This window comes from Pseudopodoces humilis, chromosome 1, assembly GCF_049639895.1.
Source record: "Pseudopodoces humilis isolate 2021_Gansu_Grassland_sample_001 chromosome 1, ASM4963989v1, whole genome shotgun sequence".
Lineage (NCBI taxonomy): Eukaryota > Metazoa > Chordata > Aves > Passeriformes > Paridae > Pseudopodoces > Pseudopodoces humilis.
The window spans coordinates 20,481,870-20,553,958 of NC_142200.1; the positions used below are offsets into that span (position 1 = coordinate 20,481,870).

A 72,089-nucleotide genomic window follows, 5' to 3' on the forward strand; every position below is an offset into this window, starting at 1 on the left:
GTCTGGGCACTACCAAGAAGTGTTATGCCAAACAGGTTATCCAAGATACTTCCTTATCTAGGAATGGTTACTTCTGGACTTTGAGTTACAACTCAGCTGATTTGAGTCCTTGGGGCAGAACCTTGGGTTTCTCTAACTGCACATAGGAAGTGGCATGTTTGAGAGGCAACAACGAAGCTCTGCTTGGAAATGACCAAATTTGCTGTACACAATCTCTTTTTGTATGGCCCTATTGCAAGATCAGCTAGCAAGGCACTGGGAGGAAGCAGCACCCAACAAAATTACATGATTGAGGCTTTTATGAGTTACTGGAAGTCTTCCACAGCCTGAAGAAACAGTCACAGTTTATTGCATCAATAAGAGTACAGTTCACAATAGAAAGTAAAAGTACATTGTTTGTTACAGGAAATTATTGTCATAGCTTGACACCACTGATTACCTTGAAGGCGAAGAGCAATATCACTACCTTATAGTCATTAGCAATAATTCTGAACACCTCATCCACCTTAATACCTCCTGTGGCAGACAGGGAAACTTTGACTGCAACTGCTACCATTTACAAGTATAGGCAGCGAGTAAACTCCTGAATATTGGGAACAGTGGGATGGATGACACTTTTGTGTTGCTACAAATATATGCAGCACTGGAATCAGTTACATTCCACCACCTGGTCTTGATCAAGAATGAGATTTTTACTTACTATAGGAATTTATATGGCTGCCTTTCACCTATACTTGTCAAAGATATAAGAAATGTTGATGTTTCCTGTTTAAATACCCTCTGTTTCCTGGCTTCTTTTATGTTTCTCCAATGCCATGTTAGGCGCAGAGTCTTACTCCAGGTAAACACCAGTTGAACCAGCTTGTCTTGAGTGTGCTTAGTTAGCTCTAGATGGTCCTGCCACTGCATCTGTCTGCTCTTTCCTTCAGATTCAAGAAGGATTCAAGATAAATCCATTGTTCAGATTTACAACCATTTCTGGCCTGGACATGGTCTAGAAACAAGAAGAGATTCTTTGTATTTTTTTCATATGCAATGACGGCTTGAACCCAAACTTCAAATCTACATAATCCAGTCACTGCAGATATTTGCATTTTTGATCCTACACTACAAAAGTTTTGCTAATAACTATAAACACAACTTCCCTGTAGGATGGAGAACCATTTTACATTAGCAATGGAGACCTGTTGCTGCTGACAGAGTTAAACCATCTCCTTGAAAAATTCAAGCTATCTAGCTTTTTTCACCTTTATGTGTTGTGTCTGATTTGGCTTTGAGTTCCAGGAGAGGTGCCAGAAAATCTTTGTTAGTGAGAATATTGTTTTTTTCTACTCCTGAGCCAGTGGGGCTGTGCTGGGAAAACTTGGTATCAAGGACCTGCCTAGCATGACTCCAGTCCACTTTCACCTCTCTCCGAGCAGACTTTACAACAATTGATGTGCAATATCTCACTGCAGGCAACTCACCACGACTCCCTCCCCAGATCACTGCAGCTGCTAGGAAAACTAGGAAAACCAGTATCCCTCAAATTAGACACCTACTTTAAAGAAGAACAGTGTGCTTCACAGCAACAGACATGATAAATGCTGTGAGTAATGACAGATCCATGTGTTAACAGCACTATCAGCCACCTACTGGCTCCTTTCTTCTTTTAATAAAGGCTTTTCTCCCCTGCTTTTGCATGAAGCACCTACTTCTCGTGTCAAGGTGGATCTCTGCAGAAACAGTGGGAGCAGAAGGCAGAAGTTCTGTAGTCCTGACTGCAGCAGTGGAACAGGCTCAGTGATGATCAAACGAATGGGGCTCTTTGCCTCAGTTTCCTCACTTTTAATAGGAATAATGTCTGCATTGCAATCACGCTGCAAGGTGCAGTTAATATTTGCACAGTGGTGCTTGGGAGATACCAAACATCAGATATTCCCAGGATCCACCAGTAATTCAATTGTATCTACACAGTGAACAAAAGCAGCACAGATGCTAGCATAATGTTATGTATTTTGGTACAAAGCAAAATAAAAATCTTGCCTTCTGTCCTCAGATTTCTTGTCAAACATCCATTGTTTCACATGCTGAAGCAGTTAGTAATACAAAGCATATTTCTATCCTACTTTATTTTACACTAAAAAGTGAAGAACCATGATTGAATCTTAATACAAAAAAAGGGCTTAAGTTGCATTCTCCTGGGATCATCTGTAGCAAAGCATAATAAGTTTCTCAATATCTGACCTAATTATATCTGTCCTTCTAAGTTTTGTTTCCCATAAGAGCTAAATGTCTGGTTAAAAATAACATTTGAAATTCCTCCAAGTTCCAACAGAACTTTTTTAGCCTCTCTCAAATTTAATACCTATTTTTGCTTTAATTTTCACCCAACTTTAAAAGTTATGGTTTGAAGGCCAGCATTCTGTTCTGTTATCCAGTTCCTAAATATGTTTGCATCAGATAAACTTGAGAAATATGGGGGAAAATCGTATTATGTGTGTTTATTTCATGTTAGAAAAATACGGCAGCTGTTGAAACAAGTGACAGATACACATGGGGAAGGAAGGATGTCGTTGTGGTTGGAAAGGAATTGGCTGTGTTAGAAGTGTACCTTCTGATTCTCATCAAGGTCTCTTGACAGAAAACACCAGGCGATTCTGCAGTGGTTGTTTGTGTCATCTGTCCTACCTGAGCGCCCAGTGTGAGTCACTGCCCCAGAGCAGTGGTGATGGAAGGTGAAACAGGCCCCAGACCCTGTGACCCATCAGTCCTGTTTAGAGCTCCCCATATCCAGGCAAGAGCTGGCAAGTTGTTCTACTGTTGGGATGGTGGAATTCTTCATACTCATCTTTTCCTGCTGGCTCTGTTATGAGAGGGCTGGCACAGACCTGATGCTGGAATGCTTTGCATCTAAATCCACTTTGTACAGCAGACGGGGATGCCGGTGGCCATTGAAGACCTTTGTGCCTCAGTTTCCCACTTGTAATCCATGGATAACAGCAGTGACCTTCCTGAAGAGACATCACAAGGCTGAATTGTCAACATTGGCCAAGAGCTAGGAAGCCAGGTCCCAAGTGTTAAAGAAATACAAAGGATTATTTTAAATTATTTTTACTTAAAAACTCCATTCCCAGGAAGATTGATAATAAATAATCTTTATTCAGCACTTTCCATTGTGAATAGGCCAAGAAACAAGAGAGACTGCAAACAGAGAAACAAATGGGATTTTTGGATGCGAAATTCAGAGTAGCCCTTTTCTATTGAGAAGCTTTTTAGGCCTTGTGTAAGGAAGAATCTGGAGATCAGACTGACTGAACATCAAGCTTTGTGCACCTGCAGGAGTTCTGCATCCATCACTGTGGACGGGACATAAAGGCCCATCCTGGAGGTTTATAAATGGTGCTGCCTGCTCACAGGAGCAGAGCTGGAATGAGCTCTGTTTTCACGGTTCAGCTCACGGGAGGGGGGCGCAAGCTGAACAACAAATGCAGGTTATAATTGCCCAGTCGTTCTGCTTCAAGGGTCTGGGACACTTAAATGTCACAGTATATAAATGGGAATTGTTGGAAGAAATAGAGCAAAGTGATTTCAAAGGCATCTGAGTCCAGTGCTTTTGCTAGTTCATAGTACAGGTTCAAGGATAGAGCAGATTGCCTAAATTCCCTCAGAAAGAGGCAGTGAAGGGCTGGAGGATGAGGCAGCAGCTCCTTAGTGAGTCCTGTGGTGAAAAGGTCTGGTTTTGCTAGATGGGCAGCAGCACAGTTTGGTGGTTATGGTATTCCCAATGGATGTGTGCATTCAAATCCCTGTAGGCTGAGATGGGCCGAGCTCTCCAGTTTCACTGACCTTGCCTTAGCCATGAGGTTATTCTGCTGGTGCAAAACCTGATTGCAAGCTCTGAATCCTAATATAACTGGAGCATTTGGCTTTTCCTTAAGAACTCCTGTGAGGGACACATTCATACCTTTCCTGTGGGCTGCCTTAGGAGCAGGGGCTGCTGTGAGTCCCCAGCTTTAGCTGCAGCACTCTGCTATGGGGAATTCAAGGCAGAATCAACCAAAGGCTCCTCAGAAAAGCTGGTGGCACTGAGAATTGCTATCCTGAGAACAAGGGCCCAGGGCTGAGTTGCTCCTGCCACAGGAAAGGGGAAAGGAAGGGCAGCACTGTGACAGAAAACCAGGCTTGCTACTGCCACCCCTACTGCAGAGATAGGAAGGGTGAAGGCAGAAATGCTGTTGCAGGATGGGGCCCTGCCTTTACCCTCAGCAGCAAACACTGCCCTGTCCCTGTGCTCCTGTGCTGGCTGCTGCAGCCATGAGCACCAAGCACCAAGCCTGGCAGAATTCAGAAACTGTTTGGACAATGCTCTCAAGAACGTGGTGAGACTCTTGGGGATGTGCTGTGCAGGGCCAGGAGATGGACTCGATGATCCCTGTAGGTTCCTTTCAACTCAGCTTATTCTGTGATTCTGTGATTCTCTGAGCCTTATTTCCTGGGGCTGATGCCTTGTGTTGCTGTCTGAAGTCCTGTGCCTGTGCTATTTGTGCCCAGCATCCCCCCGTGTGGGGGGCATGTGGCAGTGTACATTTCCCTGGGGAGCTGGAGGTCTGCATCTGCAGCATGTCTGCACTTGGTGACAAAACGCTGTCTAGCCCCTGCAGAAGGCTTTGCTAATATCTAATATCTGCTTGGACTAGATGATCTCTGTAAGTCACTTCCAACAGAACTGTTTCATTCTGTTCTGTTCTATTCTATTCTATTCTATTCTATTCTATTCTATTCTATTCTATTCTATTCTATTCTATTCTATTCTATTCTATTCTATTCTATTCTATTCTATTCTATTCTATTTTGTTCTATTTTGTTCTATTCTATTCTCAGAGCCATCTTACTCTTCCCAGTGATAGGGTCCCATACAGCAGGCACTTTGCAAAATATCTGGAATCAAGGCCTCCCTTCCCAAGACACAAACCATCATGGGGTGGCTGGGGCTGGCAAGGAGCAGAGCATGCTATGTTCATCCCCAGAACAATAAAACCACCAGGCAAAGGAGGAAAGGAGACAAGACAGCAGAGCTGGGCTTTACATGGCATTCCAGCTAGCTGAGGAATGCAATGCAACAGTGGTACCCTGGCTCACTTTTAATGCAAAGGGGATGTTACCTGTGAATCAAATACAGTGTGTTTCTGTTCTCCATTTCCTAGCTATTCTCCCCTGTATAAGGTGTTGATCTGAGTTTATTTCTTTTATCCATCTTCTTTTTTTTTCTTTTTTTTTTTTTTTGGAGTAAAGTATAGTAGAAATTAAAGATTCCTGACACTTTTGAAGGTTTAAGTAGCCCAAATTTTGGAAATTGGGTTGGGGGGAGTTTGACTATTAGTTCAGTAATAGTGAATATAATGGAGTAATCACCATTAGATGTTTTCTAATTAAAAATGGTTTGGAAGCACTGAGCCCATTATGTTCTTTGATGATCTGTCACAGCTCTACCACTACTGCTTTGGGAAGCAGTACATGGGGAAACGGCTGTTGTAGAAAAGCCAGTGAGATAAATTTTGAAATAATTTTACCAACATTAGGCATCCTATTTTGGGAAGAAACTGAAGAGAAACTGAAGAGAGGAGTTTTTTGGTTTTTTTCACAGAAAATATTGACATTTCCAAAAGCAAGATATTCATAGGTGATAAGACTGATTTACAGCAATAGTGCACACAAACATTCACTTGCTCCTAGATTGTGAGCAGAAATGTCAGACTCATTTCTAAATTGGGCACTTGCACCTGTATGTGTAATATTCCAAACATAGTAGGTGCTTCTTACTGTTTCCCTACGTTTGACTTTGAAAAATCTGTTCCTTGCTAGATTGAAATCATTGCTTCTCAAGTATCTTCTCTAAATACAAGTTTGCATGTGACATTCATCCAGGAGTCCTCAGCAGATTCAGTTCTGATGCTGTACTTTCAGATGTTATTTGTTTTCATTCTTCCATAACATTTTTCATTCCTCCCTTTCATTTCTATATAGCTCCCAATAAACCTTTATAATCCTGATACAGTGTTTTCATAGTTTCTCCAATAATCTCTTTGAAGAGGCTGGACAAGCTAGACCATCTCTCAAATGATATAAAACATTTTCCTAATGTGGCTATTATGTGTGCCAAGAAATTCCTGTGTTAGTTTGAGTACTCTCATACTGCATTCATGAATGTCAGCAGCAGTCACAGGAGCTGTCTGTCCTTGCTGGAGACTCCTTATTCCCAGGAAGGATATTTTGCACTTCTAGGTTAACACATCTGCCACTGCCAGTTCTAATAAAGTTTCCCATCCCTGAACAGGAAATATTCGATCACCCACCCAAAGCCCATCAGGACTAATTCTATTCAGTATCTAAGCAACAATTCAGATAGCAAGTGTTGTTGGGGGGAAGGAGGGGGAGAAATTTATGGCCAAATACTGTCCCAGTGTCACTTTTTAAACATGACCTTTTTTTTCTGCTTCTTGTCTAGACCAAGTTCTGATCGTCCAGGAAAGGCCAAAGCAAAGACACTTTAAGCAAAGAGACGTAAAACCAGGATCACGTCCCATGGTGATTTTGGATTTCCAGCAGAGCTGCTCTTCAGCTGTTTGGAGAGCCTTTACACAATCACTGTTCCCCTGCTCCTTTCTCTGCCCTGTAGGGAGGTGTCAGCACCGTGCCTCCCTCAGCACCCAGGCTGTCACAGCCTGGCTGGGGCCATATGTGGCCGAGGTGCAGAGCAGTGCTGGGCCTGGGAGCTCAGCTGTGCCCTGGCTGGGGGGCAGAGCCCTGCCCGCTGCACCCCTCTGCAGCTGCTGGACCTGTGCAGGGCAACCAGCTCCTGCTGTTCTGGCTGCTGCAGGCCTGCTAAAGAAACCAGGGCTTGTTCTGCTATTTCTATTTGTCAGAACGTTCAAATACCAAAGTTAAATCCAGGCTTATCCTCTCTTTTCTTTACATAAAAGCTTTCACTCAAAGCAGATGTTCTCAAATCTATTATCCTCTATATTGTTCATATTGGTTCTAATTTTTCCCACGTTGCTCAAAGCTCTATCCTCAGGTGACTGTTCTCTGAGCTTTCCCAGCTCAGCTTTACCTTTCAAATAAGATTTATCCATTAAAAAACAATTCTACTGCTTTTTGCAGCTATCATTTTGTCACATATAGATTTATTCAATAAATGCTTTTAATAGCAACATTTCTAGGCTTTGTTTGTCAAGAGCTGCCAGGCTTTTACAAGCCAGGGTTGGCACAGACGCTGAATTGCCTCTCTGTACCCAGGGGAGAATTTCCTGCTGGTCATGACAGAGGTCCTGCACACACAAATAAATGAAAGGAAATTAAAAATATGGGTAGCTACATAATTCACAGCCAGTAAATGGTGAAGAATATCAGTCTTCCAGCAACTTCTGGACCTCAGCAAAGCTTCTAGTAAAAGCAGAGATATGTGATTTTAATTTGCAGTTCCAAGATCTAGTGAAAAACCTAAAAGCCCAGTTTCAACACAAGCACCAGGACAGTGAACTATATAAAGGCCACCAGGAGGAGCAAATTCAGCCAGCCCAAGGGCACTGGGAGCTAACAGCTGACAGGACAGAAGAGAGGTCAAGATCAGTATGACAAAAATCTTTCGTTCACGGGTTAGCCTGAGATTAAACAGCATTGCTGTTGCCTGCCTGCTGCGTGTTGCAGGGCAATGGGTGCCCAGTATTTGTGTCTTGGTGCACCTGGCATCCACCCATGCAGGACTTCATGGGTGTCTCTTGAACAACTGTGGAAGGTGGTGGTTAAGAAAAAAAGAGGGAGTTTTTCCCTCTTTCCTGTTTCCCCAGTCCCTTCTGAGGTCTTCAGACGTCTACTGCTAAAGTCTCCTCCTTGAAAGCGCCACTGTACAAAGTTTGTCTAAAGCAAAATCAAAAGAGAAAAGAAAATACATCGCCTAATATTATTTTTTAGGTTTTTCAAGAACTAAAAACTTGTTTTGGTGCATCTTTTTCTTTATTTCAATGAAATATTTAATACAGTCACACATTTATAGGATTTCTTTTTGCTCATCTTCCTCCATTCTTTCCATACTTCCCCATTCAGTCCCACAAGGACTTATTAATTAAATTCTCTCAGTACAGCGTTATCTCTCTTTAACTATCTCTATTTTCTGTACTGCAACTTGTGTACTTTGTAGAGAGGAACCAGAAAGAGCAAAGAACGAAATAAAAAGATCCCTCCAGGAATACAGTATTCGATTATACAAAGAAAACCAGCAGTTCCGATTGCTCATCCTTATTTCCCAGAGGAGGCCTCAAATGTCTTTGTTCTTTGGGTCTTTAAAAAGAATTTCTTTTTCTGGTAAAATCATTTTACCTGTGAACTGCAGGCCAGGCTTTTGGTCACATTCACCTGCTTGTGCATTAGCAGCTGTTAAAATTGTTCTTCCCCATGCTCAGCCTCCAGCAAACAGCTTTGGGGTATTTTGCAGATCCGCATGGCCCAGGCTCCAGGACCTTCCACCAGACCTGGGTTTCCAGGGGGGAACATGGGCTCACGTGAACCACACAGTGGGCTCTTCCCACAAACATCAGAGTGTCAGAATGTGTTATTGCTGACAACAGTGATGATGAGATCCTGGAGAGGCCAGGAAAGGAATGAGCATGGGGCCCCACGCCCCCTCTCATCTCCTGAAGGGCTGTACTTATTTTATGGACAAAGAACAACACCTGCCCCCAGAGCTGTCAGTCAAACTCAGCTTCCCCAGTGCTAAGTGGCCACAAATAACAATAAGTCTTACAAACTTAAATGGGAAGTACAGTAGTATATTTAATTAACAGAGCATTTCAAGCTGTGAACTCTGTCTCCTTGAAGTCCACAAATTGTATGACTCACAGCCATCACACCTAGGGTATATGGGCACACATATACATGCCTTGATATGTTCAGTATTTTGTTCTTGTCTAAAAATAAGGTTGCAAAATGGAATGGGAAAATACACTTGTTCCCTTACACTAGGAACCTGGTACTGCCACCAGTTTACCATTCCCCAGCTGGCTAGATATTGTATCATTTATGTTGGAACTCCCCCAAGATTAATGGTATCATCTGTACAGTGTTAACAGCCTAATCTTGCTAAATCTCTTTGTTTTGAAATTTGATTGTGCCTGATCTTCTTTATTTTAATTATTTAATATATTGTAATTAATTAGATCTAACAGATTACAATTCAACCCAACATATTCACATCTGTCTGTGAGCTGTGGGAATCACAGGACAAATCAGGCTGATTCCAGGATTTTCATTCCAGAGAACAGGTACTATTTTTGCCACTGTCTTGTTTATCTGCAGGCAGGTCATCTATCTTTCGGTTTCTCCAAGGGATTCCAGCTTGCTGTGTTTTTAGCCTAACTGGATCTCAGCACAGGTTGACATCTTTACACACAAGTGTTCTGGAAGTATGAATAACATCCCACAGCCCATCCCGTACCCAGCTGCCTTCTAAGTGGGACTGGCTCCTGCTTAAACTGGGCACAGCAATAAAGACCACGGACATGGACACTTGTGAATATGTATGTTGTTTCAGCATAAAACATGGAAACCTCCCTTTCCTCCCCACCCACCTCACGTCAGGTTCTGGCAAGATTTTGGTACTTCCTAAAGGACAGACTTTCTGCCTACACCTTTTACTTGCTGTGCATGACAGAGCCCCATCAGAGTCATGTCAATTTTTTCCTGAAAATGCTGCTGCTGCTGCTGCTGCTGCTGCTGCTGCTGCTGCTGCTGCTACTGCTGCTGCTGCATGCACAGGCCTGGCATCCACATCCTTTGCACCATCTCTCCAATGGTGCACCTTCATTCTGCCCACATCCAGGTTGAACGGAAGAATTTTTTTTTTTGCCAGGGATTAAGAGTTGTTTCTTCTGAAGGTAGAGCTGTGAGAAGAGCAAGCTTTCCTTTCCAACAGTGAATGAAATTGCCTACCTTCTCTTCCCCATCACCTTAACACAGCACTTCAGTGGGAAGAGCACCCACCCAGGACATGGAAGACCCAAATTCAATCCATTCCCCCACCTAAGAGAAGGCAAATCCATTTCTTCAGGGTGCACTCTTGCTATCAGTCTCCACAAGAGGATCCTTAGCTCCTGCTAAATGCTTGTCATATTTGTCCAAAACTTAATAACAAAGCATTGATCCTAAGGGCAACAGCAACTGGTCTGCTGTCCAGAGCTCACAAACAATGGTGAAAAGATTTGGTTCTGCTCTGTGCCCTAAGGACTACTTTTGCATCTTATCTGGTGATTACTGTGTAAAATAAACTCAGGATATCTTTCTGAGGAGTGTCAGGGTTCCCTAGCAGCGGTAGCAGCATGATGAAAGACAACCCCACCCCATATATATAACAAATCAGACCTTGATTAAATTCATCATGAAAAGGATGGGAAGAAACAAACATATGCAGAAACCCGCTGCTGTTATCTCCACAAGAAAACCACATGTTAACGCCCCCCAACCTGATAAAAGACATTCCCTTTGGCGGTGTGGACAGCCAGCTGCCCAGGGTCCCTTGACAGTAACGAACAGATGCTCCAAGGAAGACACAGCAGGTGTGACATGAAAAGAGCAGCATGTACTTGGTCCAGCAAAGATCCCGCCACAACATTACCAAATAAGCCCCCACTGGTACCACACCTCAGAAATACTGCCTTTGCAGTTACCCATGGTATTGTGGCAGCCAGCCATCTCTAAAAATGTCTAATCAAGATTAATTAAGACCCTCCCCAAAAAACCCAGGAAAAACATTATCTTACTTGGGGACCTTGGTACAAAAGAGCAGAGAAAAGGATCTCTAACAAACATGGAGACTGATTTCAAAACACTAGGGGAAAAACAGTTTTTGAATCCCTTTAATAATTGTCAGATCTGTAAAAATATTCAGTTAGAACAACTGTAATCTAAATAATGTACTGTCCATTTTTGTCATCGTGTTTGGGGATTCTTTTCCACTCCCAAAACAGCACAGGCTTAGCTTTACGTAGATACACTTTCTTTCTGCAATTTATTTTTCCTCTGAAGAAAATGTGCTTTTGAATTATATGCAGGATGGATTCATGAATTTGAAGCAGTTTGCAGGCTGTTAAGGGTGAAAAGGGAGAGTTTATGGCACTGGGGCCAGGTAGGCTCACATCCACCCCAGTAGCCATGACCACAGACTGGGAGGAACCCGGCAGGAGCTATTGTAGCCAAGGGAGAATTTGTCAGAGCAAGGAGCTTGCTGGGGAAGGGAGGAGAAAGACAAAATCACCAGCAAGGCTGGTCTGTGGGAGGAAGATCACGGCAGGAGGGAGAGCGGGAATTTTTGGTTGGTGGCAAAGCACCAAGGCACAGGAAGAGAGCACTTTAGTGCTCCATATATCTGAATGAATGTATTGAGCAGTCCTCGACCACCCTCTGAGCTGCTATGCCATATTTACTTGGAGAAATGATCAGCTGGGGATATAAATTGTTGTATGAATGTCAGAGTGGTGCCAGGAAATGTGTAAGCCAGGGGCAGGACATGCCGAGCAAAATCCCAGATCTTCCTGGGAGTGGCACACTGTACAAGTGCCAGGAGAGGCTTCATTTACAGCAGAGGTGAAGGTATGTCAGTATAGCTTGTTACCAAACACTTGTAGGAAAAATCTTCCCTGAGTTTGTGTCCAGATGCTGAGGATTAGGTTTGGTGTCGCAGACCGAGTGCCTATGCACCAAGAACTTAAAAGTGTCATCAGAAAGAAAACTCCTAACTCATCACCAGTTTCCAGTAGGAGATGGAGAAAACAAAAAGGTCAGATAGTCAGAGAGTTTCTTCATCAGTGCTGAGCAGCTGTAGACTGCATTGACAGACAGATATAAGTCTGGAATTCAGGACATTTTGAGAACTTCCTGCCTGAACATCAACCATAGCTCTAGCTGGACAACTCCAAATCTCTACTTTGTCTTATAAACTGCTTCTTAAAAAAACCCTACCCCACGTGATTTCTGACAGTTGCAGGATACAGTACAGACCTTTCTACATCCCATGAGACTATCTGTGGATCTCAACTGTAATAGTGATTTTTACAGCTTCTTTTTCTTCAGCCAAATTTTGAAACTAGATAGACTTAATTCTTCTTTTATTACCCTCCTTTTCTGTGTTCACAGTAAGTGGAACATTTTCTTCAGCAGGTTTTTTTCCCACAAATCTTGTCCCTCCACCTATTCTTCTTAGAAAGGCACCTAATCTCTGCTTTTGAGTTCTGAACTTTCCTTGTGCACACCATCTTCTCTGAATAATTGGCTTAATCCATAGCCTAGCAAGTCTTCCTGTACACTGTTGTCTTCATAAAACTTTTTGCATTTGCAGGCGTGAGCTGTAACCAGCTCTGGTGACAGTTCTTCTGTAAAAGAAGAAAAATGACATTGTAAAATCTGGAGCTGATCAACAAATCTGTTGGTGAAGCTCAGAGCAACTCACAGCATTCTGAAGTTAGTCTACTGCTATTATTGCTGCTCACATGTTGCTTATCATATCATAGAGATCATCTGGTTACAGCCTAGTTGCACTCTTAATTAGCCAACCCAGAAGTCTGCCAAGTTTGAAAAAAAACCAAAATAGTTTAACTGAGAAGTGAGACATTAACTATTTGAGAGATAATATCATGTATAAACTTGGTAGTCTTGTTCAGGAGTTTAACCTTTTTCTCATCAAAACATCCTTTTTAAGTTAAGTAATACAAAAAATATAACCCAAAAGTTGGGTGAAAAAATTACTCCCTACTCTGTGAGACCTTAGACCTGGATTTTTTTCCTTCAAAAATATTTCTTTTGGGCTTAGGTTCAAAGTTTACTCTAGATAAATGACAAGAAAGATTGGCTTGGTAACTCTGGAACTAGCTTGCAAATATGATCTGAGCCCCTTTTTCAGCCTGAGGTTTTTCCATATGGACACAGGGAAATCATATGGACATTTGTCTGAGAGCTCTGTCCCTACAGAGCCTTTCCCTGCAGGACTGTGTGTAGATGTCAATTTGCTGCTGACCTTCAAACTACTATAAAACTGTAACTTGGCCACACTGCAACTACTCCCACTAATTTTATACTTCCTGGGGCTTATCTATTATGCAAAACCAGTCAGGTTTCACAAGCTGGAAGTTGTGTAGAAGAGCGGCTTTTATCACAGCCCGGTACTATACGTGTGTGTAGTCTTTGTTTTGACATCAGCTTAATTGCATCCCGTTTAGATAATTGACCAGAGAAGAACTACAAAAATTTCCAGGCCAGATAAGTTACCCATCTTGTGGAAGAATCTGATAGGGCATTTTTTTTTGTTTCTCTTTTCTCCAGTTGATTTATAAAATAGACAATTCTCACATGTTTTTTAGAGTAATACAGACCCTGTGGGACAGTTGTAAAACTCCATATAAGAATATTATAAAACCATTGCAATGTACTATTTGAAATGTGCATATAGATTAAAAAGGTAATAATTTGCTTCATTCTAGTTAGCCTCTCTTAAAGTAGACTCATTAGCTCCCACACACAACAGCTGGGTCTTCAAAATGTCAGGTTGCTGACTAGGGGGCATGATAAGAATCCACAAGTGTTTGAGGAGTATAAATATCAAAGCAGGAGATTCTCCAGTCAGGATGGAAAGGAGTAAGTACCAATTAGTTTTGTTACAACCATTGACAGGAGCACATCCTAACAGCCTGGTGGAACTTCTTGGATGAAGAAAAAGCCAGCCATTAACTGGCTCACACCAGGGTATATCTGAGACCTCTTTTCTAAATCAGACAGGATTCTTAGACTGGTTAAGTTACAGGAATTGATGCTGAGCCAGGAGAGCAAAGGGAATACAAAGATAGTAACAGACTCCAGAGATCCTGTGAGGAAAAAAGGTGTTCAGGGCCTCTAAAAGGAGGAAGAAGAAGCAGGACAAGAGAATCAAGTTGTTCTGTAAGAAATTAAACAAACAAGGTGGGGTTTGATTGATTGTTTTTATAGTCTTAAGTTCCTTGTCTCCTAAAATCTCCTCTGCCATTACAACCTCAGGTTCTCTTCCAAGGCCCACTGTCTCTAGGGCATGTGCTATGCTCAATCAAAATACTTTGAGCCCACTCCATCAGGCTGGCAGCTCTCAGCCACTGTGTAAGGGCTGCATCCACCTGCCTCTTCCTCAGCACAGGCATTTCATTACGCGCTTTGTCCTCTGTACAGCTGCAGTTTTTCACAGACCTTGTTTATCTTGAGATTTCAGCTCATCTTTCAAATTTGCTGGAAACTCAGTCCTAAAGTTTTTCAGGGGAATTGCTGAATGTACAGAGAGATAAACAACACAATCTCACAAACCTAACTTCAAAGTCAACCAGGCTAAAAAAACCACCAGGTTTTAATTTCTGATCCTGTTCATACTAAATGCTGTCTAACGCTTCGGCAGCAGTTTGTGACCCTGAGATCTCCCTTCAATATCGTATCAAGAATATAAAATAAATTCTGATAAATGTAGTCAGTATAAAATAAAGTGAGTTGAAATTGGTTGCTGGGATGCAAAACTGAAGCTGACAGGCAGTTGTGAGGAAACTTGCAAGAAAATGCTTATTTTATGTATTTCTTTGGGACTTATCAGCCTGGAGCTGTCAAGATGGTTTTGCACATGCTCGGCAGCGAAAACAAGGGAACTGAGCAATTTTACCAGTAGAAAATGTAAATTCCTCCTGCATTAAGAAAAGCTTCAAGATTAGAAGTGCTATTAATGCCTATAACTTGAATAAAGTTACTTTAGTATGTATTTAGAGGCCTAAGTTTTCCTTGAAAAACTACATTTTGAATTTCTTTAGTAGCCTGTTGTGATAATTTTGTCACGGCCTTGTGGAAATCTAAGTAAAATACATTAGTAAATTTACCTCCATCCACAATTCTATCAGACTGTTCAGATACCAGTAAGTGATTAATGAGGTTTTTTTACTCTAGAAACAAAAAAGCACCACCTTATAAAATGACCTTTGAAGTGCTGTCTCATTTTATTTTTAACTTCAAATTATTATCTGATAAACAATTCACTGTATTAAAAATTCCTTGGATTACCTTATACACACATAGGTTCAATATGTTATCCATTGATCCTTTTAATGGCAAATGTTTAGAGTGAGAGTTTAGAAGTTGGTGTGTATCCTATAGGAGCTATGCTGCTTCATTTTTTAGGTCCTCCAGAAATCCTCAGAACATACCTTATGAGACGTGCACCTTAGGATTTTCTTTCTGATCCCTTCAACTCTAACAACTATGTTCTGTTTCTAAAGAATACAAAGAAAATAAATAATTTATCTTTAAAAAATAGGAGACAAACTCAAGATAAATGCATGCAAGGTAAGAAACTCTGAAATTAAGTGGCACAACTGATTTGAACCAAGACATTATGGAGCCTTTCTCCTGACAATCAACATTAAAATAACATTAGCTAGTAAGAACAAATAAATAAAAAATAAGTCCAAAAATAAATCAAAGTAGGTATAATAGGATGATGTTAGACTCAAGTTTGCTTCAAGACATCCTGTCTCTTCTGGCAACACTTTTTAAGTGTTATCCTGTTCACTCAAGAGCAGTTACACATAGTAGAAATGAATACAAGGTAAAGAGTCCTGAGTTCCCAAATCCCAATGGCTATTGTTTGCAAAGAGTAAAGAACTGTATTCATCTACAAATGAACAGGATTACTCTGGATTCAGTAATGCAGTAACTCAGCCCTGTGTGAAGGATTGGGATAAGGCTGATGCCCAGTTAATTTATCAATGCCATGCTAAACTCGTACGTGCAGCCCCAGAGGACTCAGGTTCAGTCAGCACTCCCAGAGGAGCAGGTGCCCAACCACCTTCATGCATCCCAGGGCACAGCGTGCCCATCTTGGCACCATCCCTCTTGCTTCCTGTAGGGAGAAATGGTGAAGAAAATAGATGTGATGGGCTCTTTGGAATATATGCAAATACCTCAGCATTAGGCAAGCAGATAGGAATGAAAATATAATAAAGTCATAATCTATAAACCATGTATATTCTACTTGCAGGCTTCTGTCTAGCCAAGTGAAAGTTTTCAAGTTTTCAAACTTTCATGTTAAATCTCCTTCTTGTTGCTGATGGTGGGGATATTTCATTTTGCTTCTTCAAAGTTCTGATGACTGCAGCAACATCCCTAAAACACTTGCTCCCTTGCTGCATCTCAAAATAGTCTGATTAATCAACCTTACTCATGAGTGATGAACTTTGTTCTTACATGCAGCTTTTGAGTTCATATCTAATATTGTAAGATCAGTGCAGGTACAGATACAAAGTGGATTTTCCCTGAGAAAACAGATACACCCAAAGCAATGGTACAATGCCTTTCTCAAAGTGAGCTCTCTCAGCAACTCAAGAATTTGCACACCTTTACAATGTCACTAACATGCTTGAACACTACAATAAAAGTAAATAAATGAGATTCAGGACCTATACAAAAGTACAAACATGCATATATGTATGTGACAGCCTCACCACCCAGACCTCTCAAACCCTCCTTTCTGAGTTATTGCAGCACTGTAAGTGCAGCCAATTCTTGATATTTTCCCCCATCTCATACACTGAGGGTCAGAAATAAAGCTCTTTAGAGTAAATTCAGCTCTTAGTGACCTCTCTGCAAACTTACAGTCTTTCATAAGTTTCAGGAGCTTTCTCTAAACAAGGAAGACCAGCATCAAGCTTTCTTTCTCAGAAAGGTCAGTAGGAAGCAAAGAGCAGTGCTGATTTATCTTCATCACCTGGTGACAGGTTCTGTGAAGGCAGTTTGCTATTTTACATTACTTTTTTTCAGAATCAGGGGATGTGGTAACATACAATTCATCATTTCTATGGCATTTATTTGTTGGGTATCCTGACATCCTTCTTGGATACTTGTCACTGCTGACAAGATGTTTGCAAACATTTTAAAATTATTTTGGTGGAAAGTATCTTTGGATTGTACTGACAGGTGAATTGGAGGAATGACCCTCAGGGACACTTCCCACCATGCACTAACTCTCTGATATATATACCTAAATCCATCCATATACAAGACCATTTGAGGATTTGAATCCAAGGTAAAGGATTATTTATGCAGGATTCACTGGTTTGTTGATTCTTTGGCTAAATTTGTAATTTTTATTAAAGAAAACTAGACTACAAACAGACAGATGAGGAGATTACAGAATGTTTGATGAAGCAGAGAGAAAGGCCTTGTGAGATTGAGCAGCTCCAACTACTTTCCACTCAGTGATGGAAAATAGTAGCGTTATCCACAATTCATGTTTTATCACTGGCACCAGACAGAGAGTCAGAATCTGACTCATTTTAGAACACTGGGGATGGGGGAGGGAACAAGAAAGAAAAGAATACTCTAAATGCATGCATCCTTCACTAAAGTCTTTCAGGTGGGTCAACCTTCAAGAGTGTCCTGAGGACGAAGGGTATCTGTTGTTCCAAAAGTACCATCGGACTACAAAGAAGGTGAACAAAAGACCTCATTCCCTTGTGCAAAGCTTGAAATTTGGCTTGCAAATCACAGGCAGTGGCCAAGGAAAAAGATAAAGATCGGAACGATATAATCCTAAAAATGTCAAGAAATGTTTTTATTCTAGAAAGGTTGTAATAATTGAAGGATCTTACTTTTGCTAAGTGGGGGGAAGGAAATTCAAAACCCTACAGAAGCACACAAAGGCTGCATAAAAATACACCCATATGCATATGATTATGTAGCCTGAGAATCAGCACATAAAGGTATGTAACAAAATCACAACAGTCAGGATTTTTAGCAAGCAGCTTTTAACAGTAGGAGAGCACACGACAGAGCTGCCAGCTCTTCTTTTCTTCCCTCTGCAGGCCGTAAATTTGCAGAATCATCTCCTGGTCTCTGGGGAAATGCCCTTTGCTAGGCTGCCTTTCCTCATTTTCCTGTTCCCAGGAAAAAAAACAAAAAAAAACCCAAAAAAAACCCAACCAAACAAAAAAAACACAACCAAACAAAAAAAAAAGTCTCACAAAGACTAACCATCAGTAACTCAGAACATCTCCATATTCTAGCAGCAGCCTGGTTAGCACCAAGAGTCACCACCACTGAGCCTTCCAGTCCTGACAGCACTCATCCACTTCTAAGAGCTATTCCTATGGATTTCCTGGGTTGTCTTTCCTGGTTTCTGTGAGGGTGACCCCTCAAAATCCTGTCATCCTCTTCCAGTATGGAGATAATCCTACCTTGTACTCATCTACTTTTAATTAATTACATTTAAGCACAGGAAAGAATAACTAAGCACTTGTGGAGAAAGGATGGGAGGGAAGAAGAACTAAAAGCTGTTTTAGAGGGGAAACAAAAGATATCTGGAGTAATTTTCTTCCCTCCCCATCCCTCCATTTCTTCTTCTCATTTAAGAAAGTAAAGTAAGAATGAGTGTAAATAAACATGAATATAAGTACTTTCATATGCAAACGTTTCTAACTCTACAAATGAGTTTTTGCTACTGGCTGTCGCCTGACAGTCTGAGATAGTGAAAGTGCAAGTCATTGAACAAAAAGCTGTGAGGAGAGCAACACAGAAAATGCATCTGAAAAACAGGAAAGCTGCTTAAAGCCTAGGTTTTTGAGAGATCGAGTTCCCTGGTCAAAACTGCAATAAGCAAGACAAAATAGAACATTCCACAATGGGGGAAAAGTGCAGGAAATATATGAATAGAAGACAGCAGGCGAGTGTCTGTTTAAGAGACAGCATATGCAAAGGTGAGTAATGTCTAATTCCTTGGATCCGATTCAAATGGCAGCATTCATGAAATCCAGAGGAGTGGAAATAGTGTTTGGCAAAAATAGCCCATTTAAAGGGGAAAGAGGGCAGCATCTGTTGACACACGGGGCTGTTAGCAAACAAAGCTATGGTTAGTGGCAATTAGGGTTGTTGCAGTAGATGCTCCGTTCACTCCAAAACCAAAAATAATGGAAAGGACAGAATGGAAAGGCTGATGTTTTCCTTCCACAAAACTATTAACACTGCCTACAGTATTGCAGCCTACTTCACACAGGGTTCCCCTATATTTCCTGGAAATATCAAAAAGCAATACACACTTGTGCTTCATCTAATGCATGCTACAGTCTGGGTTCTTTATGCACTTTTAAGGATTACAATTTTTCCTGTATCAGTTAATTTTTCATCGTGGTACCAGAAAATATTCAAGTACCTCTGAAAATGTATGCTCTATATTTGGGTGGTTGCCATTTCAATGAGACTCTTCTACAAAATAAGGGTTTTTAGCTTATGTTAAAAATGAACTCTGTAACATAACTTGAAACAAGTTGCAGCAAATGCTGTGCCATCATACCATCTGTGTTCAAGTACAGCTCTAAAGCTCTTCTCCTATTGCTTCCTAAAGTGGAAAATAATGGTAAAAAATAAAAACAGATAAGATGAAGTATTGTGTATTAGAATACATTATGAACCTGAGCCTTACAATGTTTGTTTCAAAATCCCACTCTGTACCTGTATACTCCAATGAAGCATTGTTTGGAAACCAAAGAGGAGGGTTATAGTCTTCACATTTAAATTAAGCAACAGCGATGTTCTCACCTGACACAGCTAGTAAATTCTGGTGAGCTTCACTCTACACAATATTGCCTATTTTGCTTTTTTTAGCTTTTTTCACAGGCTTTCCAACAATATTACATAGGAACATGAGTGAAATTCATTAAACCTTGGAGTTAATTGAAGGAACTAGAACTGATGAGAAATATTTTTTTTAATATCCCACTGTTAAATTAACGTCTAAGATAACAGAGGTTGACGGACAAAACTTACGTGGAGTACAATATATATTATGACAAACCCCAACATACATCTTAGGCCACAAGGAAGGGTAGTAAGAAATCCAGAAGCAAACTCTGCAGGTAAAATGCCACCACGGAAGAACTAACTGCTCTTTATATGATACAATGAAAAAAAAGCCTAGTTCTTGAAAAGTCAACTTTGTCATGAGGATCTTAAAAGTAGCACCTTTTTGATATTCAGTCAAAATACAGGATCAATGTTTCGAAGATGGAAGTGACCCTGTTCTGATCACTTTATCTCACTCTCAGGTCTACAGTCACTTTATCACTGCAGGGCGCAAGGAAAACAAGAACCACGCTGGGAAGCTGTACTGGAACTGCCTCGAAAAGACAGAGAGAGGCGTGCAGGCAAGAGCAGGAGGCAGCGCATCTGCGGGAGAACCTGTAGGTGCTGTTTTCTCTGGTACCAAACCAACCTGCTCCCGGCCACTCTAAAACACAACTACATCCATAACTTCCTCTTGCTTTCCCGGAAGCAAGTACCTCACTCTTCCTACGCTATTCCCTCACTCTGCCCCACCGGCAGATTTTTATGACTGTACACATAAATACAGGCCACTCCTGCGCCGGGGCTCTTCCTGCGGGAGTTGTTCCGAACAATCAGTGAACGAGTCCGGGTGCTCCGGCGGGAGTCGCTCGGGGAGCTGCGGCCGCACAGCCGGGGTACAGCCCCACAGCCGGGATACGGCCCCACAGCCGGAGACATCCCCACAGACGGGGTACGGCCCCACAGCCGGGATAGCCCCACAGCCGGGATATAGCCCCACAGCCGGGGTACGGCCCCACAGCCGGGATACAGCCCCACAGCCGGGATACGGCCCCACAGCTGGGATACGGCCCCACAGCCGGTACAGCCCCACAGCCGGGGTACGGCCCCACAGCCGGGGTACGGCCCCACAGCCGGGATACGGCCCCATAGCTGGGATACAGCCCCACAGCCGGTACAGCCCCACAGCCGGGGTACGGCCCCACAGCCGGGATACAGCTCCGGGCACGTGACCTCAGCCCGAGGTTTTCTGTGAGGTTTGCACCGACCAGGAACCGGGTGGAGAGCTCGCCGGGGTCTCCCGCAGGCACGGCAGCCTGCAGCAAGTCCCCGGGAGGGAATCCCCCTCCCACTCTGGAGATCTCCTGGCCCATGGCACTGCCAGATACAACGTGAATCTAGAAGAGAACCTTTAGCCTACCTGGCCCTTTTCACAATATATACCGGCGTGCTTTCTCCGTCTTACTACTCTCCATTTTATTTCTAATCCTGTGAGACAGTGCTGATCCCAGAGCCCAGGAGAAAGCAGGAGAGGTCAGGACACTGCATACTTGAGACAGGGATTCAAGCTGGGGCATGCTGTTCAGAGGGGACAAGTGAATGCCGACTTCCAAGACCTTTAGAAAACAGGGTGGGTTTTGTTTTGGGGGTTTTTTTTCAGAAAATGAAAAAGCATTTCCAACAACAGCAGTGTTTATTAATTTTCTTCCTACTCCTGTCAGCACGTTCTCATCAACGTTTGGGTGGTGCTGTCCGAAATGCCCGCTTGCCTGTCCCAGGGAGAGGCTTCCAGAGGGACCGTCCTGCGCCTGCAGAGCCGCTGAGCGCCCATCCGCCAGCCCCGGGAGGGTCCCCCAGGGCCCTGCCGGCATCCCGGGTCTCCCATCTTCTTCTGGACATCCCGTTTTTAACCCTCAGCATGTGTCGCGCTCACAGTGCAGGATGAGGCTCCGTGGCGCGGTTCGATGCGGAGCCGTCCCGCAGCCGCGCCTGTACCGGGACAGTCCCGGCCCCCCCGTACCCTGGGGGCTCAGCCACCCAGCCACGCACGGGGCTCGGCAGAGCTTACTGGGGACACTGAGCGCTCCGGGCGGCACAAAGCCTGGAGAGCCCGCCGGGGGTGCGCGGGGGCGGCGGTGACATCCGCGCACACCCCGCGGTCGCACGAGGAGGCGGTGCTGCCTCCCCCGCTCTGTGCCGCAGGCGCGGGCAGCGCTCCACCGCCCACGGGCGGGTGCGGGGGTCTCCCCGCCGGGCCGGGGCCGGTGCTGCGGGAGGGGCGGGACGCGGGCCCGAAGCTGCGGCGCCGCCGGGACCCCCCGCTCTGCTCGGGGGTGGGGGCGGGGGGTGCAGGCGCGCGCTCTCGGGCGGGGCCGCCGCCGGCTCTGGGCGTGACCGCGGGGTGGGGGAAGTGAGGGGGGGAGGGTCGCGCGCGCCCTCGCGCGCCGTTGCCATGGCGCCGCTTGACGTCACGGGCGGCGCGCGGCCCGCGCGGGGCGGCGCGGTGATTGGCGGAGACGCCCCGTGCGCGGCGCCGGGAGAGGGAGGGAGGGAGCGAGGCTGCAGCGCCGCGAGCGCCAGAGCCGCACAGTCCGCGCCGGCCGCCCGCCCGCACCGACGCACCCGCGCCCGCCCGCCCGCCCGCCGCGCACAGGTAACGGGGCCGCCGCCCGGGACCTGCCCTCCCCGGCACGCGGCAGGTCGGGAGCACTGAGCGGCGCGGCTGGGGGACAGCGCCCAGCCCGCACTGCTCCCCCCGGGGCGGCTCCGTGGGGAGGGAGCGGGGCGCGGGGGCCGCTGCGCGGGGCGGCGGGGACCCTTCTCCGCCGGGGATAGGAGGGAAAAAGGGGGAAGCACCGGCGGAGGGGGCGGCAGGTGAGGCGACCCCGCGCCCGCAGGGAAGGGAGCGCCGCCCCCGCCGGGCGGGGGCCAGGGCGCGGGCGGCGGGCGCTGCCGGGTGTGGTCTCCCGCCGGGAGCCCTGCCCGGGCGCGGAAGAGTGGCGGCGGCGGCGGCCGCGCTCGCTTCCCTCCCTCCACCCAGGCCTCCCCCCAGCCCCCCCCCTCCGCCCCCCAGGCCCCCCCCGCCTCCGCCCATCCTCCCCAGGGGTCCGGGCGAGAGCGGCGGCTCCCCCGGGACTGGAGGGGGCTCCTCCTCCGCCGCTCCCCCCTCCCCCACGCCGAATCCCCCGGGGATGGGCCCGCGGGCTTTCCCTATTCCGGGGCGGGGACGCGGCATCCTCCCCCGGGGGCGCTGGGCGGAGGGGAGCGGGATCGGGGCGGGCCGGGCTCCGGCACCCACCCGCCGTGACAAAGGCGGCGGGCGCGGCGCTCGGTGTCCCCGCGGCGGGCGCGGCGCGGGGAGGGAGGGAGGGAGGGGCGGCCGCAGCGCCCCGGGGCCGCCCGCTCGCCCCGCCCTCCGCTCCGCCCGCCCCCGGGCCGCTCCATTTTCTGCTGTCACCGCGCTCGCCGTGCCGGAGCCGCGGCAGCGCCCAGCCCGCGGGGGCGGAGGGAGGCCTGCCCGGGGATGCTGCCGCCCGGAGATGCTGCCGCGGCAGCCTGCGGTGCCCCGGGGACTGGCGGTGGGGCCGGCGTTGTGGCCACGTTTGCCCCGGTCACGGCGAGTGGTGAATAACCACCGCCAAACGGCTGCTTTAAAATGGCTTCTTAACCTCGCCGCGCGCGGGATGGGCAAGTTCTTTAAGGCGCGTTTGCAAACAAACGGGGGTTCGTGCCCCCATGTTGGGGACAGGAGCTGTTAAAACTTGCAGTTACCTGGAATGTTAAAATGTGCTTAATTTATTCCCAGAGACAGAACATAGCCCTGCCATTGCTTCTCCACATAAAATGGCAAAAGTCTTCGTGGTTAAAAATGAAGGTGCTTGGTTGGGGTGTGTGGAACATACAGAAACATATGTAATGACCAAAACTGGTTCGTGCTTTAATAATCTTGTTAAACTTTAAAGGATAATGTATCCCCAAACCACATTACCGGTTCCTCCAAATGATCAGATTAGGATACATGGAAGGCTGGGGGGTGAGGAACAAGTATTTTTTCTTCCTGTGCCAAAAGAAATTTCTCAATACCCCTGCTTAGCAGAGTTTCATTTTTAACTTTTTTTTTTTAAGTGCTGATAAGATGGATTATGAACCATTTCAGCAATGTTGTGCTATCTGAAATACTGATTTGTAAGTAGTAAAATTTTCTTTTGTCTCTGAAAACAGAGCCTCCTGGACAGATCAGCAATACCTGACACAGAACATCCCATAGTGGGGATTTCCATTTTGGGAAAGGAAGTTAGCATTGTGGGAAGTGAGCAACTTGCAATTTAGATATTAGTTGCATTCTGACTTTTTTAACATCCGGTGCAGGATTTGATTTGCAGATATTTATGTGAAGTATCTCTGCATGTAACTGTATGATTCTATGAAGAATGCTGCTTGGTATTGTTTGTCCAGCCTTTATTTGGTTGTCTCCTGTGGAAAACTTACTATTGGATATTTTCCTTGTCGGTTTTGTCACACTGATAATGTAGTCTTATGAAAGAGTGGTGGCAGAGAATTAGGATAATTTTTATGCATAAGAGAAATTATTTGGTTTTAGTCCACCTTTGCTTTTGTTGGTGTTTATTAAAATAACATACTTTTAAAAGTTTACCATTTTTCAGGAGGAAGCAGTGACTTTAACTCTCTACTCCATGTGTTTGAGCATCCAGTGCTGCTAGTATGCCTTGTGTTCTGGATTTCAGTTGTACCTCTTACAGTTCCAAACTTCTTAGAGAATACAGGTTGTTCTGCCTATGAAGTTAAAACACCTTTGTCCTTGACCAATGTCTGAATAATGCCTCACTATTTTTCCTCTTTAGAAATATCAGCATGGATAAAAATGAGCTGGTGCAGAAGGCCAAACTGGCTGAGCAGGCTGAAAGATATGATGACATGGCAAGTTGCATGAAATCTGTGACTGAGCAAGGAGCTGAGTTGTCCAACGAAGAGAGGAATCTTCTCTCTGTTGCCTATAAAAATGTTGTAGGAGCCCGTAGGTCATCTTGGAGAGTCGTCTCAAGTATTGAACAAAAGACGGAAGGCGCTGAGAAAAAACAGCAGATGGCTCGAGAATACAGAGAGAAAATTGAGACTGAGCTAAGAGACATCTGCAATGATGTGCTGGTGAGAAATAATGATACTGTTGATCCATTTTTACTTAGAATTGCAGAGTAAATGGTGCTGGGCCCTCTGGGACTATTTCTAGTCTGTCAGTTAAGCTGTGGTCTCCTATGCCATTTCTGACAATAAGGTTTAAAAAATCACTGAATTTTTCTTTACGTCTAATGTGCTGATTATTTATATACAAATTATAGTTATGAATGCTAATAAATTTGGAGACATGTAGAAACATTATTGTACATAAAGTAGTAGTTTTGAAAGGTCAACTTATTTCCCTGAGACTGAACTGTATATGGATTTAATTTGGGGGTTTCTCCTCCCCAGTGCTCTTCCCCCTTCATGCAGTATTTGTATCCTATATCTCTTTGATTTCTGCAATTTTAATATGCTGCTGTAGTTGCAAGAGGTAGTTCTTACTCTATGGAAATTGTGCCCCTCCCTGGGTAAGATGATGTAATGTTAGTTATGACTCAGCCGTGCAGAAAATTGCCTGCAGGAAGAGGCAGTAGAAATGCTGTAATACCTGCTTAAGCTTTTTTTTGTAGCAAACTATAAGGGTGGTCAAGTTAGGCATTTTTTGAGACTTGTAGTTACATTTAAGTGTGCATGTGCACAGCAAACAATGCTGTATTTTCACTGGGAGGCCAGTTTATGAAATCCAAACCTCTTTCCAAATGCTTTCTCCAGATTGTCAGGTTTTTTCATGTACACATGCTTGTGGTGCTTCAGTGAGCACACAAGGAGCAGCTGTTTCAGTCCTGCAACCAATTGTGAGGTAGAGGTTACTGTTAGCAATAGAGTTGTCCACTGCACTGTGAGCACTGCTGGCTGTCATCCCATATGTGACAAGGGATCACCTGCAGGTGACAGAATGACATGAGACATGAAGGAAGTGCTAAATAGCTAAATGCCTGAAGATCTGATCTAACCACATGAAAGTTAAGATCAATGAATAGCATAAATTTTGCTTGTTGTGTGAGACAACTAAATTATATGGGTGGTCATAGCTTCTAGAAGATTGGTTCTCCAAGGGTCTGTTAAGAGTCAGAATGGATAACTGAGTCTTGGCTTCCAGTTCAGGCTCGCTGCTACGGTTATTGTAACACACCCAATTTTGTATGTTATGTTATCTTGTGTACTGATAACTCTTCAACTTCGAAAATGAAACGCAGAACTTATAGGAAAGAACTGATTTACTAGTACTTGTGTTGTAAACTGGTGGCTCATCTATTCAAGCCAAGGAAATGAGGATCCAGATCTGGCATTCTAATTGTTTGTTATTTTTTTCTTTAATTATTTTACTAATGGGAAAGTCAGGGTGGATGCTTTCAGTTCAGGGTGATCTGAAAGTCTTTTGTCAGCTACATTTTGGTTTAAGAAATGATTTTAATTAAATCTGGGCTTAACAACCTTAGAAGCATTTAGTGATTGCTATTAGTTTTTTGTCTGGTAAGTTGAAAGGTGAAACTAGCTTTTATTGTGCATGCTAAATACAAAGAATAAAACAAAACCCAGCTTTTGAGTTTGCTGCAGCAGCTAGAGTGCCGGGGGTGGGGGAGGGGGCGAGGAATTTGGGTGGAGAGTCTTGTTAAATCTGAATCCCAGAATGGACTTGAATTTCTCTTTGTGTTAATGAGACATATATTATTCAAAGAAGTTGCTGGTTTTTGACATGTTACTATTTTTAAGAAACTAATGACTGACTAGTTTTTAACATTTCCAGTCCCATTTTTCTTAATATGTTAAAGACAAATTACTGCCCAGAAGAAACAATGCCTTGTGAAGCGATTAGCAGTAATGAAACTACTTTTTTAGACTTGCATTTAAAAAGAAAAATGTAAAACTTTTGTATTCAAAGGATAGGATTTAAAAATACTTTCAAATGATACATGCTACCTTTGATACTGCCAATTACATTGAAGATTTAGACTTATATTTTAAAACATACTCTTGTTTTCTTTCTTGAAGTATCCTATGCATGTACATTCCTACCTAGAAATATGGCTGACTGTATTGCTTTATCCACTTTGCTTTAACAGAGCAAAAAAGAACTGTGGTAACATTCAGTTGTTTATTACGAACAGGAGTCTGTCTGCACAATGCTACATGCAAATGTAGAATGAGGGTTTAGGGTTTTTTTTCAGAAGATCTGTTATTTTAATGCAGCGTAATCTAGTCTATACTGTTTACAGAAGTGAAAAGCAAGGCTTAGCCAATCTTAATTGGTGTGAAGTATGACATTAACTAATAAGACCTGAAACATTAAACTTTCAAAGCTTGTAATCATGAGCCTTACCTACTAGTGTACAAAAGCAGTTCTGCAACTTCTGTATCTTTTATTGAGGCTGTGGCTCTGTTGGAGCTGTTGTTGTGTCTTCAATTGTCTGCTAGTGTCTTAAGTGATACTTAATGCCCAGGCGTGTTACATCACAGCTGAGTATGACTGCTGTCCTAACTTCAGTGTTGAAGGGAGGAAAGCAATTTAGAGAATGTGTTTGTGACTAGAAGAGTGTGGCCAAAGCTGGCTCCTCTGCAGCTTCCTGCTCTCTTCTCTCACTTACTGGAATGAAATCTAGTGTTCTGGAAGAAATAGCTCCTCTAATCCTGTAGATACTGACTATACTAAACTCTGCCTGGGCTTCGTTTCCATCTCTTCTACTGATTTACAGAGAGAATAGAAGCAATTACTGATGAACTTCTTTCTTGCTTCATCCCTATTGTGCCCAGTGATAAGTTTTAATAGTTAAGTGGCCAGGTCTGAATGTTTATTTTTCTCCTTTACACCAACCTTGCAACAGGAAAAGATAGCATCTGCATCCTTGCTGCTTCCTGAATATTTTTTTCCTTCAGCTTGCCATGGAGTACTTCTACAACTCTACAAAGAGTTGAACTCATCCTCTTGTTTTGTGCAGCCTCAGAGTGCTGCTGTACAAAGAAGAGATAACACCTTGTTCCCGCACCAATTCTGTCAGATATGCATATAAGTATATCAAAGTGTAATATAACCAGCTCTAGTTTGGAGTTGGTCTGGTAGTGGTGGTAAACATCAAATAATTGTGACACATTGAGTGTAGTACAAGTTCTCTGCACCATGGCAATGAAGATGGTATTTCCAAATTCTTCAATAGTGATGCAATGTGTGTGATGCTGTGTGTAAGGAAGTACATTGCCATACTTGAGTATCTGAAAAGTGCTTTGAGTATTATAGAAAATTTCCAATTGATATAGAAAATTAAGCTTTTAGTTAATTACTTTTCCTCATGTTAGCTAAGTGTGTGCTTCATGTTGTTTCAGTTTTTATAGCAGAAAGGAAGGTCTGTCTAAAGTACTGGTATAATGATCAATAATAATCTTTTATTTGTCATTTCCATAATAAAAATCGTTATTAATATAACAGGTGTGGATTTTCTTTAAACTGCTTTTTGCTGTTAGTAGAACAGTGAGTTGTAACTGAAGTTGTAACTGATTCAAATTTAAATTGCAGTAAGCTGAATTTTTCAGCTAACAAGGGTTCTGAAGTACAGAGAAGAATGGAGGGGCCTTTGAATAGGTAACACCCTGCACTGCTTGTATGTTAGAAGTTTCAGGAGCTCGGCTGGCTTTCAGGAAGTCTCTTACATGAGCTAAATGTAAACTAATAATTGAAAACATGACTGGCTATCTTCACATTAGGAGGAATGTGGTTCCAGACAGTTAAGCTCTTCCCTAGGCTGGCACATACTGCAGCAGTCCCTGCGTGCCCTCCAAGTGCGCAATATGTGACAGTTCCCATGTTCTTGCCCGATGCCCAGTTTTCTAGGTGATGTTGCTCCCCCCTCCAAGTTCCACCACAGAAGTGCCCTAAATAAATCTCCTCTGGCACTGCCCAAGCACCCTCTCACGATTTCTTTGCCCTTTTAGTTGTTAAGGTCTGGAGAACTTCTACAAACCTTGGCTGCCCTTCAGCTTTCTGGAGTTACTGTTACATATAGATGCTAGTCAGCACTTTCCCTCACTCCTTTCCTGCCAGAAAAGCAGCAGGTTAATGGTATTATTTAGGACCTTCCAGTAAGATGAATTTTTTGCTTTTTTCACTACATTATTTCTTCTGAATGTCACCCTCAGGAGAGTAAAAAGGTACTCCTTGTGTGCTCATATTTGAGATTACTTTGCACTTGTTATGGATGCTTCACTTTTTACAAGTGGTAATTGTGAGAGCAGAAGGTTCAGTTATATCTCAGATTAGTGACTTTAGGTTTACATTTCTTTTTTATGTATATTTTTGAGAGGGGGAGTAGAATGTTTAGTAACCTGTCATGGGGCTGCAGTTCACTGTGGGAAGGGAGTGTAATTCCATTCTGAATGCATCTAAATGGCTTTTTAAAGAACATACCACAGAATTAATGCTTTTTGCCATCAGTCTCAAATTACCGTGGCACTATTTTCTAGTTGCCTGCAAACGTCTAATAAGTTACTATGTTAACTTCGATAAAATGTTTAGTAATTCTTAATGACAGGGTTAGGAAATTTGGTCTTCTACAGGAAGCCATATGGCTTTTGACATGTGTAAAATGTCTTTTTAAAACCCAGCCACTGTATGCTTAATGTGTCCTCCTCATGGTTAAAGTGCACAGCTAACTAGTAGACTGTCAATACCATATAACCTTCTTGCTGTGATGATATCTAATACTAACAAAAAATTCAGTATTCTGGCTGAAAATCACTACCTTCAGTTCTGTGACTCCTTCAGGCTCGCTTAATTATTTTTTTATGGCACTGTGTCTTTCAGATTTGTGTCATTTTTTTTAGAAAAAAAAAGAGGAGGCATTTGTAGAACCTTCTATTTGCAAAAATGTCAGTCACAGAATGGGGTGATTGACGTGTTGAAATCTAGGAGTTAGGTGCCCAGAAGAATATAGGTTAGAAGGGAGGTCATTGTGTTCAACTCTGCTCAGAAGAGATCTGGTTTGATCACTTTGCTCAAGGCCTTGTCAGTCAAATTTTTAGTATCTTTAAGCATGGAGATTCCACAGCCTCTCTGGGCAGCCTGTCTTAATATTTGTTCATGCTTACTGTTAAGGAAAGAATACTTGTGTGTGTTCTCATGTTCCAACTTGTCTGCTGCCTCTCATGATGTCAATGTAGACCTCAAGGAAGAGTTCGGTTCAATCTTCTTTCAGCAGCTGTACACAGCAGTAAAATCAGCTGGTCTTCTTGGGGCTGAAGAAACCCATCTCTCTCAGCCTTGCCTTGTTACCTCATTGTGCTCCAGCCCCATACTCCCTTCAGTATATGTGTTTCTCTTATGCTGTGGAACTCAAACCTGAACATAAAACCCAAGATGTCATCTCAAATTATTAAAATTTGCATTGAAAGATGGTAATTGGTAATGTGTTAGTGGCATATGTAAAAATATGTGAGTACTCTGGTTCACAAATGCTTCTCTGAATGAACTTTATATATTGCAGAGCAAAATGTAGCAAGGACTTTCTAACTTACAAGGGTGATTATAATTCAAGCTTTTGATTAACTCTCCAAGTCTGGCTTTTTCAGTAAGGGTTTGGTTGGTATCATTGCTCATATATATTGAAGGTAGGAAGCAGAGGCAGTTTGTATCAACCTCATTATTTCAGTCATTTCCCTGATTGTAGCTGCACCCTTTGAGGTTTGGGGTTCTTGTTGGTTTTTTATTTTTGTTTGGGTTGTTGGTTTCTTTTTTGTTCTGGTTGTTTTGTTTGCCTGCAGTGAAAGCAGTGACTACGCTAGAGTGATTTCCTTTACCTTTTTAAGCAATTAGACTGTTGGAAAACCGTTGAGTCTTTGATAATTAAAACATCATTCATGGATCACTTTAAATATGAGATTACTTGTGTTGTTTTTAATTTAATCTTAGCAAGAAGGGCATCCATAATGCTGACATGTGTGTTTAATGCTCCCATTTATCATAAAATCAGCTAAAGTGCTCTGCATAAATGCAGCTACTTCTTACATTAACTCTGCTTTCACATATGTATACACATATGTACATGTATCTTACATCCTCTTGCATTTATTGAAAGTAGAAAAAACCTTTATTATAACCACTAGCCTGCTGTACTAACTTCATTTGGCATTAATGTTTAATAATTTGCTTTGATTTACAATTAAAAGGTACAAAGCGCTTATACTGTTGAAAAGCATTGAAGTGACAACTTACTTTATTTGACAGCAGCCTTCATTGTTCAAGTACTTCATGTACCTACTGCTGATACTCAGTTCTAAACAGCAAAATAAAGTTGGTAGTTTAGTCACCTGTGACAGGTAACTCTTCATCTTCTTTATGCTGCCGAAGGAAGAACTTCATTGGTTGCTTAGAAGTCTAAGAAGCAGAAACACTGCGTTGCTAATGTAGCAGTTTCTTCTTGTGCCTGTGGAAGCTGTAAGTGGTAGAAACATAAAATTTAGAATATGAGCAGAGTTAGTGCATTAGCTCTGCACATCTGTATGGACAAATACTCTTGATCTCTGGTTTTATCTGGAAACTTTTGTCTCATTACTGTGCGTGTGACAAAAGTGTGTTTCTGAAACAGGTTCTCAAATGCTTTACTTGTACTTTGCTGTGGACAGACATCAGATCCTGATGCCTCGGAAGCTGGTTGTTCATTCAGGCAGTAGTTGCCTGCCATTGTTAAATAGTTTGAGAAAGCTTGTGCTGTTAAAGTTGTTTGAAGAGAATTAAGATTGTGATTATTTCTTAAACGTGTTTGTTTTTTTTTTAACTGAATGTTAACTCTTGTGCAGTGGATTATTTTTCTTGAAATCTGACAGAAGGTTGGCAATGCCTCTTCAAAGGAGAGGTAATAATAAATCATGTTCTGCTGAGACCAACAGTAAATTCTTAAATTTTTTTATTAGATAAAACATGTTGGACTCAATGATCTCAGAGGTCATTTCCAACCTACTTGATTCTGTGATTCTATAAGGCAGCTCAAATGAGGCAGAGAAAAGTTGTCAGTTGGTTTTTGGTGGTGGTGGTTTTTTTTCTGGATATTACCCTTTGTGATTATGTTACAAAAGATTTAACAGAGATAATCTGGTCTTTTAACTGGTTATTTTCTCCTAGTCCAGATTAGGTTTACATTGCTAAAATGACATTTTTCCTAATAAAATGTTTTTATTAACATTGTGTGCTATAGCAAACCCCTAGTCAATCCATATTCTGCTTCAGGAGGTTTGAAATCTGCCCAGAGTGCAAGCTGATAAAATATAAATGGCTCCTGCTTCTATTTCTGAGCAAGGATAAAAAGTGTTACATCATGTTTATAGGGAGTTTTAGAGACCAAAACTGTAGTCTTAAGGCAGCTTAAGATGTGTTCTGGTTTGGAGTACAGCTGCAATAGCTGTAGCTGAGACCTACATCCTGGGCAGAAATTCTCACCCAACTCAGCTGGCTGCAGTTTTTTATTACGTCAAGTCTCTCAGAGGGTGTTGTGAAAAGAATAATGATTGATGCATCTGATACCATTTTATTTTGATGCAAGTCCCCAGTATTCAAGAAGCAGTTTAATGAGGTGATGCTGAGAAAAAAAGGCCTAGGTAAAAATTGCATGTTGACTTTGATCCTCAGTGTGGAGACTGTTTGTTAAGATCTATAGTGATGCCTCAAAAAAATTAAGACTTTAATCCTAATGTTTTTCTACAAAGTATCTTTACAGCTGCTGCCTTTCATATGAGTTTCTTCAGAGTGGGTTACTAAATTGGGGAGGTATTTTTGCATGTGCTTCAGAATTTGGTTCCTTCATTAGCATGTTTGTTACACATGCTTTGGTAAAAAACAGTAACAATTTGCATGAAACACCTGAGGAGTCTCTTGAATTATCTCAAGACTGTATCCTGATATGGAGCACACTTGTCTCCCTTCCCATAAATACTAATTGGAAAGCAAAACAGTAGAAGAAACTAGCTAGTAAAGGACATGGTAGTCTAAGTTGAGGAAGGCAGATCTACAAAGGTAGCTACATGTATGGTTGTAAAAGAGTGAACTGAGATGATGTTCCTCATTGCCTCAGGTGCTGTCCGTTTCTTGTTTTGCTGGCCAGTGGTGTGTCCATGCCAAGCATCCTGTATGCATTTTTGTGCATACACCTACTTCTTACTGACTTGTATCTTTCCCCTGGCATATATCTCAGCACAAAGATGATTTTTCAGGGTGTCCTACTACTTTCATGTTTCCTTTGCCGTGTGATGTTCCTTTGCAGCATGTGAAGCTGCTTTTGTTCTCTTTTCTAAGGAAACACATTTACACTGGTTTAGTAATACTTTTATGTAAAAACTAAGATTTCTTGACATTGTTTCTGTCATATGGGATTTTCTTCTGTCCATTAGTCCTTTTAAATATTTTGTTTTCAGTTACTGTCTTATTACTTAGACTTTATTTCCTCTACTCATTTCCTTTCTAGATCTTCATTAGATTGACTACAGCAAAACTGCTAATCAGGTGTACCCTTCTCCTGATCTTAGCAATTCCTCATGTCCCTGTGCACATCACATCTCCCACTGTTGCATAAACACTGCAGATTACTCCACAGTCAAATTCTTCCCTCCCCCTTGAAGGTTCTTTGTCCCAGATTCTGAATTCCGCTCCTGCTGAGGGCCATGCTTCTTGCTTCATCTCTTCCAGCCAGCCTCATCACCTTTCTCAAACTGCTGTTTCTGTGGGCAGCCAATTGGATGGGAAGAAAGAATAATTGGTACTGACACAGGCAGCAGGCTGGTTTCCTTCTTCAGCAGATGTTTCAGCAGAGATCTCTAGTGCCTCAGCAGCTACTAATATTGACAGCTTTTCTGGTATTGCTATTCTAGTGAACAAACTAGTAGAAAGAATTCTGTGGCTGACTTTAAAGTGTGGCTTCACTTTTGGCTGGAATAGAAGGCTGAGAACAGTCCTTTTGGTTTTCACAAGAGGGTTGGAGGTTACCCATGAGGCAGCAGTTGCAGAGCCCTTAATACCAAACTCTGGGCAGAACTGTAATCAGGAGCAGCATAGTAAGCCTGGGTCAAAACAGGCTTTGGGAAGGGATTGTCTAAAAATACACCTTTTAAAAATGCAAATATGTATCTCCTTTCTCCAGCAATTCAGATGGATGTATGTAAATAAAATGACTGGCCACAAATTATTTGATTAAAGCCTTTATAGTGTGTGTGCCAATCTGTGCAGTGCGGCTAATTGCATGTGTTGTTTTATAGTTTCTAACTTTCCTAATCCTCCTGTGGAAAACAGTCATGGAAAATGACTTGCTAGATTATAATGGGAATTGATCAGTGTCCTTTTTTTTCTTTTTTTTTTTAATGAAACTGAGAAGTAGTTTAAAGAAAAAAGTAACACTCACGTACAGGTAGACTGGTATCTGCAGCTTCATCTCTGGTGCTTTGTGGGTATTAAGGTTATTTTGATGTAATGAGAGTTTGAACAATGTATGTAAAATGGACAAGAAGCCTGTTTAAGGTTACTTCCTCCAGAGAAACCACATCTGGCTCAGGAAGTCCCTGGGCATTGATGGAGGCTAAGAGAAGCCTGACGCTTTCTTGCTTTGTTAATGTGTTTTCCTAGTGGCATCCTCTTTTGGGTAGTGTTGCAGTGAGATTAGCAGACAGAGGAGTCCTGTCAGCCAGTGTGATCCCTCTTGTGTTCTTATAATGTCTTGGAGAAAGATAGTGGAATGCTGCTTACATCATGAAAATACCAGGCGGTTGTCATTAAATTAGTTTCAGGCTGAGCTTAAAAAACCAAAAGTTTCTTTCATGAATTAAAAAGAAAAAGAAGTTCTTCCATGTGATCTTCATCCCTATGTCATATACCATGGATAGGTGACAAGTGAGTTGTCACAACTCACTTGATGACAAGAAGTTCAGGTAGTATTCTTGTGTAGTTTATTCTCAAAATTAGAAAAAACAAAGCTATTGTTAGGTGTCTTTCAATACTACATGAAAACAAAAAGCCTGCTTATTTATTAAACAAAAAGCGAGATTATTTCAGAGAACTGATACTATTTAAAGTACCTAAAGTTTATCAGTGTATTCTTTTCAAGTTTTGCCATTCTGCACCTTGGTTCTTTTGTGCAAGAATAATATCTTTTTATTTCTCCTATAGTTTTCGTGTTTTTATTCAGTTAGATATCTTAATAATTAATTTTTGCATATTTAAAAATAAGGCTTCTAGTTCTCAGTACTTTTAACTATGTATTATATGTATTATGCTACTTGCTACTACATTTTCCTAGAACGTGGTGACTATTCTTTTTTTCCTGCTTGTCAGGAGGGAAATATATAAATAGAAAATCAAGTTGTTGGCACAATCATCTCTAAAATTTATAGGCAATAACATGTACTGAGACCAAGCCTTTAATAAAGGGAAATAAGTACTGAACTAGAAGCACCAAGGCAAAACTGAGCATTAAAATAAAATTATTTAATGCTCTAATGGTGGATTTGGGAATAGATTTCTGGCCTACACAAGTCATTTGCCAAAGATGCAAATGCTTTTAAAACAAGAGTAGTTTTAGGCTTCAAGTGTCAGGAAAGGACTCTCCAAGTCTTTGTGTTGGCTTCCCATCTTCAGCTGTAGGCCTCACCTTAGTTTGACAACTGATGCATGTCCACTTGCAGTAAGAAGCAGGCAGACTTTTAGGAGAGGGTTGGCTGTTGGGTTTCTTTTGTTACTACTTTTTAGGCTTATTTCATGTTCCTAGGTAAGTCTGATAACTCTTAACATTTCAAACTTTATCTTGCAAAACCACAGGAAAAAGTACATAGAGCCTTTCATCAAAGTGGCTCAAAGTGTGATGTGCTTCATGTTGCCACCTGTTGACTGTATCCTGTTCAGGCAGTAGAATATGTGTAAGAATGAAGGAAGTCATTATGTTTCCAGTTCAGCGTTTAGAGCAAGCCAGGATTGAAATTCACCATTAGGATAATTCAAGTTGTGTGCAGATAGTTTCTGGTATGTCTTTGGAGACAAAGACTTTTCTCTAGTACTTGCTGAGGGTGAGGGAGCATACCAAATCTTACCAATGGTATGTGTGAGCAGAGCTGGCATCTTGCGAGTTCGAACATGTTTGTTGGCCAGTCCAGAGAACCAGAAACCTGCTTAGTCATAACCAGAATTGCAGGTGTGAAGTGTTGAAGCCTGATCTTTGAACAGCCAGCATATTAGTAAGAGTTGATACTCAGATTTAAACACATCCTTTTAAAAAAAAAAAATTAAAAAAAAAAATTCTTATTAAATCTTTCTGAAAAGATTTGCAAAAAGTACAAGGTGTTACAGGTTTGGGCTGAAAAGTGCTTTAAAATGCTGCTGCGTCTGCCTAGTTGACGATAGTGGTATGGTTTGTTTCACAACAGTTAGATCCTTGCTGTCAAATTAAAAGCTCTGCCAATTATTGCTGTGTCCTTGGGGGGTGTTTCAAGGTCAGGGAATGGTCGTTTAGTTTTCTTCCAAAAAATGTTCCTACCAGATGCTGATCACGATGCTATAAATAACTGCCCATGTATTCATGTATATCAAACCTGGATGGGAGTTTCATGTCATAGCAGGAAGATCATGAACAAGCATGAAACCTTAACTACATATAATGTAATCACAGACATATATGGACTGCAGTTGTCAGGGCACTGTACACATTGCAGTGATGCAGATCACATCAATGTAGTAAATCCAGTCTTGGACTAGCTGCTACCACTTTAGTGGCCTGTATGGTGATCAGCTCTATACTGATAAACACTGCCCTGTCCACTGGTAAAGGAGAGAGAAGGTGGGCAAGTTAAAGCAAAAGCTATTAAAAGAATCCACAAGATAAACAGTATTCTCCATAAGCTGATGTGTTGGCAGATAACAAATTGTTAAATTTGCTGTGCTTTTGATTCTTCTATCTTCTGTAATTGAACAATGAAGCTTAGTAGCTTCATTGGTCTTACCTGTCTGGCTTTCTGTAGCCATACCACCTCCATGCAGGTTATGCTTTCACAGCCACTCTCTAGGATAAATCTGTGTACCCTGAACCTTCAGGCTAACAGGTCTGTGTCTACTTACACCACTAAAATAAAATAGATTCTGAAATAAATGGACTAATACAAACAGAAGAAACTGAATTTATAAGACTAAATAAATAATAGGGAGGAGGTCTCTTTGCAATCATTTCACATGCTAGCTTTTAAATATTCATCTGCTTGCAGGTTTTATTGTTGCTGTTTGTGAAGTATTTGGCATAAATCAAATTCTTCCAAAGATATGTGGCACACCAGTCCTACGTGTTGTTTGTATAGAATAGACTCTTTCATCCAAATCTGAGTAAGCTCCCAGTTCAGTTTGAGTTGGAGTCTCTTTGCATGGGCTATATTCTGTGAATAGCTGTTCAAAGGGACTTTTTCTCAGTTCATCAGTCTTTGAAATTCAACATGGCTTTAGAACTTTTTGCAGTACGAGATTTACAGCGTTCAAACTCCTTTTGCCCTGCTAGTGTTTGTCTGTTTAAGATGACAATTAGTAGTCTTTCTTCCTATCTGTCTCCTGGTGCAATTCACCCATTCAGTTTGCAAACTACTTTACCTCATTTGTGATCTAAGTGGAGTTTAAATCTTGGAGCTTGCTGCTGTGTCAGTGAGTAGAGCTGTACATTTTAATCAAATGACCTTCTATACAGATGAGGAATAATTTCTGTTTGTGGAATCTGGAAATATTTTGATCTGGCCAGTTAATGGAGGATGGAGAAGGAGAGCAACTCCCCACAATGCCAGAAGCATAAGTGCAGACTGACATACCTGGATTAATTGAAATCTCACAGATAAAAGCTAATAAGGAGCCTTGTTCACAGCAGCTGGTAACCTTCAGTTGTCATTGGAGTTTCTTGGCACTCAAGAAGATGTAGCTGCAAGCCTTGAAACTCTCTACTGAGGACAGAGTGTGTAAGGAGTTACAGAGAGCTAAGGTGTGTGACCCATAAACCTGCTGGCCTCCTGCTATATTCCAGCCTCACTGGGACAGAGCTGGCTCTGAACCCTTCTCCTGGCGTGGTGGGATGCCCTCAGAAGGGTGCCTTTGGCATGAGGCAGCTTGGCAGCCCTTTTGACTGTCTCCAGAAAAATACTTGTGTTGCTGACTGGCTTGTGTTGAGTTCCTTCTGTTGCCAAAGAATTGTCTCTGCTGTCATTTGGATGGGAAGTGAGGACATGCAGTATTTTTCAGTGTCTCTCTGTGTTGTTATAAAATAAAGTTATATACCAAGTCCCACAGTACTGGAAAGGCCTAATTTTAAAGATGAACAAATAAATCCACTCTGTTGAAGCCACTAAAGAAAGTCCACTTACAGGTTTTTGCCTCATTGTGGCATAGGTGTGGCTGAATATTGTCTGACTTTCGTGCCTGTCAGCCTGATTTCTTTATTATCTTTCTGCTGCAGTAGAAATGATGAGAGATATTCTGTGATGGGTCACTTCATTTTGAGGAGTTTTATGCAAATTTAAATCTACCAGTAGATACTCATTATTCATATAAATGGATTAGCAGTACTTTGATTAAAGAAGAAAGCAACCAAAACAAAAACCAAGACTAGATTTGCTCTTCATGCTCTTCCTGTGAATTTTGAGACAGTTTTCTGTGGCTTAATAGCTGGCCTGTTAAGCAGAGCAGGTACTGCAGGTGCCTATGTCACAGTGCAGTAGTTGCAGCCTACCATGTCCAGGGTATGCCTATCCCAGGAATATGTCCTGTAAGAGGTTCATTTAACCTGCTGAATGTCCTTGAGAGAAAGTGCTCTAAAGCAGCCATCATTCTGTAAGTTGGAACTAAATTAGTTTGTCCTTTTCTGTGGTATCCTTGGAAATAAAAGCTAAAAAACTGAAGGAAAACTGTAATGTCAGTCATCTAATTTACAGGGAAAAAAAAAAAAAAAGAGATGGCCAAAAAATTTGTACTAAAACCTCTTTTAAAAATTATTCTTTGCATAGCCTTCACCAAGTATATGTAACAGCTTCTGATTCAATTCTGACTATTTAGGTATGCTGTGCCTTTTTTGACTTTAAATAACTGGCTTTTCTTTTACAGTCTGACTTCAAGCACTCAATATCACAAAGTTTGACAAGCCTGTACCTAATTTGACTGAATGTGTTGGAGCTAGAAATTTTTTCCCTTTTTTTCTTTTTATCATAATAGAATTCTTGCTAAATTACATGACTGCCTCAGCTATGTTAACTTGCTATGTTAACAAGCAGTTAGAATAATCTAGAAAAACCTGGTCTTAACTGTCAGCCCATGGGGAGGATTTGGTGGAGTGACTCTAGAGAGCTACCTTTGCTTTGGAAGATAAAGGAAATACCTGTTAGGGTAGCACATAAAGTGAAATAGAGGTACTACAGAGCTGAATGCCAGATTGTTAGCTGACTGGAAACGCAAGAATACAGGTTCACCTTGTGGTTTCTTGCTGGTGATGCCAATAGAGCATTCAAGTTAATGGGAACTGGGCTGAGGAGACTTATTTATTGGCTGTGTATGGAAAATAATTTGGTCTCTGATTTGGCAACTGATATATCAAATCCTTTTATTGTATTTTGTGGATGCAGACTTTCTTTCATGGTATACCCTCTGCCCAGAGTCTTTGGACTACCTTATTTTTTCCAGGGTTCTCTATAATGGTTTATAGAAAGCCATACTTTGGTCGTATAAAACTCATCTGCTAAATTGACACAGCCTCCTTCTCCCCATTAAAGCACACAATGCAGCATTCCTTTTATATCTGGAATTGGAATCCAGAACACGTTCTCTAGCTGACTATGTTATGTAGGATGTGAAGAAAATAAGCAAGAAGTGAAGCTGTCTTGACTTTGAAATAAATTGAAATATAATTGAATTGTTGGTTCAGCATATGTTCAAAACACTGTGTTCTTTGTTTCCCTTTTAGTCTCTGTTGGAAAAGTTCTTGATCCCTAATGCTTCGCAAGCAGAAAGTAAAGTTTTCTATTTGAAAATGAAAGGAGACTACTACCGTTACTTGGCTGAGGTTGCTGCTGGAGATGACAAGAAAGGTATTGTATGTCGGCTCATGGATAAACATTGTCCAGCTCGATTGCTTTTGGTGACAACTCTAATTTTAGAGTAATTCTGATTTGTATGTAAATTTCTTTAGTAATAGGCTTCCTGTTGTCTGAAGGAAAATCCTAGATTGTTGGCTTTCAAAGGAGTTACAAAAATTTCCACGTACATGCTGATGGAAACATGAAACAGACACTGAGTCACAAAATCTTGATATTGTCTCCAACTTCCACATGCATTTATCTGTTTTATCAATGAAATAACAGCTTATGCATTTCTGTCTGGCTGAATGTCAGGGGTTTTAGCTCTTTGTCGTCTTGTAGCTTTCTGAAGACTTATTCTTGCAATTTCTCCTGCATTTCTACAGACTATAAGAAGTCTGCATAGGTTCAGTGAGCAAAGAGACAAGAAACAACCTGGAGGAGAAAAGGTTTAATACAATTAATCCTACTGTTAGGAAAACTTCTGTAAATTTTCTGTAATTTCTTCTGGTAGTTTAATGTCCAAATGAATTGTTTTCATGTAAGCAGCTTATCATAATCACAGGTAAGTTGCCTTTGCCTAAATTTAGGTTAAAAAGTTAATATTAGGTACTCAACTTTTTGAGTTCCTTACGTGCTGTGGTTGGAAACACCCCAACAGCATTGCTGCCTCCGTGCAGAGTCCCCTTCAGTTCAGAGCAATGCATTAGTTGAGATCCAGCTCACTGCAATCAGTGCCAGGCTGTTTCCTGGAGCCACTTCAGGGCTGTTGGCAGTGTGCCCTGAGGAGCAGCACACTTGAGCACAGAGCCAGCCTGGTGTGTCACACTCCTCACTTGGGCTGCCCTGAGGCCCACAGGAGTTGGGGATGCGTGATGAGCTGTGCGGTGCCAGGCTGCTGTCGGCAGCATCTGCTTGGCTCCTTGTGGGGCTCCTGAGCACCTGCAGCCCCTGGCTTGCGCTGCTCTTAAGCTAATAACCCCCCCAGTACGGCACAGAACGATGTCTGTGGGACTTCAGGGACTAGATTGAGTTTGGCATAGAAGGGAAGCAAACATGGAATAATTTCGGGGGATAGGTGTATCTGCCTTACTGGCATGTGTTGTATCCACATTACACAGTGAAGCCCAGTTTTCCCAGCACGCTGGACAATGGAGTTACACAAAGATCCTCAGACTTAGTATGTAAGGCTCAATTTGATTTCTGGTGTTTACTGCATGCACACTGACCCAGTGTTGGTGACTGCAGAATTGTATGTTACCAGTGCTTTAGATCTGTTGTAGAGAGTTACTGTGTTTTCCTTCGGTAATTTTGGTGATCTCTGTTCATATGCATAAGAGGTACAATATTTCAAGTCCCAAAGTTTCTTTTTCTGTTGAGGATTAAGTTACAGGCTCTAAAATTAGACTGTGAAAATCTTTGTTTAAAGTGCTTTTAAAGTTTATTTACCCAGTCTCCTGGCTGAGCAGTTTCCAGTGGGTTTCCATTTTTTCAATTCATGCCCCACCTCCAGAGTTTCATGTCACATGTTTTTCCTGTATGTTGTCTGTGACCTTGAAGAAGAGCAGTTGATAATTATTGTTAAGGAAAGAATAGCTGTTGAGTTGGACAGTATTCTTCCAGCCATTTGCAGTAAATACAGAAACAATATAAAGCTTCCAACTCTAGGAATTGGATTTTTATTTTCATAAACTACATTGTTTATTTTTATGGAATGGGGCTTCCTTATGGCAGTCTAGCAGACAGGAATGTCAGGCAGGTACCTCACTCTATTTTATCCTTGAACTTTGGAGCTGCACTTTCTAAAGAATTCAAGGTTAGAAACTTCTTTATACTGTGTGACTGATTTAAAAATTAACAGAATACATCGAATTATACACTGAGTGCTCTGAATTATTGCTCAAAAGGTAACTGTTTTCTCAAATAAGGAGAAAAAATACACTTTCTGTTTTGAAGATATGTTAAAGAAAAATTACTAAAACATAAAACTCTCAGCTTCATTCCCTGAAGTTACTTATTTTTCATTCTGCTTGTTTTGCCTTTTATAAACAGCACCATTTTCTAAGGATTTTCCATTATGACAAGAATTAAACATTTCTCACAATTTTTAAATTTAACTTACAGTAAACCTAGTTCTTCTCAACTGTAATGTACTAACTTCTGGTCATTTTCAAAGTATTAGGGCAGCTGTCTGATCTGAAGCATTCCATTATTAGTGATGAGTGCAGAGAGACCAGTGTTGATGACTGTGCAGTGCATGTCCTCACTCTTCCATTTGGAGGAGAACAATATGATGCTTTAATTTTTGTGAATATCTAAAGGTGAACAAATAGTGATTGTATAGACATCCTGAGTATTGGTTTTGTTTTCAGACTTGGAGTCTGAAAACTTCATACTTAAATCCTGATGTACTTTTAAGTCCTTACCTTAAAATTCCTTTCTTTGTTTTGAAATACGTGTGACTACACTCTGGCAGACATCATGCTGGATGTATTTCTGGTTTGATCTAGAAATGTTAGGGTTGGAGTGATTTTTGCATCTGAATTGAATGACTTTCTGCCCACCTTTTTCTCAGCTGCTGGTGGAGAGCTGAGGAACAAGTGCCCCTTTGTGCTCAGCATCTCCCTGGCCCCAGCAGCTTGTGGGCTGTATTGGGCCATGAGCTCTGACTCGTGCAGGCAGAACCAGCTCTAAGTTCAGGTGCCTTCAGTGAGAAAGGAAACTGTTGAGCTCTTCAGTCTTCATATAAACATTGTAGCTCCTGGTTTTTGCCAGGTGTTAATAACTTGTACAACTAAACCAATTAAGAGGGACATGAGATTCACCTTTAACATAAAAAAGCCAAATTATTAATTTTTCTCCCTTCAAAGTTTGTAGGTAGTAGAACTTCTAAGTTAGGTAAAAATGCTTTCCATATCTGTATAGGAAATAGAACTATGTTGGAAGCTTTTAAAAATACATATTTTATTTGAGCTGGGGTATGCCACGCTATTTTTGCAGAGCAGTTTGAATGGAGACTCATAGATGGCTGTTACTGAAAGGGTTCAACATGACAGGCAAAGATCATCAGTGTTTCCTGTGACTAAAATGTGGCTCTCTAATGCACTGCAGTGTTTAAACACATTGAAATTGTGGTACTCCATCAAGTAGATGGTGGGTTTTAACTTCAGTGTGACAAAACTGCTGCAAACATTTGTAAATGCAAGTAGTCACAGGGTGTTGGGAAGATGCTCAAACTTGTGATTTGGTCAGTAACAACTTCCCTCCTTTTTAATTATTTGAAAATGTAATTTAATAAAATCTTTGCTAAATTGCAACTTACTCGGTAAAGTGCTCATTCACAGGCACTCCTGACATGGTTTCTTCATGCAAGTGTGTGCACAGTCCTGATTGTATGTCTGGATACAGTGTGTGAATTACTTACTTGTTGTGGGTTTTGTTTGTGTTTGTTTTTTACCCAAAGGGATAGTGGAGCAATCACAACAGGCATATCAAGAAGCTTTTGAAATCAGTAAAAAGGAGATGCAACCAACACATCCCATCAGATTAGGTCTGGCTCTGAACTTCTCCGTGTTCTATTATGAGATCCTCAACTCCCCGGAGAAAGCCTGTTCCCTTGCAAAAACGGTAAATCAAAGAGGGGGAAATTCCATTTAGATTATTTGCATAACCTTTTGTCACATGGCTAATGGAGTTGTTTGTTTTTATAACACTAGGCTTTTGATGAAGCAATTGCTGAACTTGATACATTAAGTGAAGAGTCATACAAAGACAGCACGCTAATAATGCAGTTACTGAGAGACAACTTGACAGTGAGTATCATCAAACTTTGCATATAGATTACAGGATTGGTCTTCCTGGCACTCCAAGTTATCCTTTTTGTTCCTGGCCATGGAGTTGTGTCTGTCACTCAGAAACAAGTCTATAGTGCATCACCCTGAGCTGAATCTTTTTCCTGCCTAGTTAGTTTTTAATTTTTTTGTTGGCATGCTAATTAACATGATTTTCTGACAAATGACAAGTTAACCACATTTCAGGTTATTTTATTCAAGGAATCTAGCATGTTTAAATGATGAGTCTGGACTTTGACTAGCAAACCTACTACCCAATGTTAAAACAGCATTTGAGAATACAGTAGCGTTTGCCTCTTTAAAGCTTATATCAGTTTTCATATAGCTTGTTCTGCATGAATGTATCTGCAAAGAAGAGATTCTACATGAAAACTGGAAACAAAGCTAGCATCTACCAAGTCCATTTAAGGACCTGTTGTTAAGAGGATTTTTGTTTGGCTTCAATTTTGGTAAAGCTGAAATGGAAATCAGTGCTATTTCCATGGCAGTTGTAACATAACTGTCTTAATTCCTTTTATTTTTTTCCTCCTCCTTGGACTCACAGCTGTCTGTGGTATAAGTTGTCAGAATAATCAAAATCTTCATCTTGTGTGTGGGCTTTTTTTACCCTACTTTGAACTTTAAAACTGGCAAAGATAAACATCTAAAGCAAATGAAACTTAAATATAAGCAAACATGCAATATTGTAATTAAATGGCTTAGTCCACTCCTTGGTCTGTGGGGAGAAGAGCTGCAAGCAAGAAAATAAAAAGTATGAAACACTTCTTGTTGCCACTTGTAGCTCCTTGTTAATACTTTGTGCTTCTGATATTAGGGACCTTCGCAAAAAAAACAAAACTACGAGTAAAATTGTACAATTGTATAAAATCGGAGTTGCCTTACTTTCTGCTTCTGTGTCTAACATTTAATTTCTCTTGTCTTTTGGAGCCTTTTCCACTGAAATGGCAAATTAACACTGCAGCAAAAACTACTTGTAATTGTTCCATTTGTTGCTTACAAAACAAATGGAAGTGATTTCTCAACCTCTGTATTGGAGACAAATACAGGGTTGGCATTGCTCTCAATGTCTGTGTACTGTCCCCTTGAGTGGGATTGCTCAAGAGCTGCCTTCTGAATGAGTGGTTTTGAAACAGAGAGTAGAAGCTGACTTTAATTGCCGGCTTCCCAGTAAAAATAATGTAAAGCTTGTCATAGCAGTTAGAAAGCAAATTGTTTCACTCAAGAACAAAAGTTGGACTGAGCTACCATAGTCTGTGAGTTAGGGAAGTAGGCCTGGTAATTGATGTGAGCTTTCCATTACAAGGGATAAAGCTGTAAACAAATGCAAGATTCCATATTCTTGAATGAATGATGTGTCTTTCCTTAAATGCTTAGCATGATCTGTACAATTGTATTGATTACATGTTTATCCACAGCTTCTTGAGGTAGAAAATAACTTTTGATATATATGTGTGACTGATAAAGACTATAGTGAATTTCATAAACATAAAGAAGGTCTGTTTTGCTAATTATGCAAGTGGTGGAAGTCTGAGGTATGTGGGCTTTAGACAGTGGTTCAGCATGTTGATCAGTTCTGTGCAGTAGCACTCCTCACTTGTTGGTTCTGTTTTACCTCAAATCTTGTACGGCTGAAGAAGTCTGTGTTCAGTCTCAGTGGGGACTGAAGACAAAGAAGTGTTCAGAGGGCTGTTGAACATACTGTCAACATCTGTTTTACTGGAACTGCTAGATAATTTTTTTGCTCTCTTATGAATTTTTTTTTCCTAAATAAAAGGCATCCCTTCTTCCTATGCCTTTTCCCTCTCAGCAGATTTGTTAAATTGTTCTTAATATCTCAGTTGGTAAAATTGGTAATGCCCCTTTCAAAGCACTCAGGCCCTTTTACCCTAATTGATGTGTATTTTAGATTGGACATGAGGAAAATTTTCATCACTAAAATTATCAAGCATTGGAACAGGGAGCCCAGGGACGTGATTGAGTCACCACCCCTGGAGGTATTCAGTTTGTGTAGATGTGATATTTGGGGATATGGTGGACTTGGTGGTGTTAATGGTTGGACTTCATAATCGTGAAAGTCTTTTTCATCCTAAAAGACACTGTGACTGTATTCTAGGGGTGATGATTTAGGATGGAAACCTCTGATGGAATTCTCATAAAACTGTTCTTACTAACTCTTCTTTACAAGAATAGCGCTGAAATTGAGACTAATGTAATATTACAATGTAGTAAAGATTGCAGTGCAGGTCTAGAAACAGACTACTGGTGTGCTGTTGTCTCCAGTGAAATAATTTGTTGTTTTTAATGCCTTCAGCAAGGAAGATTAAGTGCAGATACCATGCATTATGTTCACAGCAAGGACAAGGCTACTGGTCTTATGCAGGTTCACTGTTGCCTTCTGCTCCTGAAAGCATTAAGTGTTTCTTAGGATGGATTTTAAAAATAAAGGCGTTCTGTAAGACTTCAGTGCTATAGCACTGTAGGTGGAGAGAATTAGTTGGTTTTGTGTTCCACCATCTTACACTATAGAGCATGAATGATTGTGTTAATGCTTCTCTGACTCCATAAAGTGAGGGATGACAAATCGTACTGGGCTGTGAATAGTTTGGAAGCAGCCAGCATGGAGATACTTGGTTCACAAAATAATTTTTTTGGCCATGACTATTGCTGTGGAGCTGATGGTTAGTTTCCTTAGCTAGTATTTAATCTTGATATATGGCTCCTTAGTATGATTTTATGGAGCTGAAAATAAAATTTTGTGCATGCTTAGCCTGACTTTCTTCCCTCCTTGCCCTGCCCAAGTTTAGCAACTTTCAGTATTCTGAAAGTTGCTAAAGGGGAGCACAACTAACTGAACAGAGCCAAGGGATAGAGATTTTTATGAAATATTTTGGGGTTTAAAAAACAGAAAAAACCTTCAGAAAGGGATATAAAACTTGCTTGAGGAGAAAGAAAACATTTAGCTGATCAGTAGGTCTGATTCTTGCCTGCTTGTTAGTCATATTTTAGTGAGCCTTGTGAGTAAGAGGATTGCATTTTGACTGTTCATAAACTTGCTCATTAAATGCAGTGTAGAGTTGGGTCATCTAGAACTGAGTTTCCGTCTTGCCATAGCCAAGAAAGAGATTCATGTTACTGTGTGCCTTTTCTTTCTCCACAGTACTCAGTAGGATCTCTTAGAAGTTGTTGTTATTATTAACATATAAGCCTTCTTTCTAAAAATTACTTACTATTTATTAGTAATAAGTGTATACTAATGTACCTGTTACTCTGTTTTCTTTCCTAAACAGTTGTGGACATCGGATACCCAAGGAGATGAAGCCGAAGCAGGAGAAGGAGGGGAGAATTAACCAGCCTTCCAAGTTCTGTCTGCCTCATTCTGAAATTTAAACAGTAGACCATTTGTCATCCATGCTGTCCCACAAATAGTTTTTGTTTACGATTTGACAGGTTTATGTTACTTCTATTTGGATTTCTATATTTCCCATGTGGTTTTGTTTAATATTAGGGGAATAGAGCCAGTTAACATTTGGGGAATTTATCTGTTTTCATCTGAGGTGGCCAATATAGGGTTGTGAAATTTTTATACAAGTTTTACATGTTTGGCATAGTACTTTTGGTACATTGTGGCTTCCCACAAGGCCAGTGTTAAAACAGCTTTCTATGTCAGGCAAAGATGACTGCTTGCATATTGGTCTGTCACGATGGAAAAAAGGGATAATCAATGTTGCAGCCACAGGTGTAGTTAGACTGAATATCCAAGCTGGAGCACACATGGCTGTGGATAACTGATGTCCCATAGATATTGCATGTCAGGTGTACATGTGACATCTGTGGAATATTCCAATCAAGTGTACATCTTTGATTGCAGCTGAAGTGTTCCTTAAGACAGTTTGATAACCCAGTCAGCTTTCTCTAGAGAAGGACAGAGAAACGGTTCACATTCCATTATTTGTAAAGTTACCTGCTGTTGCTTTCATTATTTTTGCTACACATTTTATTTGTATTTAAATGGTTTAAGCAACCTAAGAACAAATGTACAAGTAAAGATGCAGTAAAAAATGAATTGCTTGATATTCATAATGACACTGTATATCGAGCACAGCAGTAAAACAAAAACCCATGTATTTAACTTTTTTAGGTTTTTTGCTTTTGTGATTTTTTTTTTTTGATACTTGCCTAACATGCATGTGCTGTAAAAATAGTTAACAGGGAAATAACTTGAGATGATGGCTAGCTTTGTTTAATGTCTTATGAAATTTTCATGAACAATCCAAGCATAACTGTTCAGAACATGTGTATTAAGTTGATGTAAGTGGAATAAAAGTTTTATGAATGGACTTTTCAACTACCTTTGGTGTAGATTTCATGTCATCTGTTTCCCAGACTTTTTAGAGGAATGGCAGTACTATACAGAAATTCAATATGAAAGTGTATTCCTGTTATGGAAAAATTTAATACACATTAGGTAGGCATTTAGTTCATTTTAGGGAAGTTGAGATTGAATACCCCATACCCGATTTTAAGATTGCTCTAATTGATTAGTTTACAACTTTTAGGTGCCTGAGCTTTCTGACTGTTCCTGACTGGAACTCTGTAGATTAACAAACATAGGCAGTCCCCGGACTTACAGCAAAAGGCGTAAAAAATTCTTTAAGAGCTGACCTTTTGGAATAATTCTATTTATGTGGAAAACCCTGAAAGGCTACTGTTGGGCCTTTAAAGGAGAACTGAGTGGGAGCCTCCATGGAGGATTCAGACACTACAGCTCAGTTTGTGGAAAAGCCCAGAGTGATGGAGCAATGATGCTCATGCATTCCCCATCCCCAGCGAGGTGTGCACCCATGGTATTCAGAGTAACTACGGCATTTGTGGATACTTGGTGTGAAACTGAATTAGTTATAGGGAAATTGAGACTGATTTTCAAGTAGTGTCATATCCCTGTCAAGTACCAAGGATCTTGGAAAGTAATAGAATTGTATTAAATTATTCATGTTATACTTATATAGTCACCATGAGGGAAGCTTGAGTGGCTTTCTGTTGACTGAGCTGCACCTGTAAGCACAGTGAGAAAGTATTGTCTAGTTTTACATACTCTTTACTGGGGTGAAAAGTTACCAGGTTAATCTTGGTACCTGGAGAAAACAGTTGAACCACCTCACTGAACATGAGCTCAGTGGCCTTACCCGTCTGCATATGGAATTGACTTCAGCAAGTTACAAATCTTACTTTTACAAGTTATTCTTGTATTTAAAAAAAAGTTTTCATCTTTGCATTTGTATCATGATGTTCCGTTTCCAGAAGCATCTGAGCTCTTTATTTTGGTATTTAAGGATTGAGATTGGTAGTAAAGGTGGTTAGGGTAATTTTACACCTTTATAAAAGTAGTTACGGACATAGTCACCATTAATAGAATTGGAAGGTGATAATCTGTTAGAGTACGTAATAAAAATTAGAATCTGATTAAGAACAGGAAAAAGGGAAGTGTATGGAGGGCAGAGGTTAACGAGGCTTTCTGAGGAGAGCTTGGTACATCTCTGTCACCAGTGAAAAAGTAACAATGACTTCTTTAATACATGAAAGCACTTGTCAAAAGGAAAAAGCAGTAATCAAATACATTTACAAAACAAAGAGCTACATTCCAGTCTGGAAGCAAGGCGAGTTGACAGACCATGACTAAAAAAATTCCAGTGGCGATATTTGATCCACTTTTAGAAAGGACCACAGCTCTGTAGCATATGTGAGTTCTGTCTTGGAGACGCTTTAATGAAGATGTTGCCTGCTTCCCCGACTAAGAAAATTTTGAGTAATAGGGTTCTGTGAAGTAATTCCATGTGCCTGGAGAAATCAAGGTATTCCTGAAAACTATGAAGCACATATAATCAACCAAGTGGAACACAGCAGAAGAAATATTTTACTACTGTGCCTTTAAATACAAAATACAAAGGTACCTTTACATAGGTTACTGAATGGTACGGTAGGTTTTGTTTTTAAGAAAGCCTTCTCTGAACTCAGCAGTTATGCTGATCTTTTAAATACCACAGAAGGTTCACATGGAGTCTTCATTTCCCCCATTCTTACACTCAAGTGATCTACAATCTATGATGATGAAAAATGTTCTGTACTGAGCGATCAGCCTTCTCTTACTACAAATATGTTTCCATGTATTTTGAGTCTTTGTTCTGACTCGAAGCCCCTGAGGTGTCGCCGCGCCGCCTCCTGCTTTGCTGAGCAGAAAATGCTGCTGTGGGCCTCGCATGCTGTGAGTGTTGAGTGCAGGACTGACACCACACGCTGCACACCCTCCTGGGGTCTGCACAGGGCTACAAATGAGGGATGGGCAGCACAGCTTGAGCAGACAAAACCAGGAGGGATTGGGGGTGTCTGCATGAATCCCCACCACTGCACCTAGGGCAGCCAAGCCTCTGGCAGCCTTGTTCCCCTCTGATGGGGATACCTCCCAGGGTGGTGCCATGGCCACACAGAAGCTTTAAAGGCACAAGTTTGGGGTGCTGCAGATGCAGCCCTGACAGCCCAGAGAGTGCCTGTTGCACTTGTGGTCACTCAGCTGGCTGCACTTTCTGCTGAGGTGTGCAGCAGGCAGCGTGTGGTGGGGTAAAATCCCCTACTGCCAGTAAATCACAGCTCAGCCAGGTCCTGGGAGGCTGGCATTTCCTGATTCTGGACAGAGGACAGAAAAAAGAACAGACAGCCCTTTGGACAAGAAAATTTATTGAAAGTCAAGATGTAGCCACTTTTCACAACTCTCTTGGATTTTTTTTTAATGGTAAGTAGTTTTATTTTTTTCCAAAGTACAGTTAAAACTTGTTGAAGGGGAATTTCAGCCTTTTGGAAAATGATCACTCAAATCACCTTATAAACAGGGGAGTTTGTTTGCTACTGGTATGGTTTTAAGGTGCCTCAAAACTCATGTGGGGAAAGCTATTCTAAATAATCACTATTATCTTTGAGCAGTATTCAGAGACCTTACATTAATCCTACGTATTTCACTGAAAATAATTTTTTTGCCTACTCAACCCTTTGAAAAGCTGTCATTGCCTGTTAGCTGTAGTAGTAGGAGCTGCTAGTTGTGATGAGACCCAAGCAGACTTTTCAAGTCTTGAGGTTACTTTCTACAGTAGAGGTTGCTTTATTTGTTTATTCTTCCGTTGCAAAATCATTTGTCCTAAGGATTTTTCTCCTTTTTTTCTATCCTCTTGTAGCTGGGTTTGAAATAACAAAAAATATTTTTAAACCTACCAAGTCCTAAGTGGTACTTGATCTCTGAAAAATTCAGAAATATTCATGATAAGACACAACTTCAATATGAATCCTGGTAATTAAGCTCAATTCAATGCTTTTTACATTGTGCTCTGCTGTGTCCAAACTCTGCTTTTGAGAGATGAAGACAGAAAAGTGCTCTGAAGGCTTTCTGTCCTGTGTAATTCAGTTTCCAACTGAAAGCAGAAAAGCTGAGGCAGCTCCCCTGGTTTAGTCTCAGGATTGATGTGATTTTCCTGGAGTCGGCACTTCACATTATCACCAGTTCTTGGGAGCTGAGAGTCAAATTACCTCTCCTCAGTGAGGCTGAGGCATGGCTTCAATAGATGCAAAGCACTTCCATCTTTAACTGTGTGCTTGAAGCAGAAGGAGCTATTCTAGAGGAGTGGATTTGCTCCACAGATGAGCAGGGCGACAAGGGGCACAAGCCATCCCATCAGCACTGGCTGGAGTGGGAGGACTCCTGGATCCTGGGGTGAGGCTCTTACTGGGCCTTGTCTCCACCATTTAGGTGAGGGATGCACCTGCTAACATTTATTAGCAGTGAAATGCAGGGAAGAGCTGAGTCAATCATGCCACATGCCAAATTGCTTTTTTAGAACTAGGGAGAAAATGACAACTTCAGGTTCTGGTCTCAGGCAAAATAGAGCAACAATTATGGCTTAAAAGTAGGAGTTCCTAAGGGCTTTGGAGGTTCACTCTGCAAGCCATGCAGTTTTGCTTGGCCCCTCAGGAGCCCACATTTCTGGAACATTCGAGGTTCCTGTAGCAAACAAGGCAGTTTTAGATATCTTTGGAGAACTTTCTGGTAGAGCTGTTCTGCAGAATTATTTTATTTTTTTTTCCCCAGAAACCTTTTAAGATCACTGCTCAGATGGTTGTTTTGCCCTCCTGGCAATGCCTCCAGATGTTACCAGAATGTAGTGGCTGAAAGTAGCCTTGAAGGAAGCTGGAACAGGGTCCCCCATTTCAGCTATTTGATGCAGATCTGGAATGCTGTAATTCATTGCAGACCCATTACTTTATGTGACTTCTGACTGGGAGGAAGAGGTCAAAAAGAAGAGGTTTCAAGGACAAAACTTCAAATATGTCATGCCCTGAATTACATATCTGAGGCTTGTCTTGAAAAGGGATTGGAAAATAGTACTTTCAACCATAGACTACCTTCTTTTTGTTTTGCTCTTTCTTAGGGTGTGTGTGTTTTATGGTGGTTTGTTTCTTACTACAGATATGCTTCTTCTCTGAAGCAAATTATTTTTGTTGACCAGGTATTTCTTGCCTGGCAGGAAACATCAGTTTGAGTGGGAAAAATTAATCCTTTACAGTTTGTTTACTTTATGGTCTCCTTGCTTTTAATCCCGGTCCCTTGTACAAACTGTACTGTAGTGTTTTAAAGTTGGACCATTTCATCAGGAATCATATTTTGGTGAGTAAAGTGGTATCTGTGTATTGGAAGCATCCACTGGCAGTGCCGTTGGCTGTAGAGGAGTGTGCAAACCACATAAAATCTGAATATCATACACCTGAGCTGCCATCCCAGGCAGGCTGGGTGGACTCCAGTGACCTGTAGGACAGACACATCAGCTTGTCAATGTGCAAATTTGCAAAGCCAAGTCCGTGCTGCTGAATTTTTTAGGTTCCTTAAAGAGGAAAGAATTGCATAAGTAAAAATCAAGGTAGAATATCCTTATTCCTAGATTAATATCAAATTTAATTCCATTAGGGTTTTTTAATCTAAATTTGATAATTTTATTTCTTTATGTTTCAAAAGTAACACTTGGAAATGTTATCCTCTAATGCTCATGCTTTCTGCTGCTGTATAGCCACACAAGGAGGTGAGAGGAAGATCGATCCCCAACCTTATGCCACAGAGACAAGTGCTTGCCCATTGCACTGAGTGTTTCTTAAGAGGCTCATTGCAGTTTAACCTTCTGGGACAGGGAATTTGTTCTGCTGCTAATGCTAAGCCATTTAGCATCAGCATGTCTAATTCCACTCCTATTGCCAAAACAAACTGGAGAACCCTTCTAGGTCAGGGAGATTGTCCCTGGACTGGCCAGCAAGTGGCATTCCATGAAAGAGAATTCTGACCGAAGGATGTTCCTGGGGTGACTGAAGGGGAATCCAGTAAGCTTTGTAAAGAAAACACTGATCTTCAGCAAAGCATATTTGTGTGGTTTGAGACTTGGCAAGTTTTTCTTTATGTGCCTTCACAGTTCTGTTCAAGGTAGAGGAAGGTTAACTCCTCAGTGCTTACAGCTGAGCTTTCACCCAAGCTAAGTGATGTCAGGCGTTGCAGTGTAACTCCAGACCTCCACGTGGTCATCATGCTGTGTGTTGAGGAGCAGTGACCATGGAGGGGTGATAGGCTCTGCACTAGAGCAGAAAATTACTGAAGCAACGTGCCTACCCTGTAACCGGGAAACAGAAGTGTAGGTCTGTTTCCTAAGCAAGGAACCTAAGAACCCTAAGGCAACAAACATCAGCAATGAGCAAGTTCCTCCTCCAAGACGAAGCAGGTTGATGGTCGTTCTGCAAGTCCATCACAGTTTGATCTGCTGAAGTAAGAGGATGGATTTTACCTTCTGCTGCCCATCAGTAGTATTAAAGAAGTTTAACATCTGCATAGCAAATTTTGTAGCTAGCCATCTTTTCCCAGTCTGTTTTTGTCATGCTTGAAATTCATTGTGTGCTATAGCCCCAGCAAAACAGCAGGTAGCACAGCTGGGCTATAGAAAGAGTTTAAGTTTCAGGGAAGATAAGTCTGTGGTGTTGAGTATTCTGAAAGCTAAATAGGTATTTTCCAAAGAATGCAAACAGACACTTTGGTGAGGTGAGCAAAGAAAATGCTGATGGCAAGACTAAAACAAAAGGAAGTAAGAAGACGTGCTGAGAGACATAGGGAAGTGAGGCAGCAAAAATTCAACCTCAAAGCACATAGGAGATTACACAACCTGACTTCCGAGCCAGCCCTCGGAGCTGGGACCATCCAAGTAGCACATGCAGTGGGACCTTCCATGTTGTAGGACTGGGACGTGTTTCACAAGCTGCTCACAAGTGGACTAGACACATAAGAATTTTTAGAAAGAAAGACACCTAGAAAAATGGCCTGGACTTAATGCAAAATGGGATCAGGTTTGCTAAATGTGACCTTCAAAAGTATGGTTAGATTTGTATCTTTTTTTTCTTTTTTCGCCACTTTTTTCTAAATTAAGAATTTATATTTTAAGCCTATATCAGGCCTGTGTTACTGACAAAACTGATGAGATGTTGATGAAAATCTAGTTTTGGTTGTACTGCTATCCACAGTAGAAATCTAGGTCACAATTAAGGTCCATGGGGAACCAGTAGGATGATATCTTCATTATTGGAGTGAAGATACCAAATGCTGCACAAATAAGAGTTTTAAAGGGAGTGTCTAATTGATTTGGAGTTTTCTTAGCTGAAAAGACCTGCCAGTGCCTGGTCAGTGCTGGGGCATGTCATCACAGACTCCTTCTCCATTACTGCAGTAATGGAGTTTCTCCTTCTCCATTACTGCAGGAGCTCAAAATGATTGTCCTGTGGGGTTGGTCAGCTAGGGGGGTTCTGCTTCAGCAACTGTTTCAGTGGTACAATACGTACCAGGAACAATTCTTCCCCACTCTGGAACCTGCTATATGTGCAAGGCCCAAGGTTTTGAAAAAGCTTGCAAAGTGAAATGAAAACTGGACTTGACATTCCCAATTGCAGCCTGCCCAAGCCAAGGACAACCCCAGCCATCATGTGGGAGCTACCTGCCTGCTGCCCACCCAGCTGCCTTCCGTGGCTCCTGCTGCCAGGAACAACTGCCCTGGCAGGCAAACCACCTAAGGAAGCCCTGGGCTTCTCAGCAGTGTTCAGCAGATTGGGAGAGAGGTGTGGCGTTAGGAAAGCAGAAGGTGATGGATTTTCAAGAGGAAGAAGGGAATAGTTCTAATGGTTGGGGTGCAGTGGACAGTCTTCCTACAGTGGGATAAATGTAATAATAGCAGGGAAAAAAACTCCGAAGTCCCATGTTAAATATTTTTGTAGTATCTCATGTTCTAAACACATGGAAATGTAAAGGATGGATCCAATATGCTTTCTAGTCAAACTGAACTTAATTAGTTAAGCCTCTGGAAGTCATGTGAAAACCTAAAATTCATGCCTAGAGGGCCATTTGGTGGTGACAGAAAATGTATGTTTGGAGGGGAAGAGTGGCTTCCAGTGATCACCTGGATGAAATCTGTGATGATTTCGAAGCCTCCCAAGACTCATACCATGAGGCACACTGATTCATGAGTCACCTTCTCCTGTATCCTACTAATACCTTGGGATTGATAACAAAGGGAAGAGAAAAAGAAGTTGCTGGGCTGGTTTTAGTCTAGTAGTTGACCTAAAAAGAAACTTCACTGTAAAAGCTTTAGACTAAGAAATATCTAGATCTTCTATCTCTGAATTTCAACATTTTCCTTTTTTTCTCTTTTTGTTATCAAATAGATGAAACAAGGTGGCCAATTACTGAATGGCCTGTTCACTGGTAATTCTGTCTGTGTATTATGTATTCTGTTGCAAAAGGATAAGGAATCTTCTAAGGAGAGCTCATTCTCTTGGTTCTTCTCCTTAAGCTGAGCTGCTTCCCCGTCTCCATGAGCACCTGGAGGGGGCGATGTGTGTGTAGATCACCTGCTGCTGACCACAGGAGAGCCCCAAGGGCTGCACCCCCAGCTGTGCCTCACTTCTCTGAAACACAGAGCAAATTCCAGCAAAGCCATGAAGATCTCTTCCCAGCAGGCCAGCACAGCGGGCACCTGAGGCAGTTTTGCAGTTCAGCCAGTTAATGCATTATGGTCATTAAGGTTTGGGACCTGAACATCCTGTCCGAGGCTGACAGTGTGAATGACAAATCAGCCAGGAAATGGAGAGCCAGTCCTGAGCCATCAGGAGAACATAAGTGTATGGCCAACACTGGCATCGCTGATACTGCACTATTCTGGACTGGGCCCCCAGGAATTCAGCTTGTTTGAACCTGGAGTGATAATGTGACCGATCTCCTTCCCCTGCCTGTCAGCTCCTCCTTCAGAGGGGAAGGCGCTATGAGGGATAAACCCACAAGAAGCTGGATGGATTTCCTGCAGGCCTCCAGTGCTGACTGCAGGTGACACAGCTCATGGCCCATGGAAGGCCAGCCAGAGAGAGGGGCCAGCTCTCTGTGCTGCAGTCACACCGACCCTCACTGGTGCTCTCTGTGTTTTCTGGGATGCTAATGGGAAATTCCATTTTCTTGGAATGATAATGAGGAAGCCTAAACCCTTCTCTGCCCTTAAAAGCTGCCCTTAAAAGTTACACCTGAGACATTGGCAGAGAAATTCAAGGTGGCTGACTGCCTTGTTTCTGCTCCTATTCCCTGGCTAAAGAATGGAATTTAGTCTGTAAGGCTGCCAGGTTTGACTTAAGCTCATGTAAGAGATCTTTTAATTGAAATGTTCAGTTAAAGCATTTATTATTCAAACAGGGAACTTCAAGATGTAATTAAAATCTTATACAAAATCACAGATATTTTTGAGGGTGTGTAAGCTGAATTTGGAACAGACTCCATGTCACAAATGGAGCAAAAACTACATCACACTCTCCCTAACAAGGTTCCTGGAACAAATTAAAGAATCAGTTAAGAATTCTTCACGATGAAATAAAATGTCCTTGAGAGATGGGCCAGATGACCTTCGCTCAAATCAAGAAAGGTCTGTTACACTCTGATGATAACGTTTTTCTTCTACTTGCAAGTCCTGCAGAATTGACTCTGATACTGGTTTTTTGTGACATGATCTTCTTTAAATATGTCTTTTCTATCATGTGTCGTGTGCTAAGGCTTTCAGTTGTGTCATAGACTGAAACCCCTTGTTATAAGCCCATATGCATCTAACAATAAAAAACAAAACCCACCAAAATAACAAATGGAGAAGTTATCAGACTCACTAATGCAATTTCAGTGGTGTGTTACAGCAAGAAATAAAATCTACGTTTAAAAAATGAGAATGTTGCTTATGTTGTTGATGAAGAACAAAGTATTTTTGTAGTTACTTAAGAGCTAGTGTTGAAAGTATTTGACACCCACCTTCAGCTGCCTCTCTGAGAAGAGCCCGATATGCTGTGCAGAGGTCTGACTATTCTGTAGCTGAAGATGGAGCACTGAGAGAAGGGTGTGTTGTTTCTCAGAATTCTCAAAAGATGCAGAATTATATGAGAGAAGAGGAAAACCTCTCAAGAAATGCTTCTGCTGTTGGTAATGGTAGCAAATGATGTGCTGGGCTCTACAGGGCATAGCAAACACATGCCCTGGGGGCTGATGCTCTCAGCTGTAGTTCAGTGCATCGGCAGAATTCCTCAAGAGGCTGAACATGATGCTGAAGTTCATTTCTCTGACTACAACTGCCTGGCAGCTCCCTCTGCTATGTGTAACCTCAGTGGAGAAATGTCCAGAGACTTAAGTGCTAAAGCCTCGGTGCCTGCAAATGAGCACTGTTGGCAGTTCAAACTGAAACTTCATTTTTCTGTATTCAATAATGAATTCTAGCTCTTTTGGTAGAGCAGCAATATGTTTTCTATCCGGAACAGCCAAAATCTTTCTTTTTGCCTCGCTTATAGGAAAGCATCATTATCTGTCTCATGACAGCAAGTGTCTGGTGTGGTAGGTCATGGTCTAGAAGGATGTCAGGCTCCACATTTCAACACCACATCCAGCCTCATGGAGCAGTTTTGAGCCCAAAGACCCCTGGACAGTAGTCCTCAGCATTGAACCATAGAAGAGGCCATGGTGCTGAACTGTAAAGCATCTAACCTTTGGACTTCGTACTGTAAATGGAAAAGGCAGAGCAGGAATGTCCCCTCCACCTGTCTCCAGGAGCAGGCTTCAAGATGCTGGGTAGTGGTAATCCCTGTGGCCCCCTCTAAAGCCAACAGAAGAGAATGGGTCCCTCTACATGGGTCACTAATGCTGTATGCAACAGACACAGGGATCTCCTGGAGATGCCCTTCCCTCCTGTGATGGGCAAGTGAAGCCATGTTTTTGATGGCTGAAGTCAGAGGAGCTGCCCCTCTGCATCTTGCTCGTGCCTGCTCTGTTTTGTGTGTGCAGCCTTGTCCACTGCCCTTTGGCCCCACCTCAGTGCCAGGCTCGGTGTGTTTAAAGGTCCCTGTCCCCGGAGCAGCTGCAGCTGTGCCCTGCAGCTGGTGTGCATGAGGCACTCCAGAAGGGCACCCTCTGCAGGGCTGGAGACGACAATCCGAGGAGCAGGGAGATTCTTAACCCTGTTGTTCTTATAACAAATTCCCTTGCTGCCAAGCAGTGGGGAAAGCAGCTCCTGCAAAATCCTTCAGGTTTCTTTCAATTCTGTCCTTATGTGGCTGAAGCAGGAGGGCAAGGTTAATGCCTGCAGTGACCCTTGTGCCTACAAGACAACCCAGGGCCTCAAGAAGCTGTTTATTGCCAAAATTATAATCTCTAGATAAACAGAGGAGCTGTGCAGACAATAAACCTTTGATTCAACCTGTCATACATGCAAATCCAAATGCTGCTGAGAGTAAGTATTAAAGCAGAATATTCAGGAAACCTGCAAATGGGACCTGGACACATTTTTCTTATTATTTCAAAGCCGTCTGCAGCATGTTGGTGCTACCTGCATGGAGTGGTGCTTGCCAGGACACCGACCTCCTCTCCTCTGTGAAATGAAGGGAAGGAGCCCTGTTGCCCCAGGCAGCTCCCACACAGGCAGGACAGGCCAGGTACAGAGGCTGGTCCTTGCACTGTGCTGCGCCGAATCCCAGGCAGGGAATTGGCTGTTTCTGAAATCAGCACAGACCTTGCTGTTGTCTTTCGGAAAAACTGTGTTGGAAGCTCAACAGGGTAGAAAGTACGTGCTGCAGATGGAGATCAAAAGCATCAGGGCAAAAGTTGTAGTTTACACTGCAGGGTAAGATTTACAGTCCTGATTTTTCTTTCCCAGGAGGACTGGGCTATCCTATGCATCTCTTTATGTAGTTTCTCAATCAGAAAAGTGATGCAGCTGAAAACCAAGCTGTATTTTCTGCAGTGAGGTCCCTGATTGCAAGGACATGAGGCTCAGCACTGGTACTGGGGGCCCACCCTTTGTGATCACAGTCCTTTAGGGAACACAGCCTGCATGCAGAGCCTGATCCTGCAAACTTGCAACAGCCACATGCAGTACTCAGCTGCTCCATCCCATGGAGCAAAGCCATATTTTGTTTGAGCATTTATGATCTAAACCAGACTGATTCATCCATGAGCCACTCCTGTGTGAAGCAGAGGTCACTCACTGCTGGATCCTGTCCTGCATACACTCTACTCCTGCATAAGATATAAATTGAGGCTAAAAATGTTTACAGTTTTTTCTATTCTTGAAAAGAAACTAGGTTAGGCAATAAAAAAACACTTTGCTTCGTCATTTTTTTTCCCCAAAAGGAAAGAGGAAGGTGAACTTTCTCTTTATAAGCAATACATATGAAGGGTTTTCGTAAAAGAGTTTCTCTCATTCTCCTGTTGTGTTGTTAGTTAATGAAAACAACATGCTGGTGAGATCTCTTAACATTTGCTGCAGGATTATGATTTTGGGGGCATGCTGCAATAACCAGGATGAGCTGGAGGCAGAAGCCATGAAAGGTTTGTAGGGAAACAACCCTTACATTGTATCAGACCAAGTTTAGATCATAACTGTTGGGCATAGCATCTCTTGGTGCATTTTCACTTGATAATCTCTCCATGATACATAGCCAGGATCCTGGGTGAATAAACTGAATTTTACAGTGTTTGCCATCTCCTACCAGCTCAGTTGCAGGAAAGGGGATGGGAAAGGGAGAGTGGAGGATTAATTTGGTTTCCATTGCCCTTCACAGTACTTCACGCACTGAGGTGCCCAGACTCGAGCACCTCTTCCAGAAACAACACAGGATTGTTCCCACCTGCCCTCATCAAAAACCAAAACTCTGGCATTGCCTGCAAGTGAGGGGGTTGCTGCTTGTCAAGATGAACCATGGTAACTGAAAATAAGGTAGTCTCTAGGGGTTCTTAATATTCCTAAATTCCTGAAGTACATGTGCAGTGAGATAAAAAAAGCCTGATTCATTTTGCATTTGAATAAGTCCTTTGGTGAAGAACTTTCATTTCACCATCAAGAAGACTGGCAACAGCTGCCAAATCGATGTCAGTATGGCAAAAATTTAGTGGCACCTCTCACCTGAGAGCAAGACAGTCTGAGAAATTGCTTTTGAAAAAACACTGCCAGAGGGGAAGGTACTATCCAGACATTGTTTTTCATGCTTTATAAACATGATGATATAGCAGCTTCAGCAGTTGATGTTAGGATTGCAGCTGCTTGGCCGATGCTGTGCTAAGCCTCCGTGACCTTGGGCAAGAAGCACTGTCCTGAACAGTACCTGTGGGAGGCACGAGGAGGGGCCACATCTCCTGTCCAGCTGTTGGCATGGCAGAAGTGAATGTCCCAGCTCCTGCAGCCCCTCTGCTCCCCTCACCAGCTGTCAACCACCAGAGCCCCTGAGAGACACTTGTGGATGCTGAGGCTGTGGCAGAGGCCCTGGGAGGCTGCCACAGAGTGCTCCTTCACCAGCAAGAGCAGCAGTTGTCCTTCCACACTGAGGTTTGCTGAAATGGGCACGCTCATGTTGGAGTTAAATCCCAGCCTTTTGGGTGTTAGCAATAATTTTCACTGCTGAAAAGGAGACTCATGAGATCATCTGAAGTTGCCTTTTGTGAGAGTTTAAAACTACACTGTCTGGGATGTGATGAATACTGCTCACAAAGACTCAGGCGACCACCCAGGAGTTAATATGATTAAGATCATTTATTCCTTCTGTAATTCTAAGAAAGCTTTCAGGTTCATCAAGTGAGTGGCTTCTGTTCCTTTTATCCTGAGATGGCTACACCTACTAGTGCTTGCTGTGTGTCACTTTGACAAAACACATTTTCTGTGCCTTATTTACATGAAAAAAAAATCCAGATTATTATAAACATTTCTATTCACATCAAAGGCATTTTTATTTTGCAAGCATTTCTTTGTTATTTCCTGCGCTACTGAACCACAGCTGCTGAGAGGGATGCTGGCATGTTGCTCAGCCTTCCTGCCCACAGCTGCTGAACCAGTGGGGTTTCCATTCCTGCACAGGGATCAGCTCCGCCATCAGTGGCCCAGGGACATGGGCACGCTCAGAATAACCCCTGGACCATCCAAGCTGGAAGCTTCAGCCCCAGGAGAGTCAGGGAGAGATGTAGAATCTGATGTCCCAGAATTGGTCTGCCCAGGTTTCCCCATGTATGTGTGGGGTGACTATCCCTTCTGCCCGACCATAAGCATTGATGACCAGAGATGAGAGACAGACACCAAAGTCTCAGCAAGGAGCCAGGAGGAGGAGCGAGAGCCAACAGCATCCAGCACCTGCTGAGCTGCAGCTCCTGTGTCTGATGGGCACTGATGCAGCTGGGCAGGGGCAGCAGGAGAGGTGTTGCTAGTGGGTGACACCAGCCTGAGCATGTCCTGGGAGACACAGCACCTCAGTGCTCAGTGCTGTGATGCTGGGACATGCCTGACATCTGGAGAAACAGAGGAGACCAGAAACTCCTTTTCAAGGTGAGAACCAGTTCTGGTCCTGGAAAGAACATGGTAACATGGCTGCTGGGCCTCTCCTGCAGAGCTGAGCTGCAGTGAAACAGGACATGGCCATGGCACACAGGTACAGGTGCCACTGCACGGCAGCAAAGTAGCATCTGGCCTTGCAGTGTGATTCCACTGTTCACTGTGGGGTATGTTCTGGGCTCCTTTTTCTTTTTCTGCTGATAGCACATTTGTTTGCAGTTGTCTCTCTGTGAAGACCCTGCAGTCAGTCACACGAGATGTTACATAAATCAGTTACTAATTTCTTCAGTGACTGAAATACCAGCCGGCCCCCGGAATGGCTCAGCTAAAGAAGCAAACCTGGCGGGGGTGAGAGGAGGGGACAAGAAACCCCCCGCAAGCCCAGCAGAGCGTGGGATGCAGGCAGCAGTGGCAGCTAAGCTGAGAACAGGGTTTGCTCCTGCCCAACAGAAGGAAAAATTAACCCATCCAGCATGTTTTCAGCACAGCTGTGAGCCTGCATGCACCTTGGCATCGAAGCCAAGCTGCTCCCTGCACCAGTGCACCACTCTCTTGCCTCCTGCCTGGGAAAGCTTCTTTGGTTCTTGCTGCAGTGACCACATAAATTTCTCAGTCTTTCAGATCCAAACAAGGTAAGCAGGCTGCAACCTGCCTGGGCAGAGGTGATGCCACCTCCTGTCCTTGGGGAGGAACCCCAGGCACCAGCACAAGCTGGGGTCTGGGGTCAGATGGCTGAGAAGCACAGGGCTGCTCACAGTAGCCTTCTGCATCCTTTCATTCTTTCTTTCTTAAGTAATTTGTTTTATAAAGCATTAATTTCTCAGCCCATGCCCTCAACAGTTTGATATTGCTAAGCAATACCCTCTGGCAGGAGGCTGCTCCCAGTGAGCATGGAATGTCAGTATGGTGGGGCCTTGGAGCTGGGAAATCCAGCCTGTGCCTCTGCAGGTCAAAGAAATCAGACTGGGAGCACTGGGGATGCAGGATGGTGAGGCCTCAGCAGCCCAGAGAAGCTGAGATAAAGTCTTTTGGCTGGCAACATCTCACTGCTGGAGGTCATCCCACTTGTGCTTGGAGCCTTGTGCTGTCCTCATCCCTGCCAGGTTTGTGCATGGTCTCAGTAGTAAGGTGGGTTTTTTGCCAGAGGTCCCATCCAACTCACGTAGCCCTGTGACAGCCTGACAAGGGTTCTCCTGGGTATCTGCAGCATCAGAGGCTTGCTAATAACAGAGTAATCATACAAGCTAATTACAGGGTTACTTTTGCCCACTACAATAAAGTGCTACCTCATAATTAAAAATAAAGAAAATGGCAATCCTAATTATTAGGCTTTCATTAAGCTGACAGAGGTATACATGGCACTGCAAGGACTGTTCTTGTGACCTGCTCTCCGTCCCCACCCACTCCTGCCCATGACACTCCTGGGGAAGCCCAGAGCAATTTCTCCCACTGAAAGCAGGGTCTGAGTAATGCATCTCCATGTAGACCTTACCAAATGTCACATGGATTGGAGGATCAAGAGGAACCTGCCCTTGAGCATTCCTCAAACTTCAATGCCTGCTGCAATCCGACCTGCAGCCTGCTGCTGATACTCAACCATTGGCCACCTTAGCAGCTCATGCACTGCAGTTTTAACATAACCATAAATTACACCATGTTTCATGTCTTCACATACACATGGAAAATAATCAAATTTGTGCTTAAAATAATGCAGCAAATACACTGTGTTGCTCTTTCCAGCTTTCCCGAGCAGCCTTACCCCTGGCATGCTGGGCAAGGAAGAGCTGTGTGGGCTGTCTCAGGCTGCCTCTGCCAAAGTGCCAGGTACAGGCAACTTCTCTAGCACCTGTAAGTCTTGCTCCCACTAATAAATGAAGTGACAAAATATTGTGTTAAGAAAAAGTTAGCACTTTGGCGCTGTTTGTAAGACAGCACAGAAGAGATACCAGGTTATTCCTATTCAGCAAACTCACATTAAGATGCTCCCATTATAGGAAAGACTTTCACAAGGTCTGTCCCTACCTTTCCTTTGCAAGATAGGACTCTAGCCAACGACTTGAATGTTTCAGATGTAAGCTGAGCTGAGGGAGTGCTGCTGCAGTCAGAGGTCAGGATGTGAAGGACAAAAATTCGGTTCTCAGAGGCCTCTCAGTCTGGGCATCAGTGGATTTTCCCGTATTAATGAGCCTCTTCAGGTGTGCATACAGGTCCCATTCACCCAAACAGGCAGCACTTCCCACCAGCAATGCCTTCAATTTCAACTGGATGAAACATACCAGAGCTCCCTGCTGAAGAGAAGTGTATCCCAGCCCTCAGTCTATAACAAAGGCAATCTGATACCATCTCAACAGACAAAGTCAGACCTGCAGAGGCAACTCTGCTTTCTGGGAGCTGAGCTGAGCTCCTGAGGTTAGAGTAGCCCCATGGTTTTGCACCATAACCAAGCAGCTCTGGGGTCTGTTTGCCATGTGGCACTGAAAACAGCCAAGCAAACCTGAAACTGCTGCAGCACTGCCTTTGCCACTGTGCAGGTTGGAATGCTGAAAAAGAGGAATCAAAGTGATGAAGCATAAATGTCTGAGAACCAGGGAGAACTGAGATAAGGTATGTTCCCAAGGCAGCCCTGTAAGCCAGCAGCACCCCGTGGGGTGACTGCGCTTCACTGACCCTGCCCCTCCGCACCTGGTCCCTATTCCTTCCTGCCCAAGGCCAACCCTGCCCAACCCTGATGCTTTTGTGCTGTCTACTTAGAAGCAGCCAGGAGCAGCTTACTCCATGTGTCTGAAGCCGTGACTGAGGAGCACCCTGGCCTGAACACTCTGTGCTTAGAGTGCATGGATATGTTACTTGAGCCAGCTTTCCTTTTCTTCCTTATTAATCAGCACTAATTGATTGATTTGGCCTCATCCCCCCCCTCCCCCCCCCATGTGGAAGAAGGGAGGCAGCATCACTCTTGATGGAGCATATGTATTTATTTGCGTTCAGAAAGCCACCAGCATCCTTTTGAATATAGCCAGGTACATTACCCAGCATAAAAAGGAATTATGTGAGAGATGGAAGTTGCCATGTGCCTGCCCATCACTCCAGTACCTCTGCTTGGAGCAAGACCAACAGCAACGTACCCAAGTGCTGCTCAGGTGTGGTGCCCAGCTGCTGTCAGGAGCCCTGAAACCCTCTTCTCCTTGTGCCACACTGAGACTTCCCTCAGAGCATTTCACACATACCAGTTTTTTCCTTTGTCCTTCACCTAGGGATGCAAGAGATCAGGAGCAAAAAATGGTGTGGGGGACTTGGTATTTTTAGCAGGGGCTGGAGGTAGCACTGGGGAGATCAGCAGGCATCTGGCTACCCCAGGGAACAGGACAGGGTTGGGCCGGAGGGCGTTGTGGAAGGAAGCAGTGGTTTTCATCAGCAGCAGGAGGGGAAATCCAGCAAGACAGCTGCTTCATCAGTGCTGGAGCCTCCCAGGGGCCACACTGTCTTGCTAAAAAAGGAGCTCATGTGCTGGAATAGTAAAAAATTGACTCTGAGGTTATTTAGTCACTGGTCACAAGCTGATGGTGGAGTTACAAGCATGAACACAGTGATTCCCCAGCACTCACAGCACAGTGCCTGCAGGACAGGCTGTCTGTTCCCACACACCTCATTCCCTCTCATCCCCAGCAGTGTGGTGGTACAGGAGACATGCAGTGGTGGACCACAGCAGGTGGTAATGTCAACATCAGCCTCTCCTCAGCCTGCACCCAGCCCAACTGCAGCCCAGGGGCAGGATGCCCTGCAAGCAGCAGCATCACCTGGCAGCCTGCAGAGAGAGGGGCTGTGCTCTGGGGACATGCCTGGGGAACATGTCTGAGGGGATGGACTGGTGGAAGCAGGTTGAGGTTTTTTGATTCAGTTATTCCTATCCAACTGGGAGCAATCTTGGACATTCCTTCATGGCACCACATGGTTTAGAGGAGAAGCTGTCCTCAAGAGTAATCATTTTGCACATTTTAACACAGAGAAAAGAGCAGTCTCCTGCCCTGTGCCACAAGAAAGTGGATGGCAGGAGACCCAAGATATGTAACTTCCCCTGGGCAGAGGGGCAGTGCTGCCAGGAAAACGAAGTGAATTTAAAAGCCTGGTGACATCCTTCCTTTCCTCCATGAAGGTTGCAGGACACAGCCATTTGGAGATCAGCAAAGGGAGATCAGCATTTACGGACAACCTTTCCTGTTCTGCTGTTACCTTCTTCTAAAACCTTTAAAGGGTGTGAAGCAACAGGAAGGAAGCCAGAGAACCAGTAAACGCAGTGAGATCTGTGCGGCGTTAATTTGTTACTCACAGAAAGGGGATGAAAATCAACTGTTTAAAAAGTGGAGGCTGAAGGAGAACTCAGGAAAGGAGCAGTCAGCTTTTTGCACAAAAAAATAAGCTCCTCTGGATTGCTGTGGTCACCTGCATGCGAGACATCACAGGGTGACAAGTTAGGAGAGACAGCTTTCTTAAATTCCCTTTTTTGTTACACACCCTAAATGTGGCTTTCCACCCCATGTTGTTTTGGGGTGACAAGCTGCCTAGGTCTGCAGGGAGGATTCTGCCACTGCTGGGAGAAAGGTCCTCTCAGGATACAGGCTTGTAACCATCAGCTTGAATTCAGCCTATCAAGTAAATACAGGTTGGATTCAGGCTAGAGTAATAGCTGTACAGGTGAAATGGGAGAGGTGACCAGACCCACACAGCTTGAACTTCAGGGGAAGCAGAGCCCATCTTCCCACATTCAGTCCTGAGATACAGTGAAGTGGAAACTAGCAGAAAATTTTGGACATGAATCAGATGTTTACAGGAACATATGCAATTTTTGAGACCCCAGCTTCCGGATCAAGCCCCTCTGTAAATTACAGTTCTGCTTTTCAAAAGACAAGGTAGGCAATATTAATTAGCCAAAAAGTTCTTGCACTAGTCTTTTGTAAATAGTGTTATAGGGCTATAATTTTCCATTCAGCTCTCCAGGCAAGCTCTTGCAGATAGGATCTCGTTCCCTTCTGGATTGTTACTGGATTTCAGAGAAATGTTTCAAACCTTGTTGCTGTCAGAGAAATTAATGACTAGACAGGTCTACCTGGCAGGTTCTGTCATTTAGCACACAAAGCACTCCAACCTTGGTCCAGCAAAGGGACAAAAAAGCACATGAAGATTCCCACAGAAGTCAGTATAAGGAACCAGTAACCTCTGGATCAGGCCACCAACAGTGCACAAAGGAGGAGCCATCAAATGGCAAATACTGCCCTCTCTGGATGTGGTTCTTCAGACTGATGAAGTGGTGAGTCATGGTCAGTTCGCAGTCTCTACACCTCTGCTCTGTGACACTGGATCTCACTGAATATGTTTTAAGTTTCTCTCACATGTGCCTCACCCTCCTTGTTTACAGAAATTAGTGAGACATTTAATTAATAATAAAAAAAAGCTTCTTATTAAAGTAAGGAAACCATGACAAAGCAAGACATTTCAGTGGTAAAAACAAATACAGCTGGCTTAGCAGAACAGCTATCCTATTATCCTATCCACATGGCACATGCAGGGGAAATTATAAATAGTGGCAGCAGTAGTGCCTGGGAGTTGCATCTTGGCACCAGTGCCTCTGGTCACCTCCTTCAGGCTCCAACAGGTTAACTGTGACATAGAGGACAGGGCACAGCTATAAAAAACCCTGTCAGCCCTCTGCCCCCTGCTCAGGCAGGCCAGGCCCCAGGCTGAGCACTTCCGGAGGATGCAGCAGGCAGGCTACCACCAACCTGATCCTGGTCAAAACAGCAGTGGAGAACAAGGCTCTTCTGAGAAACACAGATTTTCCTGGTGCAATATCTGAAAAGCACAGGGGGAGAGAAGGAGAAGGTAACTGTTTTTAACTGGTTGAACTAACACTTGAGATAATGGAATATAAATGTAGCCTTAGGTGTGATCATCCCTGCTCACAGCAGGGAGAAAGCCTTTGTACCACCACTAGGATAGTGGACTAAAGAATGGTAGGAGGGGAGCCAGTGGAGCCAGGAGACCCTCTTTGGGCTGGCTCTCACACCAAAGCTGGAAACAGAGATTACCAACTATTCATTCATTTTGGGACAACTTTGTTAAGGGTGCAACTACGTTCATGGAGAATAGTGAACGAAAAAGCCAGAGCACCATTCTGTTGCTTACATATTTTTTCAAAGACATTGAGAGACATGGATGTACATGAGCACTTAATTGCAAAACCCTCATGATAAGGGACAGACAAAGATCCAGACCCAGCTCAGTGTTCTTGAGTGGTTCCCACTTCCTTCTGGGTTTCAGACTAGCACACTTCACTGGCAGCAAGAAGAGCACATTAGTCACAATAGCTGGTTCAGCTAATGGACAATTTGGAGCAATTTAGGAGCTTTGGTAACCTGAAATGTGTTACATTGTGTAGGGTCAAGCCAAGCTCAGCATATGGGATGGAACTTAAGATATAATGAAGAATTTTTTTATGGTGAGGGTAGCAAAACACTAGAACAGTTGTGCAGAGATGTAATGGATGTCCCATCCTTGGAAATATTCAAGATCAGCTTGGAGTTCTGAGAAACCTCCCTATACTTGAAGATGTCCCTGTCCCTGGCAGCAGGGTTGGACAAGATGATTAAAAGAGGTTCCTTCTAACACAACCTATTCTATGATTCTATTCTATGACTAACTTGCTAACTTGCCTGCCTCAGATCTGTATTTAGTCCAGATACTCACTCCTGGCTTCACAACCAAGCCAAACTTCATCTCCACCACGTATGTGAAGGTCATAAGGAGGTAGGTGTGATACCTACTGGTTTTCAGTCTGGGAATCATCCCCAGGTGGAGATTCAAAACACAATCCAGTTCATGAGCGGCACATGGAGGCAGAATGTGCTCCAGCACCTTGATGAGGCATGGGACATTCTACACCAAGTAAGACCAAGCTGGGACCTCTCTGCTTCCAGTTTGCCTTTCAGGCTGATTTCATTAGTGACTGAGAAAAAAAAATCTTGCATGATCTCCATACTAACAATAGGGAATGCTTAAAAAGTATGGCTGTGGCTTAAAATGAGCTGTGGCTTAAAACAATCTGTCTGGTAGTTGTTTGCAGGAGAAGGACTGGGACACGGGAAACTGTCAGGCTCTAGAGAGCAGGTGATTAATGTTCAGCAACCACAACCTGGCCATAAACTTCTGTGTGAGCAGAGAATGGGGCAGCAACCAAGGGTCTTCAAATGGTCCAAGCAAACAGCTAGGGATCTGTCAGGAGGCTAAGCAAGAAACAATACAATAATTAAAGAATTTTTTTTTTTTTACTTTTTTATTCACTTCCTCAGAGAACAGGAAACTCTTGGATAGGACTCTTGTTCCGACCATTTTGCAAAGAGGGAAAAGGGGGATGAAGAGAAGCAATTTGCAGATGCATGTGGTGTGAACAGTGGGGGAAAGGGGAGCCGCAGAGTGCCTCACCACCAGCAGCAGGCCTGGCAGTGAGAGGTTCACCCACACAGGCAGCTGGGTTCAACTGGGTTCACTTTTCCCCATGGCTCTCCAGTAGGCATCAAGCACTTCCTGCAGATAGCTCAGAGGTGCTTGGAGATGGCCCAAATCTATGCCCTGCCTGCACAATGTGCTAGCAGCCTGTTGTCTTAGCCAGGACTCAGCATTTCCAGGCCATCTCCTTCCCCCCATTTTCTTCCCTCACAGCACAGGCAGGAGACAGCTGTGTGGAAGGAGCACAGGGTGCTGGCTGCTTGGACTTGCTCTGCTTAGGTAATGGCAAACTCTTCCCTTCAGGGAAGGGAGTTGCACAACCGGTTGTGTGTTCCTGCCTTCCGCAGTTTTTCACCATACAACCCTGCTTTCTGACAAGCCAAGCAATACATGTCAGGGCTCCTGTTTGCTCCCTGGCAGTGGGAATTAGTGGTACATTCTGGCTATAAAAAAAACTGGTTTTCATGTGGACCCAGCAATAAGAACAAAGATGGAAAGGGGATAGGCAGGAAAATTGAAGAGCAGAGATGAGCGGCAGGTACAGGTAACTGGACATCGGGTAATTCATGGAGGCAAATCCCTTTCCAAGGGAACAAAATGCAGAAAATAAATCCTTTCATTTTGGTGTTCCAGTCCCAAAATGGGACTGGAGCACCAAACTGTGCCATACTGTAGCATTTGGCTGCTTCTGGAGCAGAATACAGGATTGTTTTCATTCTCAAAATGACAGAATCACTCAGAAAGTGAGAATGAAGAGCCATGGGAAGCCAGCCCTGTTTTTCTGTTTCACATTCTTCACAGAATCACTTCACAGAATGGGTAAGGTTGGAAGGGACCACTGGAAATCATCTGCTTCCACCTCCCTGCATGAGCTGGGTCTCAAGAGCTCATTGCTCAGGATTGTGTCCAGGTAGCTTTTGAATCATTCTAGACGGAGATTCCACAGCCCCTCTGGTCAGCCTGTTCCGGTGCTTTGTCACCCTCACAGTAAAGTTGTTCTTCCTCATGTTCAGTCAGAACTTACTGTGCACCAGTTTCTTCTTGCTACCTCTTGTCCTATCGTTCAGCACCACCAGGAAGAGCCTGGCTGCATCCTTTTGATACTCTCCTTCTCCAGGCTAAACAGGCCCAGTTCCTTCAGCCCCTCCTCAAAACTGAGGTGCTCCAAACCCCTATTCAATTGGACTAGATGATCTCCAGAGGCCCCTTCCAATGCAAACCAACCTCATGACTCTGTGAATCATCTTCATTACCCTCTGCTGGACCCTCTCCAGTATTTCCTTGTCCTTCTTGAACTGGAAATCTAAGAACTGGACACAGAACTCCAGGTGAGGCTTCACCAAGGCTGAGCAGAGGGACAGGATCACCTCCCTCAACTTCCTGGCACCCTATCCTAATGCACTCCAGGATAACTTTGGTTTTCTTAGCCACAAGGGCACTGCTGGCTCACGGGCAGCTTGTTGTCCACCAGGACCCCCAATGCAAAGACTTCCTCCTTGATTTGAGAAATTTTTGGATAAAAAAACAGCAACATCTTGGTTGTGCCCTGGAGAAGAAATTGAAGCTGTTAAGTCTGAGCTGTCCAGCCAGCTCTTATAAAGATAGAGGGGGAATTGCTTTTATGTAAAACAGCTGAACAAGTGACAACTTATTTTTGAATACCAGTAAGCTGGCTGCAGCAGCACTATTGCAGGAAGCAGAGACGGTCATTTTCACTCCATCGAAGCTGTGTCGCTGCCATGCGAAGCTGGCTGCAACCCTGAGGAGCACAGGGACTGCTGAAACAACACCCAGCATGAACCCCATGGGGCAGTGATGTCAGAAAAGACATGGAGGAGTTAGAACTCCCCCATCCCTCCCTGCCAAGCTATGCTAGCTGGCATCAGTGCCCTTGGGCTTTGTTCTTTGCCAACATGATATGGAAGGTGATTTTGGATCACTGTGCTCACTGTTTGCTGGAGATCCCTTGAGAGACTGCCAATGTGCAGTAGTGATACCTGCTTATTCATGCCCATGCAGAATGCCACAGGCAGAGAAAACAAAAATCAGCAGCAGAGCTGAACAGTGCAGCTGGATGAAACAGACTTGTTCTTACAGAGAAAAATACCTGGAAAACCCCCCTAGCCAATTAGAAGAAACCAGTCTACATCCATGAGTAAGTCAGATCCTTGTGATGATCAAAGACCTTTTTTTGCCCCTCCAAATCCAAGTGCACATTCATAAAGACTTTCACTTGACTTTCACTCAAGGTCACTGAATTACCTGAACATCCCTTGTCTTAGTAGGGGCATCTGACCTGTTGAAGGCCTTCATACCTCACACGCAATAGGCACAGTGTGGGCTGAGAACAGCAAAAAACAGCAGCAGCAGATTCCCTAGGTGAAGATCTGCACTGTGATGCCCATCCCTGTGCTGGCTGGATATCCCCTCTGGTGCTGCATGCTCAGCTCAGTGTCATGTTTGGCAAAAGTACTGTGTACCTCTGTGCCACAAAGCACATTGCTTGTGTCATTCTCTGGCACCCTGCAACAGCTAGAGGCATTTGCTACTTTTCTGAGCTCTGGATTTATTTTCAGTCTGCATTTCATAAAGGCAAGAGACTTGTATAATCCCAAGGCCTGACTGCCTGTTTTTTCCCCCAGTATTAGTAGGTAACTTTGACCAAATTTGACCAAGATGCCTCAAAGACAGTGGAGTTCTAATAAATTTACTGAAAATTGGTAGCTGGGCATAGAAGAAATAGATAGCAGCAGCCCTGCCCATGGAAGAAAGGCTGAGCTCACCTGGTAGGAACATGGTCTAGTGGCCACTCAGCAGATGCCCCAGCCACCCCTCAGCACGTGGGTTGGCCATGCCCCTGCCTGCCTCTGGCCCAACAGCAGCATCACTGGCAATGAGATTTCATGGGCCAGGCAGCTCAGCAGAGCTGCATTTTGGGAACCTGGTTTTATCCATTCCAGTGCTCCACAGCTTGTTT

At 43.0% G+C, this 72,089-nt stretch overlaps 1 protein-coding gene across 1 annotated transcript; it reads left to right on the forward strand.

Annotated features, from left to right (window-relative positions):
* Window positions 1-22,193: 22,193 nt before the first annotated feature.
* On the forward strand, window positions 22,194-48,010 carry YWHAZ (tyrosine 3-monooxygenase/tryptophan 5-monooxygenase activation protein zeta). Its single transcript, XM_005516984.2, has 6 exons — window positions 22,194-22,291; window positions 24,501-24,804; window positions 39,711-39,834; window positions 43,286-43,449; window positions 43,539-43,634; window positions 46,961-48,010. Exons 2-6 carry the CDS (start codon window positions 24,511-24,513, stop codon window positions 47,018-47,020), a joined length of 738 nt encoding a protein of 245 aa, XP_005517041.1. The 5' UTR covers window positions 22,194-22,291; window positions 24,501-24,510; the 3' UTR covers window positions 47,021-48,010.
* The last annotated feature ends 24,079 nt before the right edge of the window (window positions 48,011-72,089 follow it).

Coding starts and splice junctions, on each gene's coding strand:
- YWHAZ (XM_005516984.2), top strand. CDS start 24,511: ATGGATAAAAATGAGCTGGTGCAGAAGGCCAAACTGGCTGAGCAGGCT. Junction 43,450..43,538: donor CCTGTTCCCTTGCAAAAACG/GTAAATCAAAGA, acceptor TTATAACACTAG/GCTTTTGATGAAGCAATTGC. Junction 43,635..46,960: donor TACTGAGAGACAACTTGACA/GTGAGTATCATC, acceptor TTTCCTAAACAG/TTGTGGACATCGGATACCCA.